The 72089-nt window shown below is 46.5% G+C and overlaps 1 protein-coding gene across 1 annotated transcript; it reads right to left on the bottom strand.

Annotated features, from left to right (window-relative positions):
- Window positions 1-31410: 31410 nt before the first annotated feature.
- DNAI1 (dynein axonemal intermediate chain 1) lies at window positions 31411-36514 on the bottom strand. The gene has a single exon (XM_069620078.1). The coding sequence runs from the start codon at window positions 36440-36442 to the stop codon at window positions 34403-34405; it is 2040 nt and encodes a 679-aa protein (XP_069476179.1). The 5' UTR covers window positions 36443-36514; the 3' UTR covers window positions 31411-34402.
- Window positions 36515-72089: the final 35575 nt, after the last annotated feature.

The raw sequence follows: 72089 nt of genomic DNA, 5'->3' as shown, positions 1-72089 counted from the left end.
AATTGGACGGGGATCTCTCTGGCTTGGATCAAAATGTCACAGGGCATCGCTATTTCCATTACTATCTCACCATCTGCTTCTGTGTCTGAAAAGAGATCCTCATCTGTTACCTCGCGTAGGGCGAGGTTGGCGTTTGTACACAGCACGGTGCGCCACTCACATCCTTCTCTGTCCATTCCAATCACAGCGATCCGTTTCGTTGATACCTGCACAGCGTGCAAATCCAACGACACCACTGATCCTGGTGCTGCATTTGGACACACTATGGGGCGGAAGAGGAATTCTGCTGGAATCCTCCAATCCATGCTTTTTAGCTCTGGAACTATAAGGGCCAAAGTCTTTAGCCCTTCAATAAACATCTCTTCATTTTGTGGCAGCCCTCGTATTTCCTGTGTGGTTGTGTAGGCTTGCACTACCAACATTGCACGCAAGGGGCATATCCCGGGTGTAGAACACACTATTCCTCCTTCGGTAAATGATATGGTCATGTTAAGTTTACTCATAAGGTCCCTCCCCAGCAAATTTATCGGGGACTGTTCATAATACAGTAAGGGTGCCTTTACAGTCTTGCCCCCTACGGTTACATCCAAAACTTCTGTGTAAGGAACTTCAATTACAGCCCCAGAGAACCCCTGCGTCTCTAACTTCCTGTTAGATAACGGGAACCGGCCCTCCCTGACACATGATTTCTCCGCTCCCGAATCAACCATGAATACAAATTGCCTGTCTCCTATCTGCGCCCCTACCAATGGTTCCTCTGCTGCACTGTGGGTGGTAGATAGAACTGGACACGCAAGTGTTCTCTGTGGGCTGTCCTATGCGGGGTGTCTCATCGCCCCCCCTTCATTGAATACGTTACCTGAGACCACTGACATGCCGTTGTAAGGTGCTGGTGCGGGGGCCCCGTTTGCTGCTGTTGCGAAAGGGTTGCCTGGTGTATATTGCATGCTGTCGTTGTTAGGCATGTTTTGTGGGTGGTTCTGTGTTCTATACTGGGGTCCCTGTTGCTGGCCGGCATTACCTTGGCTTGGGTTTCTTAGTTGTTGTTGTCCCATTGGGAGGCCATATGGGCTTCCCGGGTGGGGATGGCCATATTGTTCTACCTCTTGGAACCCGTTATTGGGTCTGCTTCTGCACTCTCTAGAATAGTGCCCCCATCGCCCGCAGTTCCAGCAACTTCCTTGTGCACCTCTAGGGCCCTGCCATCCATTTCCTCCCATTCCCCCATACCCCGTTCCGCCTCCTCTTCGGCCCCTGTACCCACCTCTTCCCCCTCGAGTGGTCCACTCTTGCCACTGCGGACCTCCACCTTGCTCTTGCTCATTCCACTGCCGCTGTCCTGTTCCAGCCCAATTAGTTGCCATCCTTCCTTGTATTGCTATCAGCCCCTCCTCCTCGTCCTCTCCCTCCCTGCTGTGTGGGAGTGCAGCTACTGCTGCTGCGACCTTCACCAATTTTGTCTGTACTAACTTTGCTTCGTCTGCCAACCTTTTCTGTGCCACCTCCTTCTCCCTCTCCTTTATTCTTTTACAATGGTGTATTATTATGCTTTGGATTTCTGGCCATCCCTTCGCTTCAATGCCTGCAATCTTGTCGAGCGCTTTCTGCACTTCCTTGGGGAGCCCTCTTTTTATAATGAAGTAAAATAAAGATGTCGATTGATACCAGGGCGTGCCCGTCTCCGCTCTCCACATCTCTTGAACCCGAAAAATGTAATCCATAGCCTCCTCCCCCTCATTCATGGTACATTGCATCACCGACTGCAAGTCCGGTGTATCTGGAAATGTTTCGCGCAAGGCGTCCCACACCCTAGCCCGCACTGTGTTAAAGGAGGCCCCATCATGGCGGTCACAATCTAACGTAACTCCTGGGAAACCGGCTTTAACCCATACTCTTTCAGCCTGATCGCCCACCGCTGATACGAGCAGACTTTTCACATCTCCTACAGCTAGGGGTACCCCAGCAGTATGTTTTTCAAAGGCGTATATCCACTTACTTGCCCCTCCTGATAACGGGGGCAATAGCTTTAATAAGTTGGCTTTATCCATTTGTGCCCATGGGATATAGTTGGGTCTCCCTCCTCCTCTGTGTATCAACGGAAGCTGTAGCTTTCCTTTCTGTATAGCACCCGGACCCGATTTGGATGCTGATGTTTCTAGTGATGCCATTTTTCCCACTCTGTTCCTCAGTCGTCCCGACCACTCGTCGTCCAGTGTTCTCACTGAACATGTGCCATCCCCTCCTTCGCTTCCCCCTCCCATAGCCATGCTCAACCTGTCACCTTCTTCTAACTCGTCCCTTATATCGCATAGTAATTCATCTCTATCCCCCATAGGCCTTTCATCATTGTCAGGATCTCCCTCATGTGCCTCTATTTCAATTATTCGGGTTGGTTCTTCCTCAATTCTGAACAGTATCTCGTCTTTCTTCCACCCCTCTTCGGGTCTTCTTGTCTCGCCTGGCGCTCTAAACGTGCGCCCTGACCTAGTCGCATTAAGTGCTGTTTGTCCGCACATGTCTTTTATCCTTGAGAGCTCATCTTTCGCTATTGAGAGTCTTGACTGTAAATCATCTGTGAGTTTCTCTATGTCCAACCTTTGTGTACTCGCCTGGCCCCGCTCCCCTGTACTTTCATATGGTGGGGGTGCAGTGGGCCGGTGGGGTGTAGGGGTTGTCGGGAGAGGCACATACTTCGGATCACTGTATCCTTCTGCGGGTACAGGTTTTTTTAATATCGGGTACAAACTTATTACCTCTACTGGTGGCGCTACACTTGACAATTCTTTGATATCTTTCTGTATCATCAGTGGATTGTCTGTAGTGGATGGGAGATCAGGATTTACTACTGGTGCTTTAGGCGGTGGTATCTCTTCAAATAACCTCCACAGATCTAATATTTCCCTTCTATTTTGCAACTGTTTTCCTTTGTACTTCAAGAAAATGCATGTGACCACCATATCCAGAACGCTTTTATCAAATGACCCTCCCTCTGGCCATATCTGGGGTAACCCCTCTCCCTTTAACTCAGTTACCCATTGGTCGTGATATTTTTTAATCCGCTCTGTGTACCCTGGGAGATTCTTACAAATATGTGATAAGGGTGTTTCAGCCCCCATCTCTGTGCCCTCCCAGTGCTTATATGTCTCCGTGTGTCTGCAACTCCAATGGTAATGTATTATCAATATTATTTTTCGTATTCTACTTCACATTCAATGTTATGCTCGGTTGGGCTCTCCCTCTCTTGACTGCACAATACGAAACTGACTGTACACAGTTTCTACTTTGTTCTCTTTGGAGGACACATACAAGAGCAACCCATCATTTATTTTGACAATATCAACCCGGGAATCAAAAGGCACCCACTCACGTCACCGTGTCACCGTTGCCTTAAAAAAAAAAAAGTTTTATCCGGTCACACTTACCATGACCATTTGACAATTATACATTTATAGCCGTGTTACACATTCGCAACCTCAAATTGTCCCCTGACACATACGAGGTGCACACTCCTCTTGGTAACACTCAGTACACCATTCACGCTGCCCTCCCTTTCCTCCCTAGCCGGCTGTCCCTGTCTGTCTTGCTTAGATAGATGAATGCGCATATGCATATATTTATATGTTTTAACCTGCTCTCCCCCTTCTAGTAGGCCCCCTTTTCTCTTACTTTCTTCCCAAGTTCGTGCTAATCTTGGTTTTTATTCTCCCCCTACCCCTAAAGAAAAAGAAAAGAAAGAAGTAATAGCGATCACTAATATATTCTCAGTGCCCCCTTTTGCTGAACACTTTTATCTTATATTTCACTTCGTCATATATTCCCAGTACTAGTCAATATAGCACTATGCGGCGCCGCCTTCCACCCCCTTTCGGAGCTAGGTTCCCGTCACTTTTATCTCTTATTCACCTCGTAATCCTAATGGCCATATGCAAAGAAAAAGAAAGGACATTTTAGAATAATCTTTAGTATACCTTCGTACCCCCTTTTCGTTCCCTGTCCTACACTTCTCTCCCCCTCCCTTTACAATCGCTCACACTCAGTACTCACGTGCCCGTCTTGAACCGATAGTCTCCGAAACTGGGTCCGTCCAGGCAGTGTCGCCGTCAGCTCAACAGTCAGCCCCGACTCCGGCGAGCGGTACTCAAAGGGGATTTTTCAACCGGGATCCCGTACCCTTTCTCTATTGAGTGCGCACTTCTTAGTGTACCGGTCGCCGTTGGCGGGCAGCCTCCCGGAGCCGGCTCACCGTGCGTATCCCTTTTCGACCGGAGATTCTCGTGCCAAAAGGGGACGGTTATAACGAGTTTAGGAAGAAATAATATCACGCTATCGGGGTCACCACTGAAGGCAAGCGTCCCCACACAGCACGATCCTCCCCGCAATGAGAGACAATGAAGGACTCTCCCAAAATGGGAATAAGGCCAAGACAGAGTGCGGGTGAGCGTAAATGGGAGTTTATCAATCAGAATATGGCATGCAAAGGACTCTGCAAACTCCGAGAGCGCTCTGTCTGACAATAGCAAAGACAGGCGTATATATTTACAAAAAACGTCATAAGAACCTACACACTATAGGGGGCACAAGTTCATGGGGATTGGGTGGCGACGACTAACTATAGGTGCTGCTGTGATGTGGTTGGCTCTGGCTGGCAGATGTCACTGGGCAGCCTCGTGGGTTGGGCTGGGCCTGGCAGGGTGGCAGAGTTCATCCAGGCGGTGTTGTGGGGCCATCGCGGCCAGTGGCAGAGATGAATGTCTTCTCCTGACTTATTAGCCCTAGGCCATGCACACCGCAGTCATTCAGGCATATTGGTATTATCTTCTTTAGTAAATCTTTCAATAGGTTATACAACAGGTTAATGCAACACAGGAGGAATGTACCTTGTGAGGGGTCTGGAGGTAATACGTCAGGACATGGTTACCAGTGTCCTGTTGACCGGGGCCATAGGTCGAGGGGCTAAGCTTCGGGGCCTGGGACGGGCGGTACATGTCTTTCTGCCTTGTTAGAAGTTGTTATGGAAGTTCCGCTGTGTGTTGTCAAAGTGTTGGGTGTCCTGATTGCACAGGGCCATAAGTCTGAGATGGTCCGGTGGGTTGTGAGGTTTACGAGGGGGCGCGTGTGTTCAGGCAGAGGTTTACTGCTGTGCTGTAAATAATGCAGGTGGCGGGTGGTGGCCTTGGGTGCTACAGAGGGGGTTACAAGTCTTTCAAGCGGCTCCAGTCTAGTTGGGGGAGGTAACGCAGCGCGACGCGGTCTCTGCTCTCATGCCTTGGCAGCCTTCGCAGGGTGGGAGGGGGAATGGCCTTGCACGTAGTTCACAAAGGTATCTCCCTCGTGTGTTGCCGATTTAGGTAAAGACATCACAAACATTTGAACACTCTATAATACTTATTCAAAACATTACAAAACATGCATTTAAACTTTGCTGGATGTGTCTTGATTATACCCAGTCTGAGTACCTTATTCATACATTATGTTTTAACAAGTGCAGTATTTAGTTATATGCATATATATTTGCAGTAAGTGAGGTAGAGTTAGGGTTGGTGGAGAACATAGAAAGTAACCCGCCACTTGTTCGTGACGGTGGTGGCGCATGTGGGGCCTAGACATGCACACATGACATGCGCCTTCTCATGCATTCTTCACATGGGCCCTTTGTATGGTTACATTCGTTTTCTTGTGTCCTCTAGCAGCATTAGTTCAGTTATGGCACGAGCCCATGGGGTGTAAGTTTTCCAGTCATACACGTAACAAACAGATTCCTGGTGCGTGCCGTTATTATTAGTACCCAACTGCAATGGTATATGCTCACCATCGCTTATATCATGGGGGCATGATCTCTTGTAATTATACATCTTACAGGCTTTTGTAATATAAGGGATTTTATGAGAGAAAAGCATCCTTTGCAAGTAGTCTCAACATTAATATACAAAGATTGTCTGGCATATAACGACCATTTTACTGTTCTTTTCATTTGCCTAGGCCTGCTGGCCGGGTCATGCTGGGAGCGATGATACACTGCGGGAGGTGAACTGTTACAATGTTAGTGTATTACACTAGCTCATGTCTGTCTTGTTCGTGGGAACGTGCTCGCAGCGGATCTGCCAGGGTGCTGCGGCAACAAGGATGACTGAAACCCTCCAAGGGTGGGGGCCGCGCTACAGTGCGCTGAGCTCACACCATCTTTACCAGACAAAATGGTTTCTAGGCCTAGCTAAATTTTAATACGTGTGGGCAATTAATACGTGCGGGCAATGTCTCCAGTGGGTGAACCCTCCACCACCTGGGCCCGGGTGGCATGAGGGGACGCCCAAAGGAGCCATAGTCCTCACCTGGGGAGAAAGCGTAGGTGAGGGGGGGTCTTCTTGGACCAGTCCTCCCCTACACCCTGCCCGAAACTGGCCTGAATGCAGTGTGTAGTGTTGAATGGCTGGGTACTTGTCCCGATCCACATTCCTTGTTGTGAGTGTCTGAGAAGGAGGAGGATGCCCTGAATGCACTGTGTGCCTGATTGGCTGACTGACTGCATGAATGCCCTTCTGTATGATTGGCTGCTGAGTGTGACCCAGCAGTGTGGATGAGAGGCAGAATAGTATATATGGGGACCTCTCACCACTGGGAATTGTTCAGAAGCTGTGTCTACACTTGAAGAGTAACTGGAACTGCTGATCCTCGACGCACAGCTGGAAGAAGACGACTTGCTGTTGCATTTGCTTCAGCCTGATCTGAAAGCTGCCGAATTAATCAAAGACTGATCCGAGAGAGGACCTGTTAAGGCGCCCTCTTCCCATGCTACGAGGGACCATCGAGCACCGCTGACCTTTGCCAAAGCTCCCTGGAAGTCAGACACTCGAAAGGCTGCCGACCGGAGACGGGACCGCCAAAGAGATCGAAGTGAAGCACCCTGACTTCACTGCCGTCGAAGTCCATTGCCGTCGACCAGGGTTCGCAGGTTTGTGTAACCGCTGGAGGCCCGTCAAAGTTGTGTTGCCTCAGAAGAGGGGACAGCTTGACGCCGTGCCGCAGACGACCGGATCCGCCCGCTCCTTTGCCTAAGAACATTTGAATCGAAGGACTCCCTTGTCCGCACCGACAACCGCTTTATCCTGCCAGAGAGAGTCTAGGCCGCCGACGCGCCGAGGAGAATCCGCCGGTGGGTTTCCCGCCACCTGAAGACACAAAGACTTCGACGACTCGACGCCCTTGCTGGGCCACAGTTCTTCTGAAACTCTTTGCGGTGAGGAACTATCAAACGCTGAGGTGCCCCGCAAACCTCATCCTTGCAGGATGTCGCCGACGAGCACTGCCTGGATCGACGCCGTGGTCTCGGCACCCTCAAACTTCACATCGACACCATCAACGCCTAGTGCACTTTCATCGACGCCTCTCGACGATCCGTGACTCCTGCTTGAAAGGGGGTCACTCAAGAAGGATCCATCAACGCTTCTTCGAAGAACTCTGCCCCACCAGGTACATTGGGGGCGTAAAAACATTATAGGAGGAAATAAGACTATTGAGCAATATATGGACTGGGCTTGTGCTATATCTTTATTTTACAGGTGGGGGGATCTCCACACAGAACTGTGTTTAGGTAACTGACTCAGTATTCTGCCTATTGTTTCAGCCATCCTGATTTCCCTCCTCTCTCTATTGCTGGTTTCCTTTATATGGATCTGTGTGACATTTTAACAGTATAATTGATGCACTTTAAAGAGGTCCGATAATATTGGTGGTACCACTTTAGAAATTGTATATATTTGCCATTGTTGACTTCGGAGTACAAAGTGAGTTATTGTGATAGTGCACACACCTTTGAATAATAATTACATAAAGACTGTGTTTTCAGTAATACAGTGTGTGGACATTTCTTTGTGGGGGCTTGGGGACTACACTTTACTTAAGAACCAGCCTGCATCACCTCCTGAGAAGCTAGGCTTTGATTGCTCGTCCATTGCTACCTTATAGAGAATCTTGTCTGGGGTCCTCTGTGCCTCTCCTCTACCATATAGAGAGCAGAAGTACAGACCCCCCCTCCAGTCTTTACAGGGCACCCACACACAGGGAACCGTTTTCATCGGGGCACCTGTGGGAACGCGGGACGGTAGGCCATGTGTTGTTGGCGGTGTGTTTCGATGGGTGAGCTGAGTGAAATGTGCAGAAAATGTGTTTTTTTCCCACATTTTGGACTTTGCGGGGGGTGTCTGGGTAATAAATTCTGGGACGATTTGCGCAAATCATACCTCTGCAGATTCCCACGGATGTCCTCTGTCCGGAAATACATGGGGTTCCCTGTTTTCATTGGTGGCTTGGACACCTGAGGCCCATATCTGTATGTTAAGCTTGTCTGGAGAAAGTGTCAGATTCAGGTGTGGAAACAGACTTGGGGTTACTTGTGTTTTGGGCTTTCCCCTTGGCACCCAGGTAGGTGCACCCACACATGTGAGGTACCGTTTTGATTGTGACACCTGTGGGAATGCGGGATGGTAGGCCATGTGTTGTTTGCCGTGTGTTTCGATGGGTGCGTCGAGCGAAATGTGCGGAAAATGCATTTTTTTCCCCACATTTCGGACTTTGCGGGGGTGTCTGTGTAATAAATTCTGGGCCGATTTGCGCAAATCATACCTCTGTGGATTCCCACGGGTGTCCTCTTTTTGGAAATGCCTGGGGTTCCTTGTTTTCCTTGGTGGCTTGGACCCGAGGCCCATATCTGTACGCTGTACTTGTCTGGAGAAAGTGTCAAATTCAGGTGTCGAAACAGACTTGGGATTACCTGAGTTTTAGGCTTTCCCATTGGTGCCCAGGTAGGTGCCCCCACACGTGTGGGGTACCGTTTTCATCGGGACACCAGTGGGAATGCAGGACTGTAGGCCATGTGTTGTTGGCGGCGTGTTTCGATGGGTGAGCCGAGTGAAATGTGCAAAAAATGTGTTTTTTCCCCCACATTTCGGACTTTGCAGGGGTGTCTGGGTAATGAATTCTGGGCCGGTTTGCGCAAATCATACCTCTGCAGATTCCCACGGGTGTCCTCTTTTGGGAAATGCATGGGGTTCCCTGTTTTCCTTGGTGGCTTGGACACCCGAGGCCCATATCTGTATTTTGCGCTTCTCTGGAGAAAGTGTGAAATTCAGGTGTGAAAACAGACTTGGGGTTACTTGTGTTTTAGGCTTTCCCCTTGGCACACTTTTGTAACCTGCACATGTCACCTACCCTTGAAAAGGTCTGCCTATGCTCTTTCAAAACATTAGTTTTCCCGATTTACACATGCTAAGTGCATCTGTTCAGGCCGTGAGCATAAAACTCCTGTGTACCATGGCTCAGTGTTTGGCTTGTGGTATTGCTTGTTTTGTAAAACACTACACAAAATGTGTGCTTTCCTAACTGCAAGAGTCGGGGGAATGTAGCAGAGCATTGCTTTTCTCAAAATTCATAGAAGCCATTGCCGTACCAAGCCAACCATGTCCAACACATACCTTTTTTTCGGTCATTTTCCCGCTTTTCCCCCAATCTATGGCAGTTTCCCTTACCTAGTTGTTGCCTGACCTACGCAAATCACCCCTTCATTAACTTGGAATTTTGTATACTTTTCATAAATGTATGCCTTTCTGTCCTCCAATTCGGCTTTCCTACCCTTTTCTTCCACTCCGTCCATGCATGTCCAATTGGCAAAAATGGCCAAAATCGCCTACCTCTCACAAAACAGTTAATAACCACATCAAAATAGTTTTTTTTCGTTTCCACTCAACCAGTTCTTGAAAGGCAGGAAATTGGGGAACTCAGCACAGCAAACCATGTGTTCCTAGCTCTTACAAGGAAAAAACCACAGACTTCTTTGTACATCATTTTATTGGCATTTTTTGAAAAAACCCAAAGTTTTTGCCCTTTTTGCAAATTTTCTCTCACCCCCCTACAGCAACCTAGGATTCCTGGGTGGTGTTACGACCGCCTACATGTGGGGAAAAAAGGAGCCTAATTTGGCCGAGATATCTCATGTAACAAAAAAGGTACAAGCCATTGAATGGCCACATACCGAAATCACCAAAAAAGGCCCTGGCACTGGGGGGAAATACCCATGGCAGTTAAAGGGTTAAAAAAAACAATTCTGCTCTGACAGACCTTAGCCTGGGAAAGGTTGACACTTCACTGCTGGCAGTTAAGGCTAATTGCTGTTGGGAGGCCTTGCATACTCATGACAATGGGATTCATTAGACATTCGTCTGGGCCCCAGGTAAAGACAATAGCCGGCTTGAACACTCATCCTTCCAGGGGAGGGGCAGGAAGCTCCACCCTCCAGGAAGAGGCTTCTAACTTCAAAGGACTTGCCATTTGCTCACACTGGGGAAGAAAGAAAAAACACTGACATGTGACTTTTGGATTTAAAATGCTTAGTTTGCCACTGAACTTCTAGACATTTAACTTGGCGGCAAGAATAAGAAAAAGAGTGAAAAGTACATTCATTTAAATATGAATTTATGCTAGCCATTTGCAAACTTGGTAGGATTTCTTACCGCGTAAGGAACAGAAGTTATGAAGAATGATCAATTGCAGAGAAACTATTAATGTTGCAAATCTAATATTGTGTACCGATGTACTAGGGGTGATTGCACATATATGTACCGAATAAGGAAATGTTAGGCCATAAATTTATGGTTAAAATTGCCAAAATTCAACAGAAAGGCAAAACCAAGTCCCACCGACTTGGGAGTTGAATTAGAATGTGACCCACAAAATATGTAATTTATGTATCCCATTTTCTTAGAGGGCATAATTATATAAATATGTATTTGTGGGAAAGTTAGGTTTTGGTCCCAATAGTTATGGGAGGTTTCCAGATCATATCATAGAACACGACAACCCTTTCTGTCATCCAACCATCCAAGAGCAAGGCGGGAACTGTGCTCTTGCCCAATCATACCCTTGTGGGTGTGGGTTGTAAGTCTGCGCCTACCATAAACTGCTTGATGTAATTTATCAGGATAAATAAGGGAACCTCACAACACATAGAGACACACTGATTCCTGACTCCATCCTGATTTCTGTGTGGCGCCCTGTTCCTGAATTCTCCATCTTGTTCCTGATTCAAGATTTCTTTGCAAAGCCAAGGCCTCAGCATTGCTGAACTCTTTTCAGCTAGGCCCAAATCCTGAAACCATCCCAAAACTTAAGGGAAGCCATTTGATCCAGTTTGGCTTGCTACCATAAATGCTTGCCTGCTGAAACTCGCCATCTCACTGATCTCCGGTCTCCAGTAACAAGTGCAGTCCAACGCAGTCCAGTCCAGTCTGAGGTGCCAGACCAGTTGACCAGAACCACCCAGCTGACCTAATTCCACCAGAAGTGCCCTGCTGTCCTTAGACCTGATCCGTAATGACCAAAACACTTGATGGTCCAAAATCTTAAATTAAAGTGGACTGTAAGTATCAATGGGAATCATAGTAAACCATAGCATATTTTGCCTTGCCTTGTCCTATCCCAATCTATAACCCATCCTATCTTTAACTTAAGAACCTATAAATTGTCAGAACTATTCTTGCAACTCTTAAAAATCAAGAGGGGGTGAGGCGCACACTCCAGTTCCCAGCAAATATACTACCTGAAACAAACATTACTGGGTTAAATCCCAAAAGTGTCCAGTACATTCACAGGGTTAAATCCCAACTGCTGCCAAAATGTTCATAGGGTTGAATCCCTTCAGCTGCATTTGTAATGCTGTTCTCCATGTTCACAGGGTTGAATCCCTTCAGCTATATTTGCACTGCTGTTCTCCTCCTAGCGCTTTTGTGTCTCCAACACTCATCAGGGAGGCAATGTTACCTATCTTTCCAGATGATTCCAATATAATTGCTATTGCAGTATCTAAGGATTATGGTAGCTGTAGTGAAACCATTTTAATAATTCAGGTGACCAGGAAATGACTCCCCTCCAGAAGCACACATCTTACCCTAAATAGGGGGAGGCGGGAAAACCATAATTATGGCTCTCCAATGTGGGGAATAATAACCACGGTGCTGCAGCCTCTGGAGTCCAGATCTCCACAAAAATACATGAAAAACAAGAGTGGACGAGGCGCCCTCCAGTTCCGAGACAATATACTACCTGAAACCAAAATTACTGGGTTAAATCGCAAAAGTGTCCAGTACATTCACATGGTTAAAATGTTCATAGGGTTGAATCCCTTCAGCTGCATTTGTAATGCTGTTCTCCATGTTCACAGGGTTGAACCCCTTCAGTTATGTTTGCACTGCTGTTCTCCTCCTAGCACTTTGGTGTCCCCAACACTCATCAGGGAGGCTGTGTTGCCTATCTTTTTAGGTGATTCCAATATAATTGCTATCGCAGTCTCTAAGGATTATGGTAACTGTAGTCAAACCATTTTAACAGAAGGGATCCAACCCTGTGAACATTTTTGCAACAAATGGGAGTTAACCCAGTGAATTGGACACTTTGGGATTTAAGTTATTATTTTTCTTTATTCAGGTAGTATTTTGGCCAGGATTTGGAGTGCGTGCCTCTCCCCCGCCCTTTTGTTTTTACATTCTTGCAACTCTGTCTGTGATTCTTAGTGTTAGCGCTGATATTTTCCTCACTTTTGTTTTACTAGACCATAAACCATTAGTGGTTTGGATTAAATAAAATAATTCTCATAAAGAAAACAGGGTATTCACCACGTGAAGGGTTACAAGCGGCCGTGCGTAACTGTGGAGATTCACAGATGGCATTCTCTTTTTCTTAGCCATTAATCCAGTTTAAAGTAAAATCAACCTGTCATTTTAAAATCGATTTTCTGCTTTTCTCTGTTCTATTTTTCTAAGAATTCCTCTCATTCAAACTTGCATAACTTCGTCAATTTAACAGCTAGAGACTTCATTTCAACTCTGACTTAAACATAACCGTATATTAAAAACCGTTTAGTAGATTTTAGGTGGGAATTTGCATTTCTGCAAAGGTTTTACATGTGTGATTTTCAATTCCTATTATTTCCAAACCTCCATAAAGATTTAAGGTGTGTACTGTTGCTCATCCTAAAGCTTCTGATTGTTAGCATCTTTTCAGTGTTGCTCCATAGAGATTTATATCAATTTAAGGACCTTTTACACACTTTTCATTGTTTTGCCCAGTCATTTTTCGAATGTCATTTTAAAAGTGTAAAATTTCCAAAACATTTTTGTCTCTTGTTTGGGGAGGGAAGATTGCATTCAAACCCTGTACACTGTTCTTTATTCCTGAATACCAGCTGCTTACATACATCTGTGTAGAATTGCTTATTCGTGAGTTGAAAAATTTGCAGGGGGAAACCTTAACTTAAATGCTATCTTTCAAACCAGTCAAAACTGTTCTTTTCCGTGTTTTATATTCTGTGTTGCTTAAAAGTGAATTCAACTGCCTTACCTACTTTCTTGTTTGTATTGTCACCACATTGGTGATTGCTACCCCATATATTAAAACATATGTTTGATTTGAATTTTAAATAAATAAATAAATATTACCTTTACCAACCAGCCTGATTCCTGGTCCATTGTGAACTGGGGGTATTTTGAGAAGGGGTGTCATATGAGTGGTATATTACTCAGAATATTGAACCTATATAAGTATTTCATTTGCGCACTGAATGCTAGACTGAGACCCGGGTGTATTTCCTGATTGAAATCCTTAACATTCCTGAGTCCTTCTTATTGCTTCATTATACAAGGTTATTCTCCCTCCCATCCATAGTACGATGTGTTACCTTGTGTAAAAGGGTCTCCGGGTTCACTGTTCTCTGGTGCCCTACGAACATCGAAGAGGTGTATCCAATATCTCAGCCCGTTTACCTTGACAGCGAAGGGGGTAGAAAACACCACTTCATAAGGACCATGGAACCTTGGTGTTTTCCATTTCCTGACTAAACTTCTGACATATATCCATTCCCAGGGCAACAAGGGTTGTGCTGGGGTGTTGTCAGTCAGTGGGGCTGTTGTAGTGACTCTATCTTCTCTGTAGGGTTGTGCGATTTGTTTCAAAAATGCATCTGATTGCATGTGTATGTTGTGTCAGGTACTGTTTGAATTCCTCACCTAGGATTGTGGCTGTTCTATGAGCGTCTGATGCTCTTCTTACTGGCGACGAGGGTGTCTGCATGCGTCGACGAGTCACTATTTAATGGGGGACAGGTGGTGGTCCTTGCTAGGTTGTGTGCGCAAATGGAATAAAGTGAGGGGCAGGCAATACACCCAGTTCTGTTTTAGGGTGTGGCATAGTTTTGAAAGCCTACTTTTAAGGAGGCAGTTGATTTTCTCCACCATTCCATTTGATTGTGGATGGTAAATGAAGCACACTTTGTGTTTAATCCCCAAGAGGTTAGTCGCCTCCTTGAATAACTCATTGAAGAAATGCGTTCCATTGTCTGACCGTAGGACATTGCACACACCCCATTGGGAGAACACCTCTCTAATAAGGAATTTGGCAGCACACTTGGCCTCTGGGTGGGCACAGGGGCCAGCCTCAACCCAGCAGGAAAATGGACACACCACCACAATTAGATATTATGCCCCATTTCATCTTTCTCCCATGTCTGCATGATCAATGTGCAGATCACGGAAGGGGCCCACAGGCTGGGGCAATGTCCCCCTAGCGTTCTCAGTGTCATCCTGTGCTGAATACTTGGCACTTTGTGCATTGGAACATCATTTTCGTCAGGTCATCCTGTAAATTTGGAATAAACCAGTCTTCCTGGAGGTCCGCTGGAATGTGTTGTTTGGAGAGGTGTGATGGGAAATGTAACTGCTCAAATGCTGTATAGTGTAATTGCACAAGCATCACTACGTTTCCTGCTGCCTGTTGTCTCCACAACAGATCTGTGGAGGATTGAACGCACCCATGCTTGAGCCATAGATCTTGTTCTTCCGTGAGTGCCCTACATTGTAATTTGATGATTTGTGCAACAGGGAGGGATGTGTATGCATCTACAGGTGGTACTACGTTGCATTCGGCTATGACATACACCATTGATGTGGGTACTGGGGGATATGCCGTCTCTTTGGCTGCCAAATCGGCAGCTGTGTTCCCCAATGAGATTTCATCTGTGTTATTTGTGTGGGCTTGACATTTGACCACTGTCACTACAGATGGCTCTACGAGGGCTGAAATTACTGTGTTGATCAAGTTGGCATGCTGTACTGGTGAGCCATCTGCACTTCTGAACCCCCTCCTTCTCCAACATGACAGACCTTCATGTACCATGGTGGTGACTTGAGCAGAATCCAAGAAAATTGTTAGGGAGCACCCTTTTGATGTCCGCAGGGTTTCAATGAGAGCCACAGGTTCTGCTGCTTGGGCAGTGTAATGCTGGGTAGTCTTTTCATAATCAATGTTTCATATCATCCCTCCACTAGATGTACCACAGCTGCACTGACATGTTTTTCCTTGTGTCCTGATCAATGGATGCTGACCCGTCAATGAAGAGTACCTCTCGCTCTTCTAGGAAGCTATCTTTTGCCTTGGTTATAGTGTCACCTTCCCCTTCGTATGACGCGCAGTCATGTTGTTGCATGTCCTCAGCCATGCATGTTTCTGTGAGAAACGTGTTGGAATTTTTGGTTTTGCACTGCATTACATGGATGTGGGGGCTGGACAGTATTATTTCATATGCGGGTGCTCTTTGTGTGGTGAGGGTCGATTCTGATCTGTCTATTTTTGCAAACATTGAGTGCTCAACGTACAAAATGACAGAACATCCCATGACAATTGTGGAGCTTTTTTCAATAGCGAATGCTGCAGCAGTCAGAGCTTCTTTGCAGGCAAACTGTCCCTGCATAACTGAAGCAAGTGTGCCACTGTAGTACGTTAGGGGTTTGTGACCCATGGAACTCTTCTGTGTGAGTACTGCTGTCATGATTGTGCCATTTGAATGAAAGAAATGTAGAATTCCTGTGTGTAGTCGGGTGTGGCGAGGACAGGAGCTGTTGAAATTAATTATTTTAGATCATTGAAACTGGTCAGCATTTCTGCTGTCCACTGAATCTTGGTACCTCCCTTTTGGGCCTCCATGAGGCCCTGTAAGTGTGGCCTGGTTTAGACTGCATAGTCTAGGATCCAAGATCTACAATAGTTACATAACCCTAGGGACTTTTGCATGTCCTTCACTGTAGTTGGCTTGGGAGTTGCACTAGGTAAAGCACTTCCTGGAAGCTGTACTGGAGCTTTTTCTTATCAACTTTGTACCCTTTCCTCGCTAACAATTGCAACAGAGTGATCAAATCTCTTCGACAGCTTTGTTCACTGTCACTGATGACCAATAGATGATCTACATATTGAATGATCGTACTGGGCACCTGAATGTTCCCTAGATTTGCATTCAGTAACCTGTTGAAAATACTGGGACTTTCACAGTACCCCTAGTGTAAGCAACAGTGTTCGTATCGCTTTCCTCCCAGGGTGAGGGCTGTGAGATACTGTGAGTCAGGGTGCAGGGGCACTGAGAAAAATGCATTCTTCAAGTCGACCACTGTGAAGTGAGTGGCTTCCTTGGGAATGCTGCACAAAATGGATGCCGGGTTGGGAACGATGGGAAACTCCTTTTGAACAATATCTTTGAAAGGATGGAAATCCTATATCATCCTCCAACTGCCCCCCGTGGCTTTTTTCATTGGATAAATCGCTGTATTGCATGTCGATGTGGAGGGCCCTATAATCCCTTGCTCTAACAGGGCCTGCAGTGTTTCGGTATTCCCTCTTCCGCCTCCCTGGACAGGGGGTATTGTTTGACCCGTGGCAGTATGACATGGGGCTTGAGTGTTATTTTGACTGGCGTTACCTCTTTTAACCTACCCACATAATGGGGCTGGTGGTCCAGAGATGTGGCGGGACGTGTTGCAAATCACTGTCACAGAAGGGAGGTGGTCCATTAATAGCTATGAGGGGACTCTGTACCTTTCTGTATTGCACCATTATGTCACAGGGAATGCAAATCTCAAGTATTATTTCACCGTCATTATCGTGGTCTTCAAACAGGTCCTCATCTGTCACTTCTCGCAGAGGTACAATGGGGTTAATACACAACACTGTGCACCATTGCAACCCATGGGGGTCAGTTCCTAGCACCATGATACTTCTAGCCAGCACAAGCAAACCTTCCAGATCTAATGACAAGATGGTGCCTGCAACCACTTCATGGAGTGCCACCGGTCGGAAAATGAAATCTGAGGTTACTCTCCATTCCTTTCTTGTGTTCTCGGGGACAGCATGGTCAAGTACTCTGATAACCTTAGACAAACATGTCTGGGTTGACAGGGATGCCCCTCACAACCATCTGACTTGCCACAGCGTGTATCACCAGCATCGCTCGGAGGGAGTACATGCCGGGTGTGGCACAGATGATCCCTCTCTCTGTGAAAGATATGCTCATGTTCAATTTGCTGAGTAGGTCTCTACCCAGCAGATTGACAGGGGAGCTTTCTGAATAGAGGAGGGGTGCTTGTACAACCTTCCCTCCCACCTTGACATCCAAGTCTTTTGTATATGGAACTGATAATACAGCCCCAGAGAATGCCTGCATGTCGAGAGACCTTCTTGATATCGGAAATGTCCTTCACCAATGCACGATTTCTCCGCTCCTGTGTCCACCATATAGATTAATTGCTTATTTCCTATCTGTGCCCCCACCAGTGGTTCCTCTTTTGGATGTAAGGTCATCAAAAGTACTGGACACGCAAGTGCTCTCTGTGGGCCGTCCTAATCAGGGTAGGTGTCTGTCCGGGGAAAAGAAAAAGGGTTCCCCCACCACTGTTGCCCCCTGGTATGGGGCTGCTGCTCCATTGTGGCAGTAGCAAAGGGTTGTCTGTTTTCCAAAGCTTGTTGGTTGAGACAGGGTTGAGGTTGTTGCATGGCTTGCTTCTGGAGTGGTGGGCGGTAAAGGCCGGGGTTTGGGGTGGCAGTAGTTTCTAGGTTTGGTGTATTTCATATGGTATTGAGGTCATTCCCTGGACAGGCCCGTGTGGGCTGCTTCGGTGGGGGTACCCATAGGATGGTCGTTTGTAAGTAAAGCTCCCTCCAGGTCTTCTCTGGCACTCCCTTGAAAAGTGACCCCACCTCCCGCATGACCAACACTGCCATTTGCATCACCCCTGGGTCCTGTTCCGCCAAGTCCCCCTCCTTTCTGCCCTCAGAACCCGCCTCGTCCTCGTTGCAGCCCTGCTTGCCACTGGGGCCCTGGAAAATGCTGGTTTCCTCTCCATTGTTCTTGCCCATTGTCTGCCCACACCGTTGCCATCCTGGCTTGTGTTGTGACTGAGATACACCCTTCCTCTACCATCTTTTCTGGAGGCGGTGCTGAGAACACTGCTGCTACTTTCATTAGTTTATTTTGAACTAGTTTTGCTTCCTCTGCCTGTCTCCTGTGAATAGTTTCTTTCCTGCACTCCTTAATCCTCCTACAATGGTGCACTATAATGCTTTGAATCTCAGGCAATCCCTTGATTTCCACCCCAGCTATCTTATTGAGTGACATTTGCAATTCCTTGGGTAGCCCTCTTTTCACAATAAAATAAAACAAGGACGTTGATTGGTCCCAAGCGCTGCCCGTCTCTGCTCTCCACATCTCTTAGACCCTAAGAAGGTATTGTGCTGCGTCTTCTTTTTCCCCCGTTGTGCATTACATTATTAATTGTAAAAATCAGGGGTGTTGGGGAACATTCGCCGCAGTGCATCCCATACCCGCTCTCTGATCTTATTGAATGATGCCCCATCATGGTCGTCATTACTTAGCGTTGTCCAGGGGTACCCGGCTTTAACCCACACTGTCTCCACCTGATCCCCCACAGCCGCCGCTAGCAAGCTCTTAATGTCCCCTATGGCCAAGGGCACCCCAGCAGTATTTTTTTTCGAATGCATAGATCCATTTCCTGCTACCGCAGTAAGTTGTGGGAGGGCTTTGAGAAGGTTGTTTTTGTCCATCTGCGACCAAGGGACATAATGAGGTTGTCCTGCACCTTTGTGTATTAAGGGCATTTGAAATGTCATCTTTCCTTTTCCACCTCTAACGGCACTCCCCTTCTTCATTGCTAGTGCTATCCTCCCAAATCTTTCCCTTTGTCTTCCGTCCCATAGGCTTTCTACTCTTGCCTTGGTCGTGGGTACTTACTCGGCCCCTCCCTCTGTGTCCTCTTCAGCATCATCAAAGTCACTACAACATTCCTCATCCCCTCTCCGAGACTCCACATTCTCATATCCCAGACTGTCTGTTTCCCCCTTCCTCTCTATATGAACAGCTCTTACGGGGGCACTGTCTATTCTAAAAAGGAAGTCACCTGACTTCCATTCATCCACGGGCAGCCGTGGGGCATTCCTGGGGGCAACATCGGGACTTCTGCTGCCCGTGTTGATTCTCAAACGGCTCTTAAGCTAGACAGTTCAGTATGAGTGGTGGACAATGTCACTTCAAGGTCTCGCACACTCACCCCTGTATGGGTGGACACCTCAGGGGTTGCAATATACAATGGAGGTGGGGCCGTGCTAGGACCGGCCCTCATCATTCCCCCAGGCACATACGTCAAGTTAGTGTAACCTTCTGCTGGCTGAGTGGTGAGTGGAAAAATCCCCTTTTTCTTCTCCTCTGTCTTCCCCGTCTCTGCTGCACTTGCATTCGTCCTATTGTCTGGTGTTGCCCCCTCCCTCTCAGGGGCCTCTGTTTCTTCAAACATTCTATAGAGATCTAGTATTTCCTTTCTATTTCGTAATGGTCTCCCCTTATACTTTGCAGTAAAGTATGTGGACATATGATCCAAGGCGCACCTGTCAAAGGACCCCCCCTCTGGCCAGGAGTGGGGCATTCCTTCTCCCTTAATCTCAGTCACCCATTGGTTGTGGTACTTCCTAATTTCCTCACAGTATTGGGGCAAGGCTTTACATATATGATCTAGGGGTGTGTCTGTCCTCACGGCTATGCCCAATCCGTGTCGTGTCACTAAAGTGCTGGTATAACTGTCCCCAATGTCTTCAAAGAATACAATTCATCCACAATTATCTTAAAACGTGTATATCACAATTGTATCTATCTTCTAAGTCTATACAGTCAAAAAATGTTCTTATAAAAAACTGTCAATTTCCCCTTTTCCCTCCCCCTAGAGCATTTCCTTTCACTCCTTCCACACTTTCCTGACACGCTTGCAAACTTACATCACACTTGCCCCTCCTGGGCCTCCTCCGGACATATGAATAAATAAAATAACAAAATAAACCAAAACAACAAACTAAAACAACAGCCATTGCTTTTCCTGAGCTCTCTAATTATATGTAGCTCCTAAATTTTCTCTTATATTTATCTCCCGCACTGGTCGAGACAGTACACTATGGTACCACCTTCTCCCCTCACTCGAGGAGGCTCCCGTATTCCTTTTCTCTTGTCCCCAAATATACCTTAAAAAGTAAAAACTAAATAGAAACTGGCCAAAAGCTTCCACAATCACCAGACCAACCTAAGTGTTCACTTTCATTCACCCATTTCATATTGCTCTGCTTCCCCACCCAAACATTGTTATTCCTTGCAGGCTATACACAGGTGTTCACGTTCTTCCGAAAGCCTCTGTTCATGGGGAATCGACCAAAGACCTGGGCCTCTCCCTTGGGCCGTACCTTGCTCCAACGAGCAGGCGGGAGTTCTGTAAAAACGGCACCCACAAGGTACAAGTTTAAGGGGACTGGTCAGCGTAGGTGGGCACGGCCCTTCCGGAGAGGCCACCTGGATGCCGACACAAGTACGGGAGCAATGGAATAATGTCATAGGGGTCACCAAATGAAGGCAAGTACCTTTGTACACACACTCCAGAATAAAGACAACCGGCTAGGGAAATAGGGCAGGAGATAGCGTTGCAAGGATAAAAAGGTTTTAATTATACAGAATACACATATCAGCAAAGGACTCTGCTGCTCGAGAGCGCTCTAACTCATGCAATGGCAAACAACAGTTTATAAACTCAATCCGTGTCACGTCTATACTGTACAATTTGGAGCCATTGGTTGGAGGCACCCTACAAATGAGCCTGCTCCATAGGGGATGCCAAGCAGTAATTGGTTTGTTCTTCTCCATCTGTCTGGATCCACGTGGGTCAGATGGGTTCATCCTTGCGGTGAAGGTCGGGTCACACATTAGAACAGTGTGGCAAACTAAACTAAACATGCTAAGCCTAAATATTAACTCATTGTGGCAGGCACCTGGGAGGCACGGAAAATGGTGTCAGGGAGAGAGGAGGATAAAATACAGTCAGGCCGACCTACGCATTCAGGAATTCCTTGATATGATATGATATGGCATTTATAACAAACCTATACACAAGTGTTTCAAGGCGCGATAAGGCAAAAGAGGGGGAACAAAGGGAAGACAGAGAGTACGATCTTACTAGGCCAGGTGACATTGAGATTGTGCAAGTGTAGGGGAAAGGGAAGGGGAAAAGTATGGGGGGGAAACCCCAGTTTGCGCATTCAAGGTCTCCACCCTGGGGTTTTGATCTTTAATTTATCCCTCCTGGTACCTTGTTTTACAAATAATTTGTTGCTATTAGGATGAAATATAGTCGCACATACTTAGATCTTCAGTGGACAGATGATGGGGACTGAGACCTGGTGGTCGTGTGCATGTCAAAGAATGTAACGATGTGGGGGGGTCTAAGTCAGTGGTGTGGGTCTGGCTCCAGCCTGGCTGGGTGGGGCAGAGACTTACTAGCAGTTTAGTGAAGATGAATAGATGTGGCGAAGAGCCTGGTGTTGTCTCACGCTCTCGCAGGGCACATTCTTGTAGAAGATACAACATATTCACAACACTGGCGGAGTGGAGGGAAATCGACTTCTGTGGGAACAGGGTTCGTGTGTCAGTGCATTTGTGTGGGACTTAGGATTTGTGTGCGAGCCTGCTGCTTGTCCCTTCTGGGCCTAATACAAAATGGAGTGGAGGGCTGTGGGATTTCTAGTGCTGTGCATCGATTTATACGTGCTACAAAGCCTGTACATAGTGCGAGCGATTGCCCCCTTGTACATCAAATCAATTCATAGGGTGTTTGCCTTATTTTGGAGCACCTAGGGGGGGTGGGATAAGCTCATTTCCATCCCAACAGTGCTCATAACAGCAGTTTCCATGCCTCTGGATGCCCTAAAGCCAGACTGGTGGTCATGAAAGCAACCAACAGATTCAGTATGGAGGGTAAGCTGAGAAATAGCCTACTTCTCTAGGAGTTTGCCCAGGAAAGGAGCGATAAAGATCAGTTTGCCGGAATGGATGGGTCAGCAGAAAGTTATTTGAGGAGCGGGTGGTTGAGAGTGTAGTCACGGCTTGATCAGTATTCTTGTCACAGTAGAGATGGTTTCACAGGGTCGGCGCTGTGACAGGCCATGGATAGCGGTCAAAGGATTTGCAGTAATTGTAGCAATTCTCTTGATCAGAGGGTTTGCATTCTGATCCAGTCCTTGGCAGAAATTCCTGTTTAGCTTTGCTAGATGTTCATCCAACATCTCAATTCCCAGATCCCTCTGCAGGTCGGCTGTTCTTGCAAAAAGTGGGGCTCCAGCTACTTTGTTCTGCACCTTTGGAAGAGTCCTCTGGTGGGTTTCTGCACAGGTGCTCCATGTCAGAGAGGCATAAGTCACGATGGGTCTAATAATCATCTTGTAGATGTTGACTTTACTCCGGATAGGCATGGATCTCGACTTCAAGAGTGGGTACAGCATTGCGAGCTTGCCAGAGACTTTCTGTTGGGTGTTTTCAATGTGGCTCCTCCAGGTGAGTTTGCTGCCCAGGGTCACTCCCAGGGAAACGGCGGCTGCTCTCCCACTTGATGTTCTCTCTGTTGAGGCTAATATGCTGGTGCTCCCTGATGTTCTTTTTCGTGAACATCATAGCAGTCATCCTGTTGGTGTTCAGTACAATCTGCCAGTTGCTGTACCATATTGACCTTTTGTCCATGGATTTTTGTAGATTTTTTTTGCCACTTCCTTTTCCTTGAAAGACTGAGATGACTGCAACCTCTCGTCGAGCATGGGGCCGTATTTATTCTATCACACTGTGACATGCTACATCACGGTGTGTGCTTGCGCACCACATAACAGTCAGGGCTTGTTCAAAGGAAAACCATGATTTCTGAGAGAACCCAGAACACAAAGGAATTGGTGGGTTGTTTAGCTAACATACCACACAGCTCTTTCTCATCCAACTCTCTCTGTCCCACCTACAAATTAGAGATTTCAGAGTATGCATTACACTCCCTCCCTTAGCATAGCACCTATTCTTCACCATTCGTACTCCCCTCCCATTTCCTCTCATCCCAGTTTCCCATCTGTGCTTTGAATCACTACCAGCCCCCTTTCCGTGTACTCCCCATCTGCCTCCAGGTACTGCTCCATAACTTAAATGTACTGCTTCTGTCCCCCTTTTTCTCTCTCTAGTGGTGCGAACTGCTGAAGTGGTAGGCGCTATAGAAAACACTACAGAAGGAAAGTACCGAACTAAAGTGGCCTAGACAGGACAATCCGTGGGTGCGGTCTGGTTGGAGGGGCAGTTTGTGTGTCGTTGGCGTGCTTGTGCCACAGTAGGAATATGGGCACGATTATTCACCATTTTCTTGTGCCCAACAGGACCTCTGGAACGATGATACACACGGTGCCTCCACCACAACATGAGGTTGGGCATGACCATCCATAGAGCGCTTGCACCACAGCAGAGTCTCAGGCATAACAATCCACAGGGTGTTTGCGCCAAAGCAGGGGGTGGAGTACATTATAAGGGGGCTTGCATCATAACAGGGGGTTGGCATGATGATCCATAGGGTGCCTACATGACAGCAGGAGGATGGGCACTGGGCATGATGGTTCAAGGGTCGCTTACATGACGGCAGGGATCAAACAGGATGATACACAGAATACCTGCATCAGAGCAGCGGGGTTGAGTAGGTGATGCACAGAGGTTTGCATCGTACCAGCGGGTGGGCGTGATGATCCATGGGCTGCCTGCATGACAGCAGGTGGATGGACACTGGACATGATGGTTCAAGGGGCTCTTACTTGACAGCAGGGAAAGAACAGGATGATACACACGATGCACGCACCACAGCAGGGGGTTGAGTAGGTGATTCACGGGGCTTGCATCACACCAGGGGTGGGCATGATGATTCATAGTGTACCTGCATGACAGCAAGAGGATGGGCACTGGGCATGATGGTTCAAGGGTCGCTTACATGACGGCAGGGATCAAACAGGATGATACACAGAATACCTGCACCAGAGCAGCGGGGTTGAGTAGGTGATGCACAGAGGTTTGCATTGTACCAGCGGGTGGGCGTGATGATCCATGGGCTGCCTGCATGACAGCAGGTGGATGGACACTGGACATGATGGTTCAAGGGGCTCTTACATGCTAGCAGGGAAAGAACAGGATGATACACAGAATACCTGCACCAGAGCAGCGGGGTTGAGTAGGTGATGCACAGAGGTTTGCATCGTACCAGCGGGTGGGCGTGATGATCCATGGGCTGCCTGCATGACAGCAGGTGGATGGACACTGGACATGATGGTTCAAGGGGCTCTTACTTGACAGCAGGGAAAGAACAGGATGATACACAGGATGCCTGCACCACAGCAGGGGGTTGCGTAGGTGATGCACGGGGGGGGTTGCATCATACCAGGTGTGGGCATGATGATCCATGGGGTGCCTGTATCACTGCAGAGGGTTAGTAGGGGGGAGTGGGGAGTCTGATTTACACACACCAAGAAGCCACTATCCTGTACTGATCTGCTGAACCACTAACAGGAACTGTGTGGCTCTTCTCATAGCTAAGAGGTAGAGCTTAGCACCATGATGTACATAAAGGCCCCCTCCTACTACTGAAGAGGTGGACGCGCAATGAAGAAAGTGGCCTTTACGTGTTCTGGATGTCTCTGCTCTGCTTTCTGTGGCTTTGCGCCCACATCAATCTCCTCCACCTTCTTCTCCAGTTCCTTGATATTGTAAACCTTTCCCGCTCACCTGCTCTTTTGTGTACCTTAATAAATGCGTCATGGCCTCCAAAGCCGCCAACCCCAAATATGAGATTGTGCGCCATGATTCCTTCTCTGAGTCGATGAACACCTCCTCTAAAATATTATTACGCCTGTGGCCTCCATTATCGAAACCTGCTCACAAGGTACGGTGGTAAAAGCCAGCCAGTGGTTGCCACATAGAGGACATACTTTGTTAAACAGCAACACACTGAGACAACAGAGAGTTCAGAGGTTATGGCCAACGAGAGTAGTTTGTGTGGTGTGCCACCGACATTGCCCCAAGATTCCTTCTGGCTAGTGCGCTTAGTAGTGGCCTCTCGTATACTAGCAGTTATGCCTGGGGTGTAAACATGTGCCCATCTGTGGCTCTCAGGATTCCAGGCACACATTTAAAAAGACGCAAAGTTGTGCGAACAGAGTCTGCGGTGTTGCAACTCTGTCACATGTTGTGCTTGTGCATAAGAATAGTGTTGCAGAATGGAGCACACTCAGGGTCCAATTGAAAAGCAGTTTCAACTAAGAGATGTCAATGTCTGTAAAGTACTTACGGGTTACAAGGTATCAAATATGAAGGCCTGCAGTGTTACATGTTTCATGGATAATGGATAGCAAAGTCTGCTGACTTGAGCACTCTTCGTTCTGGCTGTACCTTGCTCGGGGATGCAGTGCTCCTAGAGGCATCTTGGAGTCTCCACAGTAAAAAAACAACTTAATTTTCACAAAACATCAACAGTACCTCTGATTTAAGACATGAGGCTTTACATGGCCGGAAAGTGTCAGTCACGCTTATCAAAACGTTCATTGGGACTTAGATGCAGCAGGGCAAACCCCAGAAACATTACAGCCACTCGTTTGAGCACTTGTTGGGAAGGAAATAGTCCTACCCCCCCAACCCCTCCTGTATACAAGACGTGTAGGTAAACCAGAAGAAGCGAAATCGCCCCCCTCCCATCTGACACGGACACAGAGCCTTATACCATAACAAATTAGATAACTAACCTTGCCTATCCTGCTCATACTAACACTATTTTGTTCTATTGCACTGTATAATAGACCTAGACGCCAGCTTTTACTAGGCCCAAAAGCTACCATTCAGTGAGACTGCAGCACCCACACTGCAGGCCTCTCTCGCAGAGGGACCAAAGCATGACATAGCAGGCCACCACCGCACTAGGCTTGTTCCCACGGAAGTTCTCCCATTCCCTGTCCTCTGAATGTTGCAATCATTTAGTATAATTTCTCAAAGAATGCGCTTGGCACAGAGCGTGAGACAGGAACCGGCCACAGCGCAAAGGCCCATCCATCTCCCCTAAACTCACTGTGCCCCCTCATCCTCGACCTCGTCAGGCCAGAGCTCCAGCTTCGCTATCTCTTTCAGGATAATCATCTAACCCCTTCTGCTCTGGCCATTCCAGAACACCCACCACAGACCTTACCTTTGGTAGCCAGATATTCGTCCCAAGAGACATCCCATGCCTGCTCGCATTTTAAAACATCACAAGGACAGGCAGTAAAGTGTGCCCCCAGGGAAGGTCCAAAGTGTAGGAGGTGCGGTATCAAAGAAAGCCTAAGTGTGGAGGTGGGGATGCTACTATATTATGTCCAATCTACAAAGGCCACCCTGTGTACAAGAGGTCCAGGTATCCACCATTATTAATGTTTAGTTTAGATAGTGAGGGATGCAGCACCAGCTCGACCTGACCTTCACCGCGGAGATGAGCGCAGCTGACCCACATGCATCATGATCGACTGAGAAGCAATGACCAATGGGCGCTTAGCATCCCCTATGGAGTAGGTGCCAATAAACGTTCCCCAGCAATCCTAAGCATCGTATCTACCAAAGCCCAATGACGTCACCCATGCTGTAACTGTCTGTTATAATGTGCTACCTGTGTAATTTTTGGAAGAGCGCTCTCGGACAGCAGACTTCTTTGCTGGCATTTTTATTATTATATACGTCGTCATCCTGGCAACTCAGCTTTGGTCTCATTCCCTGACCGGATGTGTCCTCTTATTTTTCTATGCATTATTATTGGGATACTTGTATGAGTGGATGCCTTCGTTTGGTGATCTGACGTGATTTCCCTCAGCCCAGTACTGCGGCGAGATCCAGGGGCTCTGCAAGGCTGCGCCCACCTACAGCTGACCAGTCCCCCTAAAAACGCATTTGCAGAAGAAGCGGTTCTTGTGGGTCCCGGCTTTGTGAATACCCACCTGCTCGGTGAAGGCGGGTGCAGCCCTAGGGAGAGCCCCAGGCGTTGTGGATTAATCACAAATGGAGGCTCTTGGAAGAACACGGGCATGTGAGTATAAATTGCAAGGATAGAGAAATAGTGGGGTTTTGGGAACATAGACCAGTGTGATAGGAGGAACATGCAGTGCTTGAATGTGAATGAAGTGAGAAGTTGGGTGAAGTGAAGTGCCGTTTATCTTTTTACATGGCCATTTATTGATATTAAACAAGTCAAGAGAATATACAGAGGAGATACGGGAACCTAGCTCCAAAAGGTGTTGGAGGGTGGCGCCACCCTTAAAGGGCTTGGGAAAAAGTAGCAGTTATTATTTCAACTTGTTGTTTTAGCTTACCGTTTTCCGTGTTTTTTTTTGTTGTTGGAGGCGAGCCCGAGAGATGTGAAAGACAAAGGAGCGACTGAAAAAGTGGACATTGCTGTAAGGGAAATTCAGTAAGGGGGAATTAGTTATATGATGTGTGCGTCATTGTCCGGTTGGTGAAACTCGTTTTATGGCCATATAGTTTTTATCAATTCACATACATAGTCACAAAAGAAACATATGTGATAGTCCCACAGGGACTACTAGAAACAGGGGCCCAACGTAGGAGGTAAAGGGAAGGGAGAGGAGCCTAAAACAAAAAAGTGAAAGAACATCATAGACCAACCCAAAGGCACGAACGATGGGTAAAGAGACCCCACTGTCTAACATCTGCAAACACCCCCTTTGTATAGCGAGCAAATCAAGAAATATCACAGCCAGAGGGTGACAGAAACGAAAGGTGAGGGACTGTAACATGCCTGGCCGGAGGATGGGTCTTTTGATAAGGAAACATTGAACACCTGTCCACATACTTGACAGCTAAATACAAAAGCAGTTACAAAACAGATGGTAGGTGTTAGATTTGTGGCAGATGTTTGAAGAGACACCTGCCACAAACAAGAGGGAGAAGGGGCCAGACCCGCCCTCCCTAGTAGAGGAAAGCATATGGGGTAAGGAGAAGGGGGGAGGAGGAGCCCAAGAAAATCTACCCACTGCTCACCAGACCAGCGGAAGGGTACTCAAATTCAACTTGTGTGTCAGGGGGAAGTGTGCCAGCCACACCAAGCACAGCCCCACCCCCTCCTTACAGCCCACCCACCACCACCCCTGTCCCAACTGGAGCCGGGACCCGAGACTTCGAGGTGGCATTAGCCTCCACGTGTGCATAATTGGCTCGATTGAAAGCGGCATGTGACGCGACACAAAGATAGAGAGGGGGCCCTAACTCCTAGGAATGATCCCCGCCACACCACAAAAGTGGAAGCCGCGAGATTTCCTCTTCAGAATCGACAGTGCAAACATACGGGGAGTGCGAGTAAAAAGGGATGGGGAAACGGATACTTTGGGGTATGAAAATGCAGGGTCGATACGGGACAAAGAATATTGGAGTGACTTTGACAAGGAGGAATAGGGTACAGTAGGGGGGGATTCAGCAGGAACAGTGGACCACCCCTCGGGTGGAAGACACATGGGAAGGAAGACTCAGAAACAGGATGGGGAGGAGGAGGATGGCCTTAGCAAAAAAGAAGGCGACAGGAGTAAAAGGTGGGAAATATGAGATGCCCCTCATACGGTGTCCAGTCATAATATCGAAAAAAAAATTTCGAATGTCAAAAAAGTCGAATCAAAAATGTCGAAAAAAAAAATGTCGAATTATTTTTTTTTTCGATATTTTTGTTTGGGCTCTAGTTTATATTTAAAAAAAAGGTAAAAACAAAAAAAAAAAAAAAAAAACGGGGGTTGGGGGGGGAACCCCCCCATTTCGAAAAAAAAACGTCATAAAAAATAAATTCGACATTATTTTTTTCGACATTTTTTTTTCGACTTTTTGACTTTCGAAATTTTTGATTTCGAAATTATGTCTATAAACCCCCTCATACATAAGGGAGCTGGGCGGCCCCATTACTTTCCATCGGCACAGATGGATAAAAATAATCTCCTCAAATCCCTCCCCCCACCCACGGCAGGCACGGGGAAATTGATCTATGCATTAAAAAAAACACTGCTGGGGTGCCCCTCGCCATAGGAGATATTAAAAGTCTCTTGGTGTCCACAGTGGGTGATCAGGAAGAATCGGTGTGGGTGAAAGCAGGTTATCAGGGTGTAACCATAAGTAACGATACTCATGATGGGGCATCATTTAACAATGTGCGAGCACAAGTTTGGGATGCGCTGCAGAGAACCTTCCCTGATACCCCTGACTTACCATTCTCAGGGTCCAAGAGATGTGGAGGGCAGAGACATGCATTGCATGGGACCATTCCACCTCCCTATTTTACTTTATCATCAAAAGGAGGTTTCCCAAGGAAGTTCAGAATGCCCTGGACAAGACAGCAGGAATAAAGCCAAGGGCTGGCCAGAAACCCAGAGCATTACAGTACATCATTGTAGGAGGATCAAAGAAAGAGAAAAAGAAACTATTCAGCGAAGATTAGCTGATGAAGCAAATCTCATACAGACAAAATTAGTGAAGGTCGCCGCAGTAACCTCCCACAGAACCAAGGGGTGTGTCGGTAGCAACTCAGGCAAGAATGGCAGCATTATGGACAGGCAACGGGCAACAGCAGTGGGGAGTGATATGATATGTTATTTAGGGAGAAGGACAACACTATATGGGACCCCAATGGCAACGAAGACCGGCAAAAGGACGAGGTGGGTTCCGAAGGGCAGAGGAGAGGGGGATATGGAGGACAAGGCCCCAGAGGGGGGGAGCCAAGGGCAATGCTGGTCTTGCGGGAGGTGGGGGCATTTTTTACGGGAATGCTGCAGTAGGCAGGGAGGAAATTATCAATACAATCAGCCTCATTACAACCCGACCCAGTGTGGTCACCTCCACCCAGGAAGTCCATACGGGCTTGCCCAATGGGCATGTGAAGTACCCCTGCAGCACCCGCAGTCACCCCTTCCACCGCCTGGCTATAGCACAGTCCACCACACCTCCTACATGACACAAGTACCACAAACTCGGCCCACTTAGCAGGCCCAACAGAGCAATAGCCCTTTCGCCACCGCCCCAAATGGCACACCATCACCCTACCAGGGGGCATGCGTACTTATTGAGAACATCTTTTCCTGCCCAGGGACAGACACTTATCCCAACAAGGACAGCCCACAGAGAGCACTTGCGTGTCCAATACTATCTACTACCTTGCATCCAGAAAAGGAACCACTGGTGGGGGCAGAGATGTGGAACAAACAGTTCATTTTCATAATAATAATAATTTGGCATTTATATAGCGCTACGGACCCTCAGGTATCGAGCGCTGCTTATTATTACCCACGGTGTGTGGTGCTCATTTAGTTTGGCCCCGCCGGGATTCGAACCTGAGTTAGCAGGCTCTGCACGGATGTCAAAGCGAGCGCTCTACTCGCTGTGCCACTTGACCGGCTTCATGGTGGACTCGGGATGGAGAAGTCATGTATATGTGAAGGTGATGTTCCTTTATCTGGCCAAACTCTCGATGGCAAGGATTCTCTGGGGCTGTGGTCACAGTTCCTTATACAGAAGATTTAAATATCAAGATAGGGGTTAAAACAGTGCGAGGAGCCCTACTCTATTACCAAAGTTCCCCTGTCAATTTGCTCGGACGAGATTTGCTCAGCAAACTGAACAGGACTATATAATTTACCGAAACATGGGATTGTCTGCTCCACACCAAGGCATGTGCCACCTCAAAAACTCAGGAGAGGGTCTCGGTCCAACACCCTTGAAAGGGGTCCATCCAGATCGTGCTGTAATCCCTGTTGACGGCCCTGACCCATTCTGTGGGTGTGACTCATCAGCTTATTGTGCCGGATCCCTGACAATATCAAACATTGGGAGGTGGACTTCTAGTTAGAAAGAGTGAGAGCAGGGATGTAATTTGGGGGTCACAGCTGTGACCCCTGCAGTCTCATTTGCTACCCCTCAAAAATAAAAACTTTTTTTTGTTTTTTTAACAGAAGCTCCTGTGCTCTGGCTAGCACCATGTGGCTCTGTTTCTGGAGTGGTCGGCTTTCTTGTTCAGGCCTCTTAAAAAAAAGAAAAACACTAAACAGGGGGTTCCACAAGTGTAACACTTTGAGCAGTGACCCTAAATAAGAAAATAGGAATAACAAATAATGTGTCTTTCTGGAATTCAATACAATAACTGCTACACTCATTAAAGGTTTATTTCAGGCACATTTCAGGGGGTGAGTCACTGAATTAGACTGTTCCTAAACACCTCAAATTTACAATGTAGACAAAAACATCCAAAAAGCATTTAGAGTAGAATAAGCATCCATTCTGGGCTATGCATTTTGCTTTTCGCAAGTTGCAGTTATAACATGTCTTTTACTGCCATTGTCTCTGTTACGATCATCACAAGACATTCCATCTCAGTGTCCTCAGTCACTTGACAAAATCGTTGTACCTAAAAGCTTATGTATAGTGTAGAAATATTTGACCACAGAACCTAAAGTGGCCCTTGATTTCATGGTGCCACAATTTATGCTTTTTTGTAATGTGTCTATCTCACTGGCATGCTGTTCAGGATGTTTGTATGCATGTATGAGATAACGAGTGCCGAGAGCACGGAATGCCATGTGAGTGCTCTCCATTACCTCTGCTAGTCTAAACTCTTTAATACACAGTTATTAACCCTCCCAATGATATGTCATTTACCAACCTCTGAAGCCTGAAAAGTATATCCACCCAGGCTTGACATGTGACCAACTTTGCACCAGACCGGTAGATGAACTGGCCTGCTGTTAAATCTCAGTTTCCAGTTTAACGGTGTCCACTAGAATGTTATTTGCTTTCCGACTTTGAGAATATTCAGACATGTAATTGCTCATTTTACTATAGCTGGTAAGATAGCTCAGTAGGTTGAGTGCTCACTGCTGCAATGTTTGTGTGATCTGCAGGTTGTAGGTTTGAATCCCAGCAAGGCTAACTCTGCTGTTCTTCCTTCTGAGGTCGATAAATGAGTAGCAACACAGGTTGGGTGATATTGTATGTATATTTGTTCTATATAAAGCTCTTAAGCGTAAGTACTCTATAATAACACATCACTATCATTTTGCCTTGGACGTCTGCTTGGATTCACAGTAATTTGGTAATATGGGCCTATACACACTGAAATTAATGATACATATGGTGATCCACTCTTGTATGACATGTATAATCACATTACAGTGATATTGTAAGCATATGTTTCGTAGTGTACTTATGAACAATGCTATGTGGTGCCACTTCCTGTTTTGCCTAGGAGTGAAAAGTTCTGTTCTGTTCCTGTGATGTCACTTCTGGGTGGAGTCAAATTATATCACTTTCTTTGATGTCATCAGATGTCAAGGGTTGTGTGATATCACTTCTGATACCCTGGCATTTTGGTGAAATGACGCCCCTGAGGGAGAGGCTGAGATCATAAAAACATTCAAAGGTCAATTTCTGGGTCAAGGTAGGGTGGTTGAGGGGAGAGGGCTTCTACGTCATGGTTGAGGTGCCCTGTGAATACTAGGAGTGGATCCTCATCCTACATCTGAAAAGTAGCCTTGGTGAAGATTAAAATGTAGGTGCTGGCAAAGTTGTGTGTGGGCTTCAGTACCAGAGTAGACACTGTGTTATGTTGAGGTTTATAAAGTCATCGGATGCCACCTAAGGGACATCTTGGTGTTTCTACTCTGGGCACACACTAGCGGTGCAGCTTCAGAAGAAGAGAGTGAGTATTAAGCTTGCACAAACAACCAGGTGTAAAAAGCAGATGCATGCAGGGGAGAAAGCAAGCATAGTAAGTAATGTTCTCTCTCCTAAATAGCTAAATGGAGAGTTTGTAAAGTAAGCAAGCATGTCCTATTGAATGCAATCACTGGTATCCACAAGGCACAGAGCAGTTTATTGGACATGACTGTCAAGCAATAACATAGGGCATAGTGCGGAAATGTTAAGTGGGGCCAAGACGACAATAAGCATGGGGGATAATACACAGCACCTTGAACTTTGCATGCTTAACCCTTGGAATAATGTGTGGGCTGCAATGTAAAGTATTCTCTCAAGCCTGTACAAGTGAGGTAGTGCAACAAGCAAAGGGTAAAGGAGAGAGAGGGAGAAGCAGGACAGAGCAGGAGAATATTGGGATCGCCACATGCGAGTTTCTGTTTGGCAGAGGCAGTGGTGGGAGGAAAACCCAGAACGGTGAATTGACAGCACATTGTGTGGGTCCAAGTGTGGAAAGTAGCAAATGGCCACGGTAGAGGTGCGTTGGCAGAGCTGTGTTTTAGTCTATGCAACGAGTAGAAGTGGGGTTATCAAATCAGGGAGGCTGGGGTATATGCAAAGTGGTCCCATGCAAAACGCCAAGATACTACACCGAGTGGAGAACAACTGCAATGACACAGATACTGCACACTTTTCATTTAAATGATGATGGCAATTATAAAAACAGTGAAGTCCACCCCTTCTGTGACACTCATCACTTAGATCCTTGGGCCTGGCCTTCTGCGGGTACATGCCCTGGGGGCAGCTATGGACCAGGTTCACTCAATTTCCCTACCACCAACACAACAAATGTGAGCATAAGAATTGTTTTCAAGGTTAGCTTTTTATCCAGAAAACAGGGATTCATCCATTTCACGCTTGTTTTTCATCACAGTTCCCCCATCATTGCCACCCAACTGAGTGTTGGACCGTAGACAGGTCTTAACAGAGATTTGAAGCGAGGCTGTATGTGAAACATTTTGATAGACTGGAGAGAAAATAGAGTTGAGCTGCAGATAGTATATATCCCAAAGGATGTGCACAAAAAATAGTGTTTCTCTATAGTGAGATGAGCAATCTATACTGATCAATAATAACCCATTTGCACACCTTCAATCACATTAAGGAAGTATGGCCCGTCCTTAAAGGCATCATTAAAGAGGGTCCCCCCAAACATCTAGCAGCTTGTCGGAAGTTCACTGAGGCCACAGGCACACCTCAGTCACCAAAGAACAGTGAAAGAAGTATATTTTGAGAAGTCAGTGTACACATTTGTAGCATTGAAATAATGGTATAAGCAGGCACCTGAGGTAGTGCTAGAGCTCCAGAGGAACCTGTTAGTGCTGATCCCAAAGTGTCCAGTCAAACACAGCACAAGGCTTAGTGCAGAAGGAAGATCGACTGTTCTTAGACCAGTGCCTATTTGGTTGGTGTTTTCTCAGGCTCTCTCACCAGGTTTAACAGCTTGTCCAGTTTGGCGATCTCGTACTCGGGCCCTTTGAGTGTATCTTGGGCCCCTTTCTTTTCCTTGGGCATTTTCCGCAGGTTAGGGGACAGTTTCAGGCTGATAACATTACCTTTGTCGTCCCCGACAATGATAATGGGAAAGACTGCATTAAACTCGATGTGGGTGAGCTTGGTCTTCCGTTTGGCTACCACGGCCTGTTCACAGATGGCTTCATACTTGTTAATATTGAGGTCAAACACATGCACCTTGCCGTCCGTGGTCACAGCGGCAAACACAGTGGAAGAGTATGGCGCCCAGGCCACGTCGCCAACAGCAGCATCCAGGTCGAAGGTAAACATTGGTGTCTTCACTCTGTGATCCCAGATCTTGACGGTCCAGTCTGAGCTGCATGAAATGAAGACCTTGGAGTGAAAGGTGTTCCAGCGGACTGCATCAACGGCCATATTGTGAGCATCATAGGTTGCAAGGAATTGACTGGAGTAGGCCTTGGAGCACTTGTGGATTTTGCCTTCTTCTGTGCCAACTAGAAATAGGTATTCAATATTATTGTGGAAAGCAAAGGAAGTTCCACATGCATTTGTGTTTAGATGCAGCGCCGCAGGCACCTCCTTGGACAGCTCATTCAGTGGCAGACTGATGACATCCGTGTGGACAAGTTCGTTCTTCACAAGAGTCCATGACACAACTCGACCATCAGATGATACAGAGAAGAAGTTGAGATTGTTGTCCATGTCGTCCTTCTGCCACTTGACCTGCCAGACAGGGTCAGTGTGCTTGCCCCCTTTGGCTGAGCTTTTGTAATTGGGATGCAGTCCTGGCTTCTTCAGGTTGTAGAGTGCCACATTGCCGTCATAGAAGCCCACGGCCAATAGATAGGGGTGGTCCTTGTGGATGTCTAGGCACATGATGCCACTCTCTGTGTTGAAGATAAACTCGGGGAAGGAAGGGTTTTTTAAGGTGTAGAGAAGTAGTAGACCCCGGCTCTGCTTCATGAAGTCGTAGGAGCCATGGCCGGCTGCAAAGAGGTCCTTGTACCTCTGACTCCAACACAGGGCTGTCACGGCCAGCCCCTTAGACTTTTCATGCTGGAATTTCCAAAGAGGAAGCAAGGTCCCCTCCTGGTCCCTGAATTCGTCAGACGCGTCCTCGAAGTACTTGAAGTCCTGTGCCACCTCATCAAAGGTGTTCTGGTTGACCATGCGCTCTACTATCTTGGTGGACTTGGCCACCTTGCTGAGGTCATCGCCCATACCCTCGCCAAGAGGCTTGGGGCTGCGTAGGCGTTCTTCCTCCTTCTTGGGTGGGGCCTTGAGCTTATCCTTGGCCCGCTCTTGCTTGGCCAGCTCTTCCACGTAGGCATCGTAGATTTTCCATTGGGTGGCGGTGGCCGAGAAGGTGGACCGCGGTGGCGGCTCGGTCTGGCATGAGCGGTCGCGTAGAGGGTCATTCAGGGTCTGCGAGGCTCGCTCGCTGTAATTGAACTGGTTGGTGAGCTTCTTGGGTGGTCCCTTCTTGGTGGTGGTTGGAGGGGGGGCCTCTTCGCCCTCCTCGGTGGTTTGGGCTGGGGGGGCTACTTCTCCAGCTTTATCTTCATGACCTTCCTCAGGCTCGATGGCCTCCTCGCTGGACACTTCCTCGGGCCCCTCGCCGAAGAGGGCCTGTTGCCTCCGGGCTTCGTCCGAGTCCCGGTGCAGCAGGCTGCCCTCTAGGCTGAAGTGCACGGCCAGCTGGTCCACGGTGCTCAGGGGCCGGTAGGCCCGCTCGCGGAAGCTGTAGCGCACGATGTTGTGCGGGGCGTGCGGGTTGTGGGCGGTCAGGATGCGGGTCACCTCCTGCTTGAGCTCGGCCTCGCTGAGCTCCAGCTGGTCGGGGGGCTTGAGGAGGCCTCGGCCGGGCGCCCACTCATCCTCGCCGCCGCCATAGTCCTGGCTGTCATCGCGGGTGCGAGTGATGGGCACCCGGGCCTTGGAGGGCTGCGCTCGGGCAGGCATGGCGAGGCTGCGAGGAGCAGTGGCAGCGGGAATGGACGGCCGTCGTCAAGGCGACGACGCCAGCGCTGTGTACCCGCGTTACCAGGGCAACACTTCCGGCGAGCCAAGGCGTACTTCCGCTTAGCAGAGAGGAGAGCAGTTTATGCGGCGGTGAAAAAGCAGAGCTGTGAGAAGCAAAACGCTGGATAAATCTACAGCTAAAGGATAGGAGTAATACGAAAGAAAAGTTACCACCCGCACAGATGAGAAAATATGTGTTTAGTTAAAGTATTAAAGGTGAATATGAATACATATGTCATATAGTTTTTGAAACATAAAATATAAAAGTATGTTTCTGTCATCTCTTTGGTTACTGAAAATGTTTGGACATATGCATTTGTACAACGATTTTATTAGAAGAAGCTTACATTTACAAGCAATGTCATGATTTCAAGATGGCTGCTTGCTTAACTACCAATTCTTCGGGCACGCAGCGAAGTCCGTCTTTCATGTAATTGTACGTGAATTTGACCTCCATTGTGGATGCTCGTGCTCTATAATAGGCTTTCATTAATAAGGGATTGGGTAGAGGGAAAGTTCAGGGTCGAAAGGAAGATTAAACGAGACACGTAGGATTTTTGAAACTGATATCTTTTTTATTACTAAAGAAGGAAAATAGTTATTTCACTTTGCAAACCGATAGTTTCATGTCCAGGGGTGGACTGGCCTATATGGAACTCTGGTGATTTCCCGGTGGGCTTCTGCACCCTGGGCCTATTTTGTCTGGTATTTCGAAATGTTCTCATAGGAAAAGCATTGGGCTTGCTGAAATGTGTCATATGGGGTCACTTTGAACATCATTTCCAGGGCCTCTTTTAGTCCCCAGTAATTATTTCCAGGGCCTCTTTTAGTTCCCAGTCCACCCCTGTTCATGTCCATATTTTTTATGTTCATCGACAAAGTGCAACCCAACAGACATCAGAAAAAATGTCCACTGAGCCTGTTGTAACTTTTGCCCCTCCTGGGCTCATGGGAAAGTCACATGCACCATGACACGTGGGAGACGTGTCATCTTGCTAATAAAAGGTGCGCACGGACGTCTGTGCGCCAGTCTCATACCACCATACCTCCTGCCTACAGCATTTTATTGCAACGCACGCTACCGCTGCGCAGTCAGAAAGACACCCTGCCCGCGTAGCCTTGCATTCTGATTGCCGGTCCCCTAGCAATATAACAGGCAACAAGATAGTTCCATACATGCCAACATTCTGTGACCAAAAATCAGTAGGAATCGTAAAGCTTTAAAAATAGAAATTAGCATAATGATGACATCACAGGAAATTATGTCATGTGAACTATGACCTTATGACATCACCGGAAATGGCCTCAAGTGACATATGGCTTTAAAGAGATAGGAAAGTTCAACATAATTGTTATCACGACATGGCTAGGGAGCTGACACAGGAAATACCCAATGAAAAGCTGGAAAATCCTTCTGTGTCACCTAGTGTCTGCTGTGGAGGAATTAGTGTGAAAAGTCAACGAGGTGATAACACTTCTATGCCCTAAGGGAAGTGACATCCATAAGGGCTTCTGCAAATGCAGCTTCTAAGGCAATCCCTAAAACAAAAGTAATACAGAGACAAATATATTGCTGTTCCCTTTGTCCATAACCCAGATGGAGTACATTCAGGAGATTTCATCAACATGCAGTCGGGCGTGGATGATCGGGTGTCAAATATTATCCAAGGAAATGCCCTAACACTTTTCCTTCTTCACTGTACAGCGAGCAAAGTCAACTTGCGCCTTACCAAACGGACCTAAAGCAGTGCCTGCCAAGGTGTCTCTCCTTCTTGGACCACTTAAGGGATTCTGGTACTACACACTTGCATTCCCAAAGTTGGTCTTTGACTCTGACCCGCATGAGCAAGGCAGCCTGGGTAGAAAAACTTAACTGGCATGCTGAGCTGAGCATGCCGGTCAGCACCGGAGCCAGACAGGGTGAGCCGGTAAATATCCTGGCCCTGGCCCGTGTTAATGGTGAAATCTGTGTAAGCAGAGGCAGTCTGCAGGATGTCATTCTGCCCCATTATTACCTGAAGTGGCTGTGATTAATTACAACAAAGGCACAGAAGAACCAAAAGATGTCTACGGAACTGTGCGCTGCAAATGGGCAGGAAAGTTGCTCGGATTGAGGACAATTTGTGCTATCTTAACCACAATCTAGTATAGTGTTACCTGAGCTGGCAGCACCGTGGCACGCAAGCAGGTCCAGCATATGAGCACAATTTTAAATCTGTCTAAACACATTATAACTGGCACACATCCACTTATACTCTGAGCATCATCATCAAAGAAGAGCAAGTCGATTTTCAGCACCTAATATTTATGGACTGTTAATGACGTACCCAACACCTGGGACCACGTTGGGTATGTTGAAAGGGTGTGCTTTTTCCATCTTTGTTCGCGCATGGCCATTCAAATAATCAAAATATGTAGTCTCAGCCCAACCCTCTACTTCAGGAAGCTCCTAGTAACACAACTGTCGAAACAGCGTTGTTCCAGCAGCATGATAATTGATTTGCTTCCCTCTGCTTTATATAAATATTTTACCACGCGCAGTACTCAGAAGTGATTGCGAAATGATGTACAGTGGTTCGCAAAACTCCTAAATAAATGGCATTATACATGTATTTATTTGGCTATGAAAATTCCCTGAGATCTACATTTTTAGCTAACACTTTAGAATAAGTGTAGCTAGATAATGCTCCCCCACACGCGTATCCAGGAGTAATAACACCCCCAGCACTTACCTGTTCTTGCACTTTCCCCTTCCCCTGGTACTTCTCCCACTCCACCCCCCCACACTTGCACAATCTGAATAACACAAGGCCTAGTAAGATCGTTGTTTTTGTCCTCCTGTCCTCTCTCCCTTGTCTTGTCGCGCCTAGAAACACTTGTGTACATGTGCGTTATAAATGACGTATCATATCATATTAATATACCTGTTTATGCCAGCTATGTTCGCGTTCTTGGTCATGGTGTATACAGTTAAGGTGCAGCATCATGTCCAGAAGGGACTTGACTGGCAGCCGCTGGTCACCCTGGACTGTAAAGTGTACAATTTGCAGAGAACTGCAGTCCACACTGGACTCTGGACCGTACATTGGGGGTGTAGTATAACTGATTACAGCAGCTCCGCAGCTTTATTTAAGTCACGTCCGCTGTCGGAACACAATCAGACTACTTTAAACTGAGGCAGAAGTTTTACCTTGGCAGCCGCACAGGGAGCATCTCTGTGGCACTTTTGGTTGCCTCTGCCCAGGGGTCCGGCCATCTCATTTTGGCTTGCCAAGCATGCGCAGAGGCACCCTTTGCTTTTCCAGGAGCCAAGGTGCTTCCTCACTGTCACATGATTTCAGCCTCAGCCCAGCTCGGGCTCAGTAGGCAGGAACAGGATTAATTTCAATTACAATGCGAAGGGCGTGTCTGTTTCTCCCGAAAGTCTTGCTTTTCCAAACCTGCTTTGGTTTTCACAAGCTTCGGGCTTGCTTCTAGAGGCGGGGTTGGCGTAGTCTACCCAGCCGAAATGACAGGTTTAACTCTTTCTCATCAGCAGCTACTGGCTCTGTGTCGGATCTCGCTCCAAGGCATCAGCCGTCTGGGGAGCCATAAAGCAACTTGACAGACTGAGACAGTGGGACACATTAAATAAGCAGTAGTATCATACACCCAAATCGGTAGGTGGTAGGAGTGCTTAAAAAGCTGTAGCCTACCGCCCAAATCGGTAGGGTTGCCATGTATGTAGTTTGCGCTCAGTGTGCCGGAGCCCACAGGTGCACACGCCCGCCTGGCGGAGTGCGTGTGCAGATTGGGTATTCCCCGATGATCGTCGGTTTTCTGACGAGATCTGGCGCGCACGCCCTGGATCCCTTGTGCACGCCATAGGAGAAACGAAAGAAAAAAAAAACAATCATAAGAACAGAAGCTGCTCCTGCCTGGGGGAGAGAAAGTAGCAGCGATGACCACCGCATCACAGTGCCATTGTGCTCCTGCCTGGGGGAGAGAGGCGCAGCACAGACCGCTACCGCAGTAAAGCACTCTGCTCCTGCCTGGGAGATAGAGGTGCAGCAAGTACTGACACCACAGCTATGGCAGGTGAGTTCCGCCTGGGGGAGGAGGGCACGGCACAGACTGCTGCCCCAGTCACATCTCACCCAAGACCAAAAACTGCCAGGCCTTGCCTGACAACCTTTGGACATATCAAAGAGGACTTGCCTGAGTGCAGGCAGCTGCTGCCAGAGATCCGGAGTAGTTGTCTTCGTGGATATGCCTATCCTCGGGGCCCTGTGCACAGCGTGGGCCAGGAGCGGGTCAGTTCATGCTGTCCTCAAAACTTGAACCCTGCCTATCCTTGTGCCACCCGCTGCTCAGTGTGAGCCAGGAACGGGTCTGCCACTTTTATGTCACCACTGTACTCTCCAAAAACTTGCCGCAGTCCAAGAGAACGTTGTTGTTTCCAGCAATGCAAATGTATAGTGTATTGTGTGTTGCTTTGTGTTTGCCTAAGTGCGCATGTTCCATAGAACCATGGTGTGACTTCTGAAAGGTGTGATCCTTCATGTCTAACATGCTTAAACTGACCCAGTAAAAGCACATGTCACGGGTACTCCACCTCTCTTGGACTAATAAAAGTGTTTTATAAGGGTGCATACTGCCCAGCGCCCCATTGACTAAGTATTAACCTAAAGGGATAGTAATGTAAGTGTTTGGTGCTGTTTATCGTTGCATCATGTAATTTGTTTTAAGTCATACCCTCCCCTTTGTCATGTGGGTGCTTTGATGCTCAATGAAGAGTACATAGCTCCACCTTTTGAAAAAAACACCATACATGCCAACTCTCCCGATTTAGGCAATAGAATCCCAATTTTTCAATTAAAAATAATGCTATTTTTTACTGTCTCCCGCCTAAAATAATAATAATCCAAATGCAATCCTTTGGGAAAATTACATTCCCCTGATTTCTGTGGTGACATCTCCCTCGTAGGGGCTCTAGAATGTTGGCATATCTGAAACACTTGTTTTTTTTTGTCTGGTCTATTAAAGCTCAAACTATTGCATTCAAATACTGATTCATGTATACATAGGGAAAAGGGCTTCTGAAGAGGAGCACACACAAATGGTGTTTGAGGTGGGATACACTGTTTGGCTATGGGTGATGGGGTGATAGTTACCTAGGCTGTCTGGACCCATAGTGGGTTTCTTTAGTAGAGGGAGGATTTGTCCTGTCTTTGTGGTCTATGGGAAGGTTCCTTAAATTAGGGAGCTGTTGATGATCTCCAGGTAGGGTAGGAGAGCTTCTGCGGGGATGGTCTTGAGGATGGATGCTGGGAGGATGTCGTCTGTACACAATGTGGCTTTGAGGTGGGCAGGGTTTCCATCAGGTCCTCTGTCAGGAGTGATTTAAATGTTATCCAGGGTGTGGAGATTTCACGAGGACGGATATGAGGTGGGTCTGTGGATGCAGAGCTGACGTCTATGTGCTGGGGAATCTTGCTGATTTTGTTGATGAAAAATGTGTTGCTGGCAGTGGATCTTCCGATGGAGTGTGGTATTGCAGGGTCGGGTAGCAGGTTGATGCAGTGCTTGACTGCTTTGGAGAGGGCTCTGCTTTTGTTTTCAGCTTCTGCTATGGTGTTCTGATAGTAGGAGGCCTTGGCTGTGTTGATTAGTTGTCGGCAGGTTGTTCGGATTTCCTTGAGGAGTGCCAGGCTGGATGCAGTCCTGGATCTGTGGCAGGTTTTCGCTTGTTTCCTGATTACTCTTTTGTTGAGGTTGAGTTCTTGCGTGTACCCAGGGTACTGACGGTTTGGATTTGCAAGGGCATTGTTTCAGAGGTGTGTGTCGCTTTATAGAGGATGAGAGGGTGGCATTGAGTGCTTCAGGTAGAGAGTCGCAGTTTGTTTAGGAGTGTTTGGTCCATGTGAGGTGAAGGTTGGCAAGGCTTTCTGTGAGAGCTTCTACCAGGAAATTCTTGAAGGACATGAATGTTTGTCTGGTGGGTTTCTGTTGGGAGTGCTTGACTGGGGTGGTGTGCAGGATGTTTAAAGGCACAAGTGGAAGAGGAGATCTGTAGAGGAGGGAACGCAGTGCGGTGATGATTAGGTCAAAGATGTTACTCTTGTGTGCTGTGTGAGGCTGAGGTAGTCGAGAAGGCTGAGGAGAGCTTCCATCATCAGAAATATATTGTTGGCATGTGTGCGGGACATGGTGGTGACTAGTTTGGTGAAGTCGCTGATAAATGCAGCGTTGGGATGGGTTGTCTGTAGATGAGATGGTAGGTGACTGTGCCCATCGGGGAAGAGCGGGAGGTTGCAGGAGAGGACTTCAAAGGATCCAATGTTGTTGACTTCAAGTCAGGTGCAGGGCCACAAGGTCTTGTGGATGACTGCAGGGCCTCCTCCTGCCTTGTTTGGTTGGTCTCTGTGTTGGATGCTGGAGCAGTCAGGGATAAGGATGTCAAGGATGTAGATGGAGGTGGGTGTCAGCCAGATCTCAGTGATGAAGATGGCATCAAGGTTGTGTGTAGTGATGAAGTCGGCGTTGTCTGCTGCATGGATGATAGCCCGAACAGACGTTGGTCGAGCATCAACCTCCTTGTTGTGGACGGTGAGAGGGTGCTGATGGGTTTGAGGCTGATGTGGGTCAGGTTGCTGCATTGTGGAGTCCATGCCTTAGAGGAGGGGTGATGTCGTTGATGTTGGCGTTGTCTGGTGATGCTTGGGATGACCTGTGGGGACGGAGGGAGAAAACAGATGTCAGCGCATGCTTACCTGTTGTCTAAGCAGGGGTATGGGCCCTCGGTCCTCCTGGTTCTAATAAGTCCAAACAGGAATTGTCTTTTTCTTCATTTGCCCTTCAATTCAATTCACAATGTGGCTGTATACTTGTGTGAGCCTAGTAGCCACCATGTTATAACCAGACACGACTTGTATTTACTGTCACAGATGTCACAGTAATCATTTCAATTGGCCCAATGACCATCCCTCTCATCATGAACCACACCTCCTCCCAAACCGAGGAACCCCTGGCCTGAGGTTAGTAGATAATGAATGTTAACCTCTGCTGTCTAATTTTTATCTTATACTGCATGTGAGGACCTAAATTCAAGGTGCTCTTTCTAACTGTAAACCCGCATTTCCTGTGGGTTTCAGTTGTGCATGGGCCATGTGTCACGTTCTGTTAGCAGGCGTGTTTTTTTATTGTCCTTTCTTGTTGTCAGTTTCACCTGACGGCCTGGGGTTTTGCCACCCGCAGAGTTTGTCAGAACCAGAGAGCGGGGCTGTCCGTTAGGTGATTTCAACTCAGTATGTGTGTGAGCCCCCTGCTGGTGGGCGCAAGTGGAGAGTCCCTGAGAAGATAAGAGCCTGAGGTGTGTCGTCGGGGAGAGAGTGCCTGGAGAGACGATCAGCAGAGGAAGCTCCAGTCCATCAAGGAGGGCACCCAGACCCTCTGTTGAGTCAGGGATGCCAGCCCCCAACCCGTAGGCCGTCCGCCTATCAGGGCTGGCAGTTCTCTCTCCAGAGGATAACTGAAGGAGCATGTGGCGGGTGCTGCACCCGGCCCGCCACCGCTCATAAGAGAGAGAGAGAGAGAGGATTTAGGTATTGCGGTGTGTAGACTCAGTCAGGTAGGAGAGGGAAAAAGTGAAGCAGGGATACCGTGCCCTGCGTCTGCTATCCTATGGTTAATACATGGGCAGTAGGTGAGCGTATTTGAGGTATATTTGAGGCAATATTCGCCACTCCTGTCCTGGGTACTCTGAGGGGTTGTCCTTAGAGTATCGTCGCAAGGTGTGGTGGATGAAGTAAGTTGTTTAGCAAAGAGGTGGGTTTGAACGACTCCAGGGACACTGTGCGAAAGGCCCAGTGGTGGCCTGAGGGGGTTGGTTTGCCTTTGGGGTGTAGGTGTCCGGCTTACCTCCCGGAGTCCCGGGTTGACCCGTTGGTCATGTGTAGTATTGTTCCATTTTTCTCAATTGTCACTGCTCTGGGGGCAGAGATTTATCCCGCCTGAGATTGGCACCTTGCCAGCTCTGTGGGGGAACAAAGATTCCTGCTAGGATCATCCAAGGGACCTCGCCTAGTTTGTTTGTTAGTTTGTTTATTTATTTGATAAAGCGCACCAAACCCTCACATAGCTCGGCGAAACATTACAAGTATACTTAAAGCGTAGTTGCAGAGTAACTACGTACATACAAGAAAATACAGAGAAATACAAAGAATTACTGTAACATAGATAGCAAGGGACTAGTGGTCACATGTAGAAATTGCATAGTTACAGTCGACTGATGCAATAGTAGTAAATACATTGAAAGCGGAGAAGCCTGACAGGCATTAGGTAGCAAATACGGTCGTAGTCTGGGCTAGGGAGTCAATTGCAGCAAGTTAGGAGTCATTGGAGCGTATCCAGGTCAGGTAAGGTATAGTTCAGGGTAGAGGGGGATCGTGGCCTGGTGCTGGTAGTTTCTACCAGTATCAAGGGGATGCTGGCTTGACAGAGTGATTATTTATTTACCAAATGTAAATATGTTTGTCCTCAGGTGACACCACTGACAGAATTGATTATTTATTTATCACATGTGAAAACGCTTGTTCTCAGGTGACGCCATTGACAGAATTTATTATTTATTTACCACATGTGAAAATGCTTGTTCTCAGGTATGCCACTGACAGAATTGATTATTTATTGACCAAAAGTGAAAACGCTTGTTCTCGGGTGACGCCATTGACAGAATTGATTATTTATTTACCACATGTGAAAAAGCTAGTTCTCAGGTGATGCCACTGACAAAATTGATTATGTATTTACCAAATGTGAATGCACTGGTGATCCCACTGTTATAACTGAGTATTTATTTACCAAATGTGAATGTGCTTGTTCTCACGTGCTCCCACTGATATAATTGAGTATTTATCTTCCTCAACTTCCCTGTTTGTTCCCTATGCCCCCTTTAGCTAATCCAGAATAGGACTACAAGACTTATTCTTGGCCTGAAGCAGCCCAAGGATCATATCTCTGGAGCCCTAACATCTCTACACTGGATACTGGTGGCCGCAATGATGGAATTGAAGACCCTCTGTATTATTGACAAGGCTTTTTGGGCTCTGGGAATACGCTATCTCCAACTTTCTCTCCGTAAATGCTCCCCTCATAGCGCCCTCTGCTCCTCTCACTCCAATTATCTGCTAGTCAAACGCTTCTCCAAACAGAGAGCGGGAGGCAGGTCTCTCTCTTTGGCTGGTGCCTCTCTTTAGAACAGCCTCCCTGCTCCTCTCAGACTTGATCTGAACTTCCTTAAGTTCTGGAAATTTCTCAAATCTCTGCTTTTCTCTTCTTCTTTTCCTCTGTGCCTTCCCACATTGCTCTTACCACTACAACTGAGACTGGTGGCCTGGACCTTCATGAACCTCACAGGTTATACAACATGTGCCTAGTCAACACCAGTAACCCCCCACGTCAGTACTGTCCTTGCGTGCTTATCACATTGCGGCTGTGCAGCACCCCACCTTTGGGACTCCTCCACCCCAACACTTAACCTTTGGCCTCATACCTTGGCATCCCTTGGCACTTCCCTCCCGGGCTATCATCAGCACTTGCCCATCCCTACTCCCCCTTCCATTCATGCACTTCTCTCACTGCACAATGTATATGCACAATTCTTTTGTATAAGTAAGGGAATGCAGATAGAAAATATTTCTAGAACATTGTACAGTGGCAGTTGGTGTGTGGAAGTTTAATATGTTGATAGGGTTACAGGTAGAGTTCTTGTAAGTGATTGGTAGATGGATGTGTGACTGTTTGAAAGAAGGCAATGAGGGAGTGGTACAACATAAAAGTAAAAAGTGTAGAAGGGCAGCACTGTGTGATGGTGTGCACATGCCATCTGGGTCTTTTTATGATGCCTGGCCTAGAAAGGGGACTCCGCAGACTGTGGATAGTCACAAAGTTCCATGGATTATGTTATTTATTGTATGCTAGAGAAAAGTATTTGTCACAGAAAATAATTTCTGTCCTTTTTTCTTTTTCTCTAGTATACAATTGTCCATTACTTCCAGTAGCATAGTAGGAAATGCTAATGGAAATGTTGGGGAATCTAATTGAGTCTTACTACTTTATTAAAAAATGTAAAGCAGATGAAATCTATAAGATTCATTTTTTTGTTCTATTTTTTTACTGTGAAAGATGGCTCCAGAAGAAGCCTTTAATTTTATTGTGTTTTTTTTGCAGGAGAGGAGAGGAATTAAGGTGGGGGAGGGAAATGAGGGAAGGGGAACCAACCACAGACACGGAGGGGCAGTTGGACAGGGGAAAATGTTAGACTTGCTTTGAATCTAAGGTAGGGGGGAGTGTTTCTCATGCTCTTTGATTACAGCCTCGAAAATAATTAAAAACTTTCCCCCCCTGCAGAGTTGTGTGTTGCAGTATATACAGTACTGTTGTCTTGGAAAGATATGGATCAACAGCCTTGTTTATGGCTTGCAAGGTAGCAGGTGGGATCTTCTGCCCCACAGGAGTAGCCTATGTGATGGCAGTAGCGGTTGAGGAAGATGAGGTAGAGGAAGACAGCCTACTACTTCCTGAGAAAGGAACAGCCTTTCTCAGAGCACCTGGGTGGTATGAGCAGGTGTGGCAGTGCATGGTTATGGTACCAAAAGAGTACTGCCCATGTTGTCCATGACTGAGTATAATTCCACACTCAATTAATTCAACATGGGAATCCCGAGCCTTTGGTACCCCTCGTATGGTTTTAAAGAACCACCACACCCATGATATTCTCTGGGTGCTAGAGGTAGGCATTTCCTCTATCTCATCTTCCTGGCCCTCTTGATCCTTCTTGGAATCATTGCTCCTTTTCCCTTGTCCAGGCCCACCAGCTTGTGGCTGTGGTGGTGTTGGTGCTGGTGGCTCCTGCAGAGGGGGGATGGCCATGACTGATGCCATTTTTTAAGTTAAATAGCAGGTGTGAAATGAAAAATGAGTAAGATTAGCTCTAGGAGTTGTCGAAGGGTAAACATTCAACTTCGTAACTTGTTAGATCAACTGAAAATACAGTTTTGATATGTCTGCTTAAGCACGGACCCATTCGCGAACACGTCATCATGGCACGCACGCGCATGTTGTCACGTGAAACTATTCAGAAAGTCTGCGGTAACATCAGCCATTCTTGGCCGTCGGCGCACAACAAAACGGTGTAAAAAAGTTCTAGAAAGTTGATAGAAGTGTTAAGAATGTTGCTAGAAGGTGGGGAATGGCATAGTTTGCACTTGAATATTACCAGATTGACCAAAAATGCTGCTATATTGGGTATGATATTAGGAAGCTGTAGCAACTTAGGGTGCACTTGTAAAACCTATGAAATGTAGTGAAAAAACGTAAAAGGGACGTTATGGTTAAGTTGCACTAATAAAAAGCTATGAAATTCTGTGAAAAAGCTTTGTTAAAGGGACGTTATGATTACAAGTAAAACCGAAAATCGCCAGAAATTCTGCAGCTTTGGTAAGCTAAGCAACCATAACTCACGCCATTACCATGCTCTGCTAAGACTGACAACCAGGACATCAAAGATAAAATCACAAATGTCATTGATGACATCACTGATGACATCACATATGAAATCCATGTTGATGAAAAAGTCCCTACAAGGGGGTGTGTTTATAATGTTGGTAACAAGATATCACGGTTGATTGGAATACCTATCATGAGATACTTAATGTATTAAAGAATGCACTATTTTAAACAAAACATTATATGGAGTGGTGTTGTTAATACAGGAACCTAATCATACATACACGTAGGCAATGGCTGCAGCATGCACCATATAAGTACAACATTGTTTATCTGGTAATTTTGGATAGTAAAATAAGGAATGCTACATTATCAGAGTTTTGAGTAATGTTAAACATGGAATAAATAGCGAATAATTCAATATTTACTACATACTTGTGTTAGTACATACAATACACACGAAGACCTACAATGCATACAAATCAGAGCCACTTACTGGGAAACTAAAATAAGGAAGAAAGAAACAACATCACCAGAAAATGTCATTAACATTAAAGTTCATCATCACGTATGCAAATGAATTGTGTGTTTGAGGCCTCCTTATTGAACTTTAAGAACATAAAAGAAGGTTAACGTCTAGATACATAGCACCTTTCAATGTTCAGATTCTGACTGTCAGTAAGCAAAATCTCCTGGCCTAGTTGTGTCAGTGAACAAAAACAAGTGGCCTAGATATGTGATGTCATCAGTAATGTCATCAATGACATGTGTGATGTCATCTTTCAAGTCCTGGGTGTTAGTCTTAGCAGTGCACTGTGGTGATGTGAGTTATAGTTGCTTAGCTTTAGCAATGTTTTTACACTGAATTTCATAGGTTTTTATTAGTGCAACTTACCATAACATCGTTGATATCCTGGGTGTTAGTCTTAGCAGTGCACGGTGGTGGCGCGAGTTATGGTTGCTTAGCTTACCATAACTGGCGAATTTCAGGGGTTTTCCGGTTTTACTTGGAACCATAACGTCCCTTTAACAAAGTTTTTTCACTGAATTTCATAGGTTTTTAGTAGCACAACTTAACAATAATAACCATGACTTTATGTACATGTAATATGGAACATACTGAACCCCTTCTACTGAATTTGATGTCTGCGAACCTTTTTGATGTCCGTGGACATGTTCGGACAACAGTACCACTACCTAAAAGCTGTGGGGGGTATGTTTAACTGTTATATCATAACATAGGAACATTTAACAATTCACAAAGCAGCACACATACACATTACATGTAGTAATACATATAATATGTAACCCATATATGTAACACACTAACCATTCATTTAAATACAATATGTTCTAAAATGGAATATACCAAAAGAAGATAAATTGGCTTCCAACATAATTACCTCACAAACACTCCACAACTAAAAGCAAGACCAGACCTACAGAGTACTCAGAACATTTCTTACCTGAAATAGTAAGTGTACTTCATTTTACTCATATATTTATAAACGTTCTGTATTAGATTAAAACAAATATATTATCTTTTTTTTTTCTCACAGACATGTCTAGTACTCTGGAATGGATAGAGGAGCATTTCCCACATCAGGAAATGTCAGAAGATAGTGAAACTAATGGTAGACACTTTACAATATAAACCATTTAATTATTATTATTTTACATACATTTAACATATATATTTCTTTTTGTACAGAGCATACCAAAATAGAAAATACCTCTGAAGAAACTGTTACGGATAACACTCTTGACAGCAAAAAAGAAAAAATGGATTTATTGTTGACCAATTTTAATAATTTCAAAACTTTTGTTGAGGATCATTTTAAAACAAAAACCTCATACCATTGTCCCACATGTACGTGTCCCCCCTCACAATATCCCAGTCAATTATCCCCAAACCCTCTCCGTAATCCAAAATGTTTTGATGAGACTTCCATCCCTTCTTCACCTGATACCAATCATGTTGAAACCCCTAATTCTCACCTTCTCTGTCATAAATTGTTAATATATGTTAAATAAAGTTACATTTTTATATTTTGTTGTAATTAGTTTCAGTTTAAAAAAAAACAATTTAGGTGTCCGCGGACAGCACGGTTGTTCTGAAATTTTCGTAAATAAACAAAAATGGAGGTGTCCTGAAGAACACTATACCTGTCCGTACTGTTCATTAGCAAGTTGAAACTGTTCTAGAACACACGCGGTGTCCTGAAATGTTCGTAAATAAACAAAAATGGAGGTGTCCTGAAGAACACTATACCTGTCCATAATGTTCGCTACCAAGTTGAAACTGTTATAAGAACACAAGCGGTGTCCTGAAATGTTCATAAATAAACGAAATGGAGGTGTCCTGAAGAACAGTATACCTGTCCGTACTGTTCGCTAGCAAGTTGAAACTGTTCTAAGAACACACGCGGTGTTCTGAAATGTTCGTAAATAAACGAAAATGGAGGTGTCCTGAGGACGCTATGTCTGTCCGTATTGTTCGCAAGGAATTTAAACTGTTCTAAGAAGAAACGGCTGTCCGTAACTGTTTGTTTGATATGTGACGCACTTTTAATTAGTTCAGGACCCGAACATTGTCCGTAGAACATCAACGCGCATGCGCAAACCAATGTCCGTGCATTTGGTGTCCTGCGGACAGCCACTTCCTTCGCGAAGCGATCATATGACCGCGCCCACGCTGATCGAGTGTTCTGAATGCGGACACTGTTCGTGTCCCCGAACAATTTAAAAGTACATTTTCAAGTAATCCACAATATTTCTCAATAAAAACTCACCATAGCACAAGTCCCACATACTAATCCTGAGTTTCTACATACTTTTTGAAAGTTTTTGAAACTTTTTTTGTGTTTGATCTGTCCGCGGACAGCGCACATGTCCGCGAACCGCGTACAAGCACCCCTATAAAAGACCACGCCCTAGAGCTTATTCTCATTGTGTTTCTGGCTATTCTTCAGAGCACAGCTATTTTTCCTGCAACTTGCAGATTATACCATCATCGAGATGGCATCCATGGCTGCACTACTGCCACCTGGTGCTGCACCTGCTTCAGCAGCATCCCCACCCCCTCCACTACCACCTCCCCAAGGGCCTGAAGAGGGGAACAGGAGTGAGGATGCAGAGGAGGAAGAAGAGGATGACGAGAATGAGGTAGTGGAAATCCCTACTACCCGTACTCGGCGTGAGTCTTGGGTGTGGTGGTTATTTACCATTCATGGGAATGGTCCTAAGGCTCGTGCGAACCGCGTCACCTGCAATGAGTGCAAAATGGTACTCAGTCGCGGGAGGCATGGTTCGTATAGCTTTAGGACCACTACCATGAAGCAACACCTCAAGTCATTCCACACTGGGACCGTTCGCAAGGTTGTACCTTGCAAGGAGTGTAGTAGGTTGATTTCCTCTACTTCATCCTCCCTTTCTGATCCTGTCACCCCAAGGAACACTCCTGTGGGACAGCATCTTCCTCAAGCTGCCTCACAGGCCATATACAATGCTGATGACCCTTACCTTTCGAGGGTCACAGTTGTGTGTGTGTACTGCGACGCAGTACTCTGCAGGGGGAGCCACTTCACAGTGCTTTTGAGACTATCGTCTCAGAGCACGAGAAGACCTGCTCACTACCCAAATAAAACCCACTCTACATCTTCCTCTCTTAGCTCGCCCTTTCTTATCCCTGTGGTTGGTGTCCCCCCTTTACCCTCCTTTCCCGTCCTCTCCTAGTGTGTCGTGTATAAAAACCCCAAAAAAATATAAAATAACAAAAATAAAAAAAATAAGGCTCTTTTCAGAGCTGCCTTTCACAGTTAAAAAATAGAAGTGAAAATAAATGAAACAGGGCCCTTTGTATTTTTTAGAAGTCCGCGGACAGTCCGCGGACATCTAAAAGTTTGGGGTGCTACCCTATCATAACCATTGCAACTTTCTCTGGGAGGAAGTGGTGGCTCTGAAAAGAGCCTTTGGGAGGTGTTTGTGTTTCAAAAATTATAAATACTCAACACCTACTTCAAAATTGATGCTGTAATTCTAAAAAAGGTTGCAATGCATTTTGTATGTTACTTAGAAAAATCTGATTGCCAGCTTAAGTTAGATGGACTCCAAAGAGGACATGCCAAAATCTCTTAGAAAGGCACAAACAGCCTTATTGACATTGCGCCTTGCTTTCTCCAATTGTGGACCAAATGAAGAAGAATGAAGCCACATTTGTCTCTGCGCAATCCGTGAAAAAATTACTTGGGAATTTGGAAACATGTCCATGACCTTCCCAAGTCCTTCTTTCATTGCAAATTGCAAAGAAATTCCAGACACATGTCCTAAACTGTTCCCTCCACAATGAATTATAATTATATCTGGATGTTGCACTGTCTCCAAAGTAGCACAGAGAGGTAACAAGTCCAACCACTTCATTCCACATACTCCATGCCAGTGTACTTCCACATGTGGGAATCCAAGATCTACAGCTACTCCACAGGTTTCTGCATGCACCTTCAACCAATGTATCCACGAGTCTCCCAAAATCCAAACAATCTGTTTTCTGAAACACACAGCCATAGCTATCTGTTCTTCTCTCAGCAAAAAGAGTATCTGAGAAACTCTCTCCTGGCACAACACACCCACTAAACCTTCCTAACCAATCTCTTTCTGTGCTCATTCTCATTTGCATGACTTCCCAACCCAAAAATCCCCGGATGTAACACCCGATGTCCGGGAACTACCGCCATGTCCGCGGACATATCGTAACATGGACAGCCCTTCTACCATTTCTACTTCACTCTCTGTGCCATTCCCTCATTGGATATAGCTAAGAAGTCACATGACCATCCACCAATCACATTCAAGACCTCTACATCTAACTGCATCATCATAGATCAGCACTTCAAATGTACTGTGAATCTCTCTGAATACAAGTGTCATATCATTGGCAAGCACCATCTACAAGAAATACTGTACAAGTCTCCAAGATTTCCACTTGCAGCTCCATGCATATCCATATGCATGAACACAAATTACAGGTATGCATATTTTCTATACAGTACATGAACACATTTTCTAACTGACTTTTAGCTTGTATAATCTGTAAAATGAATCTACTGTCTTTTTTCAATCTCCTAAAATCAACTGTCACTTACAAACCTTTATACTTTTAATTTCTTTATACACACACACTCAAATCATGTTAAACTAACATTTCTGAAATAAAATATATAGACTACATATAGTCAAACAAAATTGCATGCACACTCTATGTTCAAATCTCAAACAATAGTACTTCTACAATTACATAATTTATTTTAAAATTTCTTAATTACTTACATTTATATAGGACAAGCAGCCCATGACATTGAGGCACTATTACTTGGAAGAGCTTAGTAACAAGAATAGTGGTATTCAGTGGTACATTATGAATTTCACAAGGCATAGTAAAGATATTTTGTTTGCTACAGTTAGTCATTGCAATACAATGTATTCATTAAGAACATATGATATGTATTCAACTGGTGCGACGTATCTTATGTAAACAAGATAGTTTTAATGGTTTTGAGGAAGGCGCTGAGGATTTCAATGAAAAAAATCAATGTCTAAATTAAAAACAGTGCTATATACAAACAAAATGACTAATTTGTTTCTTTTACAATTGCAGTGAAGACCAGTCTCCTGAAAAGAAGCAGCCGAATTTGAAGTACAAAGAAAAACTAAGAAGTAACCTGATCATTTTAGAAAAAAAGTAAGTAGAATATCACCATAATATTTGTATTATTACTCAAACACACTGTACGGTTAATTCATGCTATTTCTGTGCCTAAAAATAGAGATTCTGCACCATTCTGTCCAAAAATCCCCATGTCTTAAACAGCGATTTACAGCCAGAATGGCCCACAAATTCCTATTTTTCGACACACAAATTACCCAACTCAGCCGCTAGAATTTAGATGTTATAGAACTGTCAAGTGTCTTGACCCACGTTTGAATTATTAGGCTACAACATTTGGTGCTGTGGGCTTAGAAAATCCAAGTTGGCCAAAAAGCCCACATTTGCGCCAGAATCCAGGAAAACCGCGCAGTTTTGCGCACACCAAAATGGTCGCCTGACCTGCCACCCACCAGTGCGAGCGTGATGGGCCAGAAGCGTCATGAGTGAAACGTGGTGCCAAAGGAAAAACAGCAGTGCCTGGTAGCTCAAAAAGCGCTTTGAAATCACATTTGTTTCTCTGAAATGCAAGCTAAAAATGCCTATTTTAAACATTGCAAGATATTCAAAAATCTCACTGAACACCAGCAGACATTTGGCAGAATGTAGTCTTGTGTGCATACAAAATCTGGAAAGATGAAGAGCCTAAAACTGTAACAAAACTGGTTGGCTTGTGGATGTCAGCAGCTTAAATGAAATGGGATTTAAAGCCACTAAAATAGAAATGTTTAAAATAAATGAGTGACCTACTTTTGAGTTTCACATAGGTTGCAACTGTTTAAATGTCATAGTTTTGAACTTAGAATCAGCGTTCTAGCTGCATGTGTAAAAATTGTAAGTTTGATTTGCATGAAGAAAACTGGAACAAAAGTGACATTTAGCTGAAGCCTGGCTTGAAGAGATTGAATTCTGCCCGGCAACTACCCCCGACAGGAGTTGAAACTTGCCCAGCAACTGCATTCACAGGCCTGGCTGCCTTCTGCTGTTCCCACCAAAAGGAGATCACACCTCTGTGATTGAATCAGGGGAGGAACACCTGGGACTGCAAAGGAAACAGAACAATGAACTTGCCTTGGCTCAGGCAAATGTTAAATTAGGGGGGTCGTAAATGGCTTCCTCTTGGAAGAAACTGGGAGGAGCAGTGCCTCTTTGAGCCAGCTGATCTGGGAGGCGGGACAGACAGAAATTCTCCCATGTGCTTTGGAACCTAAACCACACCCATCTGGGCTTGAGCATAATTTTAAAAAGATGGTTAATTCATAGTACAAAAGTGTCAAAATTATATCAATAATATCATGATTCCTGTGATTTTATTTGCACATTTCAAGAGGTGTTAGGACTCCGTACGATGTTCTGAGGCCGAACCCCGCTATTTATTAATATTTCAGACACTGTGCTTACACTAGAGAATTGAAAACGTATTGTAATGTGCTCAGGGAGAGGGTGTACACCTATGTACATTTTGAGGAAAAACCAATGTTGCAAAAGCTACTAAAAAGCGCACAATGTTGTCATTTCTGAACCCAAGCTCGCAGGAACATGGGGCTTGATCAGAGACCTATCTTAATTCATCCATCATGTGTACATGCATTTTCAACAACTTGTGTATCTGGGAAATATGTGATTTGGGTAAAATTGATTTTCTCAGTAAAAGCAAAAGGGCGTTTCTTCAATAGATTGTAAAATGTAGCAACACTCTGACTCACAACTCTGTTCTCCAGTGAGAGCACAGAGAATCTTCCAGCCTATCAGGATCCTCAGAGGGTTGGGCATAGAAAGTTAGCCTTCCCACCCACTTTCTAAAGACATAAAAGGAGTCATTGAGACCCAGGTAGACATTCACTTTCCACTTCAAACTGATTTCTTGCGAAGCATTTTGCCGGACCAGACAATATCCAGAAGACTCCAGAGACCAGAACTTAGAATCCAAACTCCAGAACTTGTAGCAGAGGGGCCTGAACCATCAGCTGAATCCTTTTTCAGCAGGCCTCAAAATCTTTAGCAACCTAACTCCACTCTTCAACAGCCAGGCTGTGCTGTTTGATTCTGGCTAGAACCCTGTGCCAGAACACAGAAAGCAGTGCTGTATCCAGAACCACTTGATCCAGTTCCAGTAGACCAGACCACAGAGACCCAGACCAGACCGCTGTGCAGTGCCAAGAACTTTTGCCAGAACCAGTGCCAGAGACTGTCCCGTGGTGAGAGAACCGCAGCCAACCTGACCAGATCTTGACGGCCTATTTCAAATTTATAGTGTGAGTAACCAGCCAGAACTGTGCATAGTCATCTATGAGTTTAAAATAAGCTTATCCCATCCAATTCAACCTGCCTAGAACTGCATAGAAATTGTGTGTTCATTCTGTGAATTCAAACCTGTGAAAGTGTCATTTGCCATTCTGAATCATTACTTAATTTCTGAAAATCTACCTCCACAAAATCGTCCGTATCTTTTCCAACAACAAGACCTAAACCGACTTTCTACTCCTTATAGTTTTTCCGTAATCGCGCTCAACGCACACGGAAAAAGTGCAGCGAATTGCAACAAGTTCATTTCACCACTTGTAAAAAAAACGCTGTCTTTTGCATTGCATTGCTGAGATTTGTTTCAATCTGATAACCATTCCTGAATAATTGGTAGTGTTGACCTGAACCAATCTTAAGTAGCTATCACCTACCCTGAATCTCCTGTAGGGAATTAAAATCATTTTTAGCATATTTTCACTCCATTGCAAATCCCATTTAAAGTATTTTTGCCTGTGTTTGAAAATCATCCCTGTGTTCTAAGCTTGCTAGGGGGGAACTGAATTGGTATTGCATTTGATGGTATTCTTGAAAATTGTGTGCTCTCCTTCCATCCCTTTATATTGCATAGGGAGGGATGGAATTGCCACAGGGGGAAAAGTTATTATATTCTCTCTTGTTGAAACCATATCCGGTTATTTCTGTGCTGCATTCTTTCCATCATTGTTTTTCCTTGAAAACATAAAAGCATCCTCAGCTACCTTATCATTTCTATACCAACTCCTAAGTGATTATAAAAGTGTGCTAGTGTAATATTATCCATTGTTGATCACTGTCATATTCATAAGTGTGCGATCAAATATTAATTTATCATAAAGGTGTGATATTTATATATTGTTTAATTTTTCAATAAATCTTTTAATTTGCAAATCAAACCTACTTCTTGTCTCAGTGAGGTCAGGGGGATTCAAAGAGAGGGGCGTTATACAAGGGTTTATCATCCAGATCTATGAACCTGTCATAAAAATATAATTAAGGGCTTCCCTTGGGCATCCCAGACTCGGCATTGACTTAGTTGGAGTGCTGAATTGAAGTCGCTTAACAGAGTGGGGGCTCGAGCCCGGGCATCTGGATTAGAACTATCACTTGTGCAGCTTGATACAGTGTGCTAACTGATAGGATACATAAATCCTGTTGGATCACCACGCTGTATTACACTGTAAAAACACTCCTCAAAGGAACGCTCTAAGGAAACGGTCTGTTTTGCAACATAAAATACTAACTTCTGTAAGTCAGGAAGGAAATCAATTTCCAGAATGACGACCTTGGTAGATATGAAAATAGCCAGAGAGCACCTGTTACATAAGGTATTTGTGAGAGGCGAATGGACGGAACAGGACCAGAATGTGTGGTTGCAGGCAATCGTGGAACAGGTCACTGTAACTGGGTCAGATATATGGATAGATCAGGGTCCCTTACATGTGGCCCTGAATGAACTATATATGGCGCCTAAGGCCAAGGATGAGCACAACAAGATTGCCATGGTAGCGGCATATTTATATTTATATATGGGAGCCATACAGGACAAATGTGCTGAAGGCCAAGATCTGGCAAATAGGCAACTGATGGCATTAGAGAAGGCCCAATATGACCTGGTCTCTTCCAACAGAGGTTGCAGAGGAGCCAGGAGTCAGAAAATGATAGTAGGCAGTATATCATTAAAATAAAAGAGGATATGGGTATCCTGCAACAGGAAAAGTCTGACCACGATACCAGATTTCTGGCCTTGCAGAAGGATTACCAAGAAGGTTTGGACGTCCTACTGCAGAGCCAGAAAAAGCTGAAGCAACAACTGGACTTCAATAGGGCATGCGCAGAGCAGGTAGTCACCCTGCAAAGCCCCCTAGATAGGGAGAAGGCAGAGAGCAACAAACTGATTCTGAAAGACCTGGATACCCAGAGAGAATTTGAAGAAGAGCGCCTGAAAGCTGGGGCCCTTAAAAGGCAGAGGGACGACCTGGCGGCACAGATGCAGGCTCTTAGTCAGGAAAGGGACACCTTAGGCCAGGAAGTCTGCCAATTAAAAGAAAAAATTGAAGAAAATCAGCTGGCCCTCCAGGGACTGGATGACCTCCAAAAAGAGCATCAGAACTTGTTAGAGCACACCAGGAGGGTGGAAGATGCTCTGGCAAGAAAGGAACAGGCCAGTAGGGATGGACTCAGGAGGTAACCCTCCTGCAGCAAAGACTGGCCCAGTATTCCAGGACCAACCAGGAGGCACAGAGAGAGAATGAGGCTCTCTGTCAGCACAATGATAGGCTCCAACAACAGGTAGCCACGCAAGAGAGACTGATAGAGTTTAGTAAGGCCTTAACTGAGGAACTGAAAGCACAGGCTCTTGCATGGCAACAGGGAGCAGGGGCTGTTAGAGATGAGGTTCACTGGGAAAGGGAAACACCTGAGCATAACCACAGGGGCCCTAGTACCAGAGGCCTTCATCTCTCCCAGTCCTTGGACTCTGCCACCCCCATGGCCCATGGCGCACATGAGCCCAGGGCCACGGGGATGGCAGATTACCATCCAGCGAAAAGTATGGGGCTCATAGGCCAGTACCACCCAGGAATGGATGGGCGGGCATCCGGGTATGGGGACCTAAGTACAGTGCAATTTAGTGGGGGACCCCAGGAGAGTAGGCCTACTAAGGGCATCCTAAAAACCTCTGCCCAGTTAGGTCAGTGGGGGAGAGAGGGGTACTCATAAAATACTGGCAGCAAGGAGGAATCTGAAGACTCCTCTGAATGTCACAGGACACAGGAGACCAGGTCCCCACATTCTGCCAGCCATTCCCAGGCTCACAGAATCTGGGAAAACCTGGAAGATCTGATGGGCACCTCTGGGAGCAGTGCTTATGAGTCAGAGGATGAATGGACCAGGGTTACCCAAACCAAAAAGGCCAATAACTCAACAAGGGCCTTGCTTAAGGACCCCTTAAAACAGATTAAGGCAATAAGGAGTGTACTCACCCCTTATCACAAGAACGCCAAGTATTCTGTTTGGGAACACTTGGAGCTTTACGAGCAAATGATGGAGACTTTCCATTTGAAGGACAGCAGCAGCTGCATCCGGTATGTAAAATGGACATTCTCCCCAGAATACTCCAGTTTCTTTGCGGGGCTGGAGGACCAAAACCATTCAAAATTGTCCACATATAGGGCGGCCATCTTGAAACATTTTTCTGTTCAATGGAATCCCCAAGAGGCTTGCAAGCAGCCTACAATTTGCAATGTGGGGAGGATCAGGCCCCACAAGAATTTGTGCAGCAATTGAAGCGTGCCTTTGCGCAGACTACCAGAAGGGTGCGTACGGACAGCAAAGAGTTTGTAAATATGTTTTCCATGCCTTACCCAAATACATAACGACCCAGCTAGTGAGAGATTTTCATGAGAAAAGGTCACTAGACTGGGTCATTGAACAGGCTACCCGGATCTGTGAGGTGCAGAAGCCCATAGAAAATAAAAATAATGCCCAGAAAATCCCCAAACCGACCAGCACCCCTGCTGCTGCCAAGGTGGTAGAGGTAAAGGTTGCCCCATTTTAGATTTGGAGATGGGGCGGCCTAAAAACCTGCCTGCACCAAATAATTCTCAGCCCAGAAGGCCCTCGGGCTAGTCACAGACAGGGAGTCAAGGAGGTAGTCCCACAAATGGGGTCCCTCGCTCCCCTGACTATGTAAGTCCCCGCTACAAGGGAAACGGACCCATCCTGGGGTATGTGTGGACTCCTCCAGCCCAAGGGGGGGATCCAACCAGGCACCCAACCCAGGGAACTTCCCTCCTAACTTCCCACAGGAGGGCAGAAATTCACCAAACCCTGGGCAGAACTTTTTTCCCAGGTATCCACCCAATTTCCAGCCCCAAAATCCTCCATCCTTCTTTCCCCAATTCGATGAGCCCAGACAACCTAATCCGGGAGAGGGGAGGCCAAGGGTGGAGGGGTACCCAAATCTTCCCAACCCAGGGTACTACCAGAGAAGGGATAGCTACCCATCCAGGGATCAGCCCAGGGGAGAAGATAGAACCCTGTATCAGCCTGAGCGGGTTTCCCAGTTAGAGCGCCAGGTCCAAAATATGGCACGGGATCTGGGTCACATGCTGAGGGCTCAACAGAACCCTCAGACGAGCATGCCGGCACAGAATGCCCCAAACTCTGGGCCTGGTGCTCCAGAACACTGACGGGGGCAGCACCCCGATAACCCACCGGTTCCCAGGGAGGAGGCACAAGAGGAAGGGGGGTGTAAAGCCTTGGAGGAAGCTTCCTTCCCCACTTGTAAACAACCCTGGTAAACCCAGGAACCGGAAACAAAATCTCCTACCCCTGAAAGTCTGCCACCCAAGGAGCAGAGAGGAGGTAGGAGAAACAAAGGACCCAAACAGACCCATTTTGTGGAGGAATTACAGGTCTTCCAATTTGAGGAAGAGGGATCCTCAGAGGATCCTGGGAAAAGGATCTTCTCCTTCAAAGATGGGGGAACACCTCCCAAGGAAAAATGGGTCCCAAGGGACTCCAACCCAGACTGGGTAGATGTGGGGATTGAGCTGTCGCCGCCCATCATTCTATCCCAGAACCAACAATACCGAAAACCCCTGGTTCAGACCCATCCTGGTGACTGCCTCCAAAAAGGGGGGAAGAGTGGCCCAGAACCGGAACCAGGGGAACCCAAAACCGCATCCATAGACTGGGTAGATGTGGGGAATGAGCTGTCGCCACCCATCATTCTATCCCAGAACCAACAATACCGAAAACCCCTGGTTCAAACCCATCCTGGTGACTACCTCCAAAAAGGGGGGGCGGCCCAGAACCGGAACAAGGGGAACCCAAAACCGCATCAATATCCAATTGCCAACTTTTTCTTTCAGATTCCCAAAACTCCCTGCCGAACTCTGCCAAAATCTCTTCTCTCTCAGTGTCCAAAACCAGAAAATTGACCCACCAGTTGTCCAAAAAAGTGCATTATCTGTGCCCCATTGAGGAGAAGGAGGGAAGATACTATGCCCCGGTTCAAGTGCAGGGGCAGGGTACAATTTTGGCACTGGTGGACACTGGATCCCAAGCTACCCTTTTGTCCAAAAGGGCCTTTGATGAACTAAATGCAGGAAGGGGGAGAATTACCGTATTCCTCTCACCTCTCTTCCTGGACAACTTCAGAACTTTGACGGGAAGGAAATCCGTCGAGGGGACTGCAGATTTGGACATCAATATTGGGCGACACAAGGTGAAACACCCGGTCATAGTAGTGACTCCAGAGGGCACAGCTTGTTTACTAGGGAATGACCTCCTGAGAAGGTTGTCACCCCTAATAGATTGCGTAAACAAGGTCCTCTGGACTCAGACTAGCCGACCAATAAAATTAAAACAGAGCGTCAACCATGTTAGTTTAAACGGCATCTGCCACATGGTTGAACAAAAATCTGACCAAGTAGAATTTCACTTCCAGAACAACCAAATTCCAGACGTGACAGTAATAGCAGTAGGACAACAGACTGGTGATGGAGGGTCCTCTCTATTTCTGAAAATCAACCTTCTTTCCAGTTTAAGGTGGTATTCCGCACTGGAAGAAAACACTCTGAAATTCTTTACTAATCCACAATCAGACATTCCCACTTCAATAGTCCAGAAAGATGTCAAATCAGCTCAGAGCCTGGCTGATATTCAGCAAATTGGAGAGCAGTTATTCATCCCTGTTCAGTTAAATGATGAGAAGGACTCTGTTCTCGCCCGAGTGTGTGTGAACAACGGTAAGAGCTTCATCAGTGAAGCCATGTTCCGCCAACTCCCAAAAGATCCAGCCATTCCCACATTCAAAACGATAGACAAATAGGAAATGGATCTGGAAACACCCAATTCCAAACATCTCCTGCCAAGCAGGTGTATGCTCAAAATCTCCAAATCTCCATTGGCAACAAGAGCATAGTCCATAATTGTTGGGTCGTGCGAGACGTCACTGCCGCCTTTTACTTAGGCAATGACATTCTCAATCGCTTTGCCATCAGTTTGGACCTAATGAACTTCAAAGCGTGGTCCCGATTAGCGGATAATCCCATGGGCTTTGATGATCCAGAAAAAGCATTTAGGTCAGCTCAATTGCTACCTTATGTAGTTGAAATTCAGATTAAAGAGGAAGTCCCCATCCCAGAAAGGACCCGACAATTCTCCCTGGAAGTGAAAGTTAAAAGAGGACAAAAATTGAAAAACCCTGATGCTTATATTCATCTAAATGCTTTTCTCCAACAGCAAGGGTTAGGGGTAAACCCAACACCATTAGTCAACATAGAACATGACACCATTCCAATAGAGGTGGATAGCAGCGACTTAAAGAGTATTACTCTAGCCACAGGCACCATTATTGGAATGGCGGTTGATGACCGACATTTCTCCATTGATTTAGGAAATGAACTGTTAGGACCAATCCCAAAGGACTGTTTTGACAGTGATAGCGATGACAATAAAACACCAGACAGGATCTTTACCCAGCATGGGGGAACTTCCTGGTGTACACTTTCTACCCTTATGGTAAGGAAGATGTGACTTGTGACTTCAGAAGCGATGAGGTGATTTTCCAGGTCCATGAGGGCTGCCTTTCCCACCTGAAGCCTCCAGTCCAAATCAGCACGCTGACCATGGACTTCTCCACCCAGCTGGAGGAGGCCACTGAGATAGCAAAACCAGAAGTCTTTCCAGGCTTCAGGCAGATGGTGGAAGAGAGAGTCAACCTAGCTGACGCCTGTGTGACTCTGGAGCAGAAACAAAAGTTGAAACCAGTTTTCTTGGATTTTCAAGATCTCTTTGCGGTAGACTCATATGACGGTCGCACCGACATCCACACAACAACAATTCCCACGGAAACTGGCATGACTCCAGTGTTTGTTTAGCAATATTGCTTGCCACTCGCATCCATGGAGTCCCTTACTGAAATAATTAAGAACCTTGAGTCCCGGGGAATAATCCGTCCAGTACACAGCACCTTCAATAATCCGGTGCTGGGAATATTGAAGCCAAACGGCCAGTGGAGACTCTGCGCCGACCTTAGGGAGCTCAACAAACCGGTCCATACTTCCCGATAGCCTCTTCCCTACATTGACCAAGGGCTGGCCCAGATCCAGGGGTCACAGGTATTCACTGCAATAGACCTCACCAATGGATACTGGACTGTGCCTGTTATCTGCAACTAAAATGTCACCGTTTGAGCTGATGACTGGACGCAAGATGGTGCTTCCCCAGCATTTGCTCTACAGGACCCAAGAGCAGACATTAATAAATGCCTCCACAACTCATGATTATATTGAGAATTTAAGGAAACACCTCCAACATGCTTTTGCCTATGCTCAGCGGAATCTAGAAAGATCAGCCAAGAGTATGAAGACTCACTATGACATGAAGACTACCAGGAAAGAATACAATGTGGGAGACCGGGTCTATCTATATAATTTCCAAAGGAACCAGGCCAAATAGCGGATATTCCTGCCTACAGGGAAGGGACCTTTTGAAATTGTAGACAAGATCTCCTCAGTCGCCTACAAGATCCGCATCCCCAAAGGTAGTTCGGCGGAAGGGGAAGACAAGTGGGTCCATATTAATCAGCTAAAGTGTTGCCATCTCATGCACACTCTGCAGCAATTGGAGGAGTCCTCTGCAATACCAGAGGGGGCCGATCCAGAGTAATACAAGTCCAACCCTAAAATATCCCACATATAGTCTATAAAATTCCATGATCCTTGAATGCAAATGTCTCCTGATTTAAAAAATGTATATGTTCACCCCACCATTAATAGTGGTGGGGAAATGTCTACGAATATGTTTCTGCCGCTTTGCTTTGTCATCCTAGGAAAGATGAAACCATGGAGACTGACCAAGGAGGACGACCCGGAGACCGAGAGCAAAGATCCGAGGGGCCCGGGATACCGCCCGAAACTCCCATCAGGACCGGCGAGGAGAACCGATCGATCGACCCTGATGGAGGAAAAGATGCTGAAATGTGCCATCTGCGGAATCAGATAAAGATGATGCGGACATCCCAGCGCGTGGATCAAAACATCCTCTGCACCCGACTCCCCCTCGACTTGAAATCAAAGTGCAGTCGGGCGGGGGGGCTTGTCAAGTGTCTTGACGCACGTTTGAATTATTAGTCTACAACATTTGGTGCTGTGGGCTTAGAAAATCCAAGATTGCCGAAAAGCCCACATTTGCGCCAGAATCCAGGAAAACCGCGCAGTTTTGCGCACACCAAAATGGTCGCCTGACCTGCCACCCACCAGTGCGGCGTGATGGGCCAGAAGCGCCATGAGTGAAACGTGGTGCCAAAGGAAAACAGCAGTGCCTGTTAGCGCAAAAAGCGCTTTGAAATCACATTTGTTTCTCTGAAATGCAAGCTAAAAATGCCTATTTTAAACATTGCAAGATATTCAAAAATCTCACTGAACACCAGCAGACATTTGGCAGAATGTAGTCTTGTGTGCATACAAAATCTGGAAAGATGAAGAGCCTAAAACAATGTTTATAACAAAACTGGCTGGGCTGTGGATGTCAGCAGCTTAAGTGAAATGGGATTTAAAGCCAGTAAAATCGAAATGTTTAAAATAAATGAGTGACCTACTTTTGAGTGTCACATAGGTTGCAACTGTTTAAATGTCATATTTTTGAACTTAGAATCAGCGTTCTAGCTGCATGTGCAAAAATTGTAAGTTTGATTTGCATGAAGAAAACTTGAACAAAAGTGACATTTAGCTGAAGCCTGGCTTGAAGAGATTGAATTCTGCCCGGCAACTACCCCCGACAGGAGTTGAAACTTGCCCAGCAACTGCATTCACAGGCCTGGCTGCCTTCTGCTGTTCCCACCAAAAGGAGATTACACCTCTCTGATTGAATCAGGGGAGGAGCACCTGGGACTGCAAAGGAAACAGAACAATGAACTTGCCTTGGCTCAGGCAAATGTTAAATTAGGGGGGTCGTAAATGGCTTCCTCTTGGAAGAAACTGGGAGGAGCAGTGCCTCTGTGAGCAAGCTGAGCTGGGAGGCGGGACAGACAGAAATTCTCCCATGTTCTCTGGAACCTAAACCACACCCATCTGGGCCAGAGCATAATTGTAAAAAGATGGTTAATTCATAGTACGAAAGTGTAAAAATTATATAAATAATATCATGATTCCTGTGATTTTTCTGTGCACATTTCAAGAGGTGTTAGGACTCCGTACGATGTTCTGAGGCCTAACCCCTACCAATGTTGCAAAATCTACTAAAAAGCGCAAAATGTTGTCATTTCTGAATCCAATCTCTCAGGAACATGGGGCTTGATCAGAGACCTGTCTTAATTCATCCATCATGTGTACATGTATTTTCAACAACTTGTGTATCTGGGAAAGATGTGTTTTGGGTAAAATTGATTTTCTCAGTAAAAGCAAAAGGGCGTTTCTTCAATAGATTGTAAAATGTAGCAACACTCTGACTCACAACTCTGTTCTCCACTGAGAGCACAGAGAATTTTCCAGCCTATCATGATCCTCAGAGGGTTGGGCATAGAAAGTTAGCCTTCCCACCCACTTTCTAAAGAAATAAAAGGAGTCGTTGAGACCCAGGTAGGCATACACTTTCCACTTCAAACTGATTTCTTGCAAAGCATTTTGCCGGACCAGACAATATCCAGAAGACTCAAGATACCACAACTTAGAATCCAGACTCCTGAAATTGTAGCAGAGGGCCCTGAACCACCAGCTGAATCCTTTTTCAGCAGGCCTCAAAATCTTTTGCGTCCTAACTCCACTCTTCAACAGCCGGGCTGTGCTGTTTGATTCTGGCTAGAACCCTGTGCCAGAACCCAGAAAGCAGTGCTGTATCCAGAACCACTTGATCCAGTTCCAGAAGACCAGACCAGAGAGACCCAGACTAGACCGCTGTGCAGTGCCAAGAACTTGTGCCAGAACCAGTGCCAGAGATCGTCCCGTGTGAGAGAACCGCAGCCAACCTGACCAGATCCTGACGGCCTATTTCAAATTTATAGTGTGAGTACCCAGCCAGAACTGTGTATAGTCACAAATGAGTTTAAAATAAGCTTATCCCATCCAATTCAACCTGCATAGAACTGTATAGAAATCGTGTGTTCATTCTGTGAATTAAAACCTGTGAAAGTGTCATGTGCCATTCTGAATCATTATTTAATTTCTGAAAATCTACCTCCACAAAACCGTCCGTATCTTTTCCAACAACAAGCCCTAAACCGACTTTCTACTCCTTATAGTTTTTCCGTAATCGCGCTCGACGCATATGGAAAAAGTACCGCAAATTGCAACTAGCTCATTTCACCACTTGTAAAAAAAACGCTGTCTTTTGCATTGCATTGCTGAGATTCGTTTCAATCTGATAACCATTCCTGAATAATTGGTAGTGTTGACCTGAACCAATCTTAAGTAGCTTGTTTTTCCTTGAAAACATAAAAGCATCCTCAGCTACCTTATCATTTCTATACCAACTCCTAAGTGATTACAAAAGCGTGCTAATGTAATATTATCCATTGTTGATCACTGTCATATTCATAAGTGTGCGATGAAATATTAATTTATTATAAAAGTGTGATATATATATATATATATCTATATATTGTTTAATTTTTCAATAAATCTTTACATTTGCAAAACAAACCTACTTCTTGGCTCAGTGAGGTCAGGGGGATTCATCCAGATCTATGAACTTGTCATAAACATATATAATTAAGGGCTTCCCTTGGGCATACCAGACTCGGCATTGACTTAGTTGGAGTGCTGAATTGAAGTCGCTTAACAGAACAAACAACTTTTTTAATTGTATAGCATTAGATATACTATTTATACTTCTCCACACCACTAGCTTACTTTTTTCTGTCACCTGAACCCTAGTTTAGTAGCACATTAATTCAAGAACCCCCCGCCCTACTAGTTGTAGTTCCCAATGCACAATAACACTCCATTACATACATCTTTATCATTTTACTAAAACACTCATGCACACAGCACACATACATTGCAGAACACCCCAACCCATACCTTCTTTATTTTTTTCAACAGACCCTAAAGAATGCCTACCAAAAATCAAGTCCGTAGAAAGCAATGCAGAAGTAGAGCAAATGAAAATAAAAGTGTCCAACATAAGCATCCATCTCCAGCAGAATTTGTAAAAAAATGTTGAAACAAAACAGCTAATACAGTCATTTAGTGAAACAAAAGAAGTTTCAAGTACAAAAACCTTGCCTCCTCTATCAAAATGTAAAACAAACCAAAAAACAATTCACAGAAAATCAGCTATCACTACAGATAAAACTGCTTCTTTAAATCTTGATATAGTGCAAAGTAAGCATACCAAGAAAAGTATTTTAGCCAAAATGTTCCGTCACAAAGTCCTTCAAAATCTTATAAAAACAGGAGAGAAACCAGGTTCAACGCTTAAAACCTATCGTAGGAAATTAATCTTAGAAGTGTTGATAGACAGTGCAATTCTTCTCAAAAGAAAGTTATTTATTTTAGTGTTAAACAAAATGAAACCACTAACAAAACTAATAACTAAATTACAAAAAAGACTTCTCAATAAGCGAAATGTCAACAGAAAGAACTTCTTAAGTATCTGCGGAGGTGAATGGAGTCACACTGTGAGCACAGAACCATACTTTAATGAAGAAGCGTACAAACAAAAGCAAACAAATATAATTGCCATACATAGCAGTGGTCGAGGTTATGAAAAAGTTAATAATACCATAATGGAACAAGAAGTACTCCTTACAAAAATATGCCCTGAAAACTTAGAATTACCCCTCCATTCAACTGAATCAGAACGTCTAGTGTACAAATGGCCAATTCCTCAAACAATATGTGAAAAGCAAAGACAAAATCAAAAATAAACTACTGCAAAATATGGATACCTGTCCAGTACGCAAGTATACAGGACTACAAGGACATTCATTGGCCTGCATTAAAGGACCTACTTGCAAAATCACCTTCCATGATATCAAAAAGATATCAACACATCATTCAACTATAAGAAATCTAGTTTATAAACTATACTATGCTAAAAGTCCGGCTTTAGCACTAGCCAATTTAAATAACATTCTTCTACATGGTACAGCAAAAGACCTACTAGAAGAAATTGACTATATCTAGAAAAAATAATTTGGAAGTGAAACCCATTTACAGAATGAAATACCTGTAAACCAAATTAGTAACAATTCTACACATGGCAACCTTTTACTACACACATACAAAAAAGAAATACTAAAATTTAATAGTACATCATCTGAAGTACCAAACGATGAGTGTGTAGGTTGCCGCAGAACTTTTTATAAAAGTAACACAAAAACTGTAGACCTATCATACAAAATAGAAGACAATGAAGATTCTAAGGGGGTAATTCATAGAATTCAGCGCGCAAGTGGCGCACGTGGCTGGCGCACAGTGTGCACGTGCGAATCCCTGCGCCAGCCGCGTGCGCCAAAACCCATTTCCGCGCACAGCATATTCATGGATTCCAGCTACCAAAACCAGCCTTGGCGCACAGTGGCGCAGCGACCCTGCAGCAGTGCCAGTTACGCCCCCAAGAACGCCTCTCACGCAGGGAAAAGCCATCAAAATCCCCAATCCAGCGCAAAGGGCTGCGCTAACCCTGTACCAGCATGGCAAGCGGGCTACGTGTATCACTGGGGTGCGCGGGAAGTACCTCACGTCATTTCAGCTGGGTACGTGCATTTCAGGGGTGCGCGGGAAGTGTCACACGCGATTCCATCAGGGTACGTGTATTTCAGGGGTGCGCGGGAAGTTCCACACGCGATTTCAGCAGGGTACGTGTATTCCAGGGGTGCACGGGAAGTTCCACACGCGAATGTCCAGGCTACGTGTATTTCGGGGTGCGCGGGAAGTTTCACACGCGATATCAGCAGGGTACGTGTATTCCAGGGGTGCGCGGGAAGTACCACACGTGAATGTCCAGGCTACGTGTATTTTGGGGTGCGCGGGAAGTTTCACACGCGATATCAGCAGGGTACGTGTATTCCAGGGGTGCGCGGGAAGTATCACACACGATTCCATCAGGCTACGTGTATTTCGGGGTGCGCGGGAAGTTTCACACACAATATCAGCAGGGTACGTGTATTCCAGGGGTGCGCTGGAAGTTCCACACGCGACTGTCCAGGCTACGTGTATTTTGGGGTGCGCGGGAAGTTTCACACGCGATATCAGCAGGGTACGTGTATTCCAGGGGTGCGCGGGAAGTACCACACGGGAATGTCCAGGCTACGTGTATTTCGGGGTGCGCGGGAAGTTTCACACGCGATATCAGCAGGGTACATGTATTCCAGGGGTGCGCGGGAAGTTCCACACGTGAATGTCCAGGCTACGTGTATTTCGGGGTGCGCGGGAAGTTTCACACGCGATATCAGCAGGGTACGTGCATATCAGAGGTGCGCGGAAAGTATCACATGCGATTCCATCAGGGTACGTGTATTACAGGGGTACGCGGGGAGCACCACACGTGAATTGCACGTGTGGGTCCTCCCAGGTGTACCCTCTACACCCTCCACGGCCCCTTTAGGTGGCTCACACCTCAGGGGCCTACCCTGCACATGTCCTGCAGGCACCCCATCCACCATGGCCATGCCCCCCAGCCAACCCACTTGTCAACTTGCACAACTGCCCACCAACGCATGTCCCCCTGCACCCCCAGCCCCCAGCATCCAGGGGCACCCTCCACCAGGCCCCCACCCATGTCTCCCACCACCCCCACCCCCCAGCACTGTGGGGCACCTGCCAGCAGGCCCCCACCCATGTCCAACTCATTTCCCCACCTCCCCCACCCCCCAGCACTGTGGTGCACCTGCCAGCAGGCCCCCACCCATGTCTCCCACCACCCCCACCCCCCAGCAGTGCAGAGGCAGCCTCCACCAGGCCCCCACCCATGTCTCCCACCACCCCTATCCCCCAGCTGTGCAGGGGCCACCTCCACCAGGCCCCCACCCATGTACAACTCATGTTCCCCACCACCCCCACCCCCCAGCACTGTGGAGCACCTGCCAGCAGGCCCCCACCCATGTCCAACTCATGTCCCCACCTCCCCCACCCCCCAGCACTGTGGGGCACCTGCCAGCAGGCCCCCACCCATGTCTCCCAACCCCCCCACCCCCCAGCAGTGCAGGGGCAGCCTCCACTAGGCCCCCACCCATGTCTCCCACCACCCCCACCCCCCAGCAGTGCAGGAGCAGCCTCCACCAGGCCCCCACCCATGTCTCCCACCACCCCCATCCCCCAGCTGTGCAGGGGCCACCTCCACCAGGCCCCCACCCATGTACAACTCATGTTCCCCACCACCCCCACCCCCCAGCACTGTGGGGCACCTGCCAGCAGGCCCCCACCCATGTCCAACTCATGTACCCCACCACCCCCCACCCCCCAGCACTGTGGGGCACCTGCCAGCAGGCCCCCACCCATGTCCAACTCATGTTCCCCACCACCCCCAACCACCAGCACTGTGGGGCACCTGCCAGCAGGCCCCCACCCATGTCCAACTCATGTACCCCACCACCCCCACCCCCCAGCAGTGCAGGGGCACCCTCCACCAGGCCCCCACCCATGTCTCCCACCACCCCCACCCCCCAGCAGTGCAGGGGCAGCCTCCATCAGGCCCCCAACCATGTCTCCCACCACCCCCACCCCCCAGGACTGTGGGGTACCTGCCAGCAGGCCCCCACCCATGTCCAACTCATGTTCCCCACCACCCCCACCCCCCAGCACTGTGGGGCACCTGCAAGCAGGCCCCCACCCATGTCTCCCACCACCCCCACCCCCCAGCACTGTGGGGCACCTACCAGCAGGCCCCCACCCATGTCCAACTCATGTCCCCACCACCCCCACCCCCCAGCACTGTGGTGCACCTGCCAGCAGGCCCCCACCCATGACTCCCACCACCCCCACCCCCCAGCAGTGCAGGGGCAGCCTCCACCAGGCCCCCACCCATGTCTCCCACCACCCCCACCCCCCAGCACTGTGGGGCACCAGCCAGCAGGCCCCCACCCATGTCTCCCACCACCCCCACCCCCCAGCAGTACAGGGGCCGCCTCCACCAGGCCCCCACCCATGTCCAACTCATGTTCCCCACCACCCCCATCTCCCAGCACTGTGGGGCACCTGCCAGCAGGCCCCCACCCATGTCCAACTCATGTACCGCACCACCCCCACCCCCCAGCACTGTGGGGCACCTGCCAGCAGGCCCCCACCCATGTCCAACTCATGTCCCCACCACCCGCACTCCCCAGGACTGTGGTGCACCTGCCAGCAGGCCCCAACTCATGTTCCCCAGCCAACATGTCATCACAATCTAGATCCATGGTCCCTATGGTCAGCCTCCAAATGCAAAACACCCACCCGAGTATTGCATCCACCCACTCAGAAATGGCAATTACATGACAGAACACCAATTGCACGTTTCAAAACAAACACAGGTCCCTCACATACACCCAATGGGTGTCAGTGAATCTCAAAACCCATATCATGATATGCATGAAACCAATGAGATGATACTACACATTGAAGTTGGATAAAAAAATATGTATTAAAGGAAACATAAATAGATTCAAAAATAAAGAAACAGAAATGGCAATGTACAGAAATGAAAAGAAGCATGTCCGTGAAAAAAAGCAAAACCAAAAATCATAATCCAAAGTAATGGTGTCCAAAGTCACTGTCCACAAAAGAAAATCCAATGGGAAATAATAATTGAAAGCCATTGCTCCATGGGTAAATTGTGAAAGTAAAATAAAATCCAACAGTGAACTATGTACAGCCGAACAAGCCAGTGTCCATTATCCCAACAAAAGAAATGAAACCTATCTAACAACACTAACTAATAAGATAAACTATATACAAAAATGTGGGCAATGTCCAAAAGGTAAAAAAAAACCAAAAAACAAAGGAAACCTAACACTACCTACATAACTATGTACAAGGGCAGTGGGCTAGTCTGACGGCTCACTTTTGGATGTCCCGGGCCAGGGCATCATCGAACTCCTGCTCAATGTCCCGGAGGCGGTCCTCCTCCATGGGCCCGAGGGTCCGCAGGGCCGTCAACGTGTCCACCTCCAACCCCCTGCGGATTGCC

The sequence above is a fragment of the Ambystoma mexicanum genome, chromosome 10 (assembly GCF_040938575.1).
Source record: "Ambystoma mexicanum isolate Mex_15411 chromosome 10, UKY_AmexF1_1, whole genome shotgun sequence".
NCBI classification, from domain to species: Eukaryota; Metazoa; Chordata; class Amphibia; order Caudata; family Ambystomatidae; genus Ambystoma; species Ambystoma mexicanum.
Note: the sequence above shows the minus strand (reverse complement) of the source record. Positions and strands in the feature narration are given on the sequence as shown.

What these genes read in the sequence shown, in the direction of transcription:
- DNAI1 (XM_069620078.1), bottom strand. Translation starts at nt 36,442, where the DNA reads ATGCCTGCCCGAGCGCAGCCCTCCAAGGCCCGGGTGCCCATCACTCGC.